The sequence below is a fragment of the Corylus avellana genome, chromosome ca5 (assembly GCF_901000735.1).
Source record: "Corylus avellana chromosome ca5, CavTom2PMs-1.0".
Taxonomy (NCBI): domain Eukaryota; kingdom Viridiplantae; phylum Streptophyta; class Magnoliopsida; order Fagales; family Betulaceae; genus Corylus; species Corylus avellana.
Genome location: NC_081545.1, coordinates 9,121,583 through 9,188,554, shown reverse-complemented (window position 1 = coordinate 9,188,554; position 66,972 = coordinate 9,121,583). Strand labels below are relative to the sequence as shown.

Genomic DNA, 66,972 nt, shown 5'->3' with positions numbered 1-66,972 from the left:
GCATAGCCTCCTTCAGTGGTTTCGCCTCCATCCGAGTATCGGTACCGAACTCTCATCTTATCTTATCTTGGGGCCAAAATACTCTCCTCCATACATGTGCCCTCATTTCATAAACATTTATCTCATCTCTTGTACTTTTCTTTGTACTTCTTTTGATGCATCTTAGGGCAACATGTAGGAGGGTTTATCATCTTTTTTCTTTCTTATAATCATCATCATTTCTCAACTTTCTTTTCTTAAAATGCAAACTTTTCCAAATATAAACTTGTTGTGCTTAAAAAGCATTTAAAGAAATATAAACTTTCTAAATAATTCTTTTAGAAATCCTTCATGCATGCAACATATCTCCATGACAGGTAAATAAAATAATCATTTACAGTTTGATACAAGAATATATAAATAGCATGACAAGAATATATAAATAGCATGACATGAAGTAATTTTAGAAGGGGTAGTGAATTTACTTACCTCTAGACTGAAGCTAAAAGTGGTATGAAGGAATCTAGTTGCTCCAATATGACTAACGCCACTAGTATATCTTTTGAAACTAATTTCTAAAGTCCGCTATCTCTTGTGTTCTTTCTTTCTTGTAGCGCTTGGTCTCGCCCTTTCTCTCTCTGTTCTGAGTAAACACTCTTAGAAAGAAGAAAGACCGAGTAAAAAGCGGAAGAAGGAAGAATATATGCAAGAGATGGGAGAGGAGATGAGTTGTGAAAATTGTGAAGGAGAATAGCTCTATTTATAGGAGAAAATCAAACACTATTCTACCTTCAATTTACAATTATACCCTCATTCTATCTTCAATTTACAATTATACCCTCATTCTATCTTCAATTTACAATTATACCCTCATTTTACTATTTCACCAACCCTATACTATTTCACCAACCCTATACTATTCTACCTTCAATTTACAATTATACCCTCATTCTATCTTCAATTTACAATTATACCCTCATTTTACTATTTCACCAACCCTATACTATTTCACCAACCCTATAACCCTATACTATTTCACCAATTACAATTCTCTAATTACCACTCTCATAAATTTCCCAATAATTAAAATCCTTAGCTACAATGGATATTAAAATAATCATCATTATCGAAATAATCTATTTAAATAGTTTTGAAAATTCTGGGGCACTACAGATTGAGCTACCCCTTGGGGACTATAACATTAATGATATTTTAATGTTTTATATTATTTGTTTTACTTTTGTTTTGTTTTTATATTCATTTATTTTGTATAAGAAAGTGTGAGAGGAGAGAGAATATCATTTTATGATTATAATAAACCATGTGGATTGCTAGAGTTGAACCCAATACATTGGGTTCAATTGTAGCAATGCGAATGTATAGGGAAGATATATGGAAGTTGCTGTAAATGAGTTTTTTGTGATTTTTTTGAAATTTTCCCTATGTGTAGGAAAGGGAAGCAGCTTTAGGATAACTGCTGAGAATACTCTTAGGTTTTGTTTTCACGAATCCGTAAGAATAAAGGCATTGGTTTCTAGTCGGTCTTTTATTTTCTTATGATTCCTTTTTTGTGAGCAAACCATATACCAATGATGGATGAATTATTAGAGCATTAGTAGCAGCTTTCCAACCATTTTCCCTCAACTTAGGGAATAAAACTATTTTTTTTTTCATTCCCTATAAAAAAACACTTCACAATAAATTCCCTTATTTTCTCTATATGAATTAAATACTATTTTTTTTTTTTTTATCATTGCAACCAATGAGAAAGGAGAGATGAGAGAGAATTGTTAGGACATGTGAAGGAGAGAGGAGAGAGAATGATTTGTTTATAATTTAATAAAGTATTGGGTATCTACAATGTTTCTTAATGCATTTGGAAACATTTTAGATACATTTTGGTGTAGGTTAAATATAGGGCTTTTGATGTGGGTGTGTTTTTATGGTTTTTTTTGAAAATTTTCCTAAACATAGAGAAGGGAATGGCATATAGGGCATTTGCTGCTAGTACTTTTAGGCAAAAAAAAAGAATTGTCACTATAATAGAGGCAACGAAGGAGATTGCGATTGATAAAACACTAGTAGCGGAGATAAAAAAAGCCAGGGAATCAATGACTTGGCAGCGGATAAACATGATTCATCAGAATTTGCTGTATATCTGAAACTGATTGGGACAGTTGCTTTTCATAAATATTGTCTTATAATAACCCGAGAGGCTATTGTGTATGTCATACATAATGTTTAAGTTGTGAAGATTTCAAATTTATTTTTGACATTGTACGAAACATTTTGCCCCATTTGATTGTTATATCACTGAAAAAATAAGTCGTTTTTTTTTTTTTTTTTTTTTTTTTAAAAAAAAAGAAGATAATTAAAGCAACCAAACAAGGCCAACCATTTCTTCCTTGTCTCCAATGAAACTTCATATATGTAATGTAATTAATGACATAAATTAGGGCACACATCGTCATTGTTTCTCTGCAACTAAGGAACTGTTTCCTAGATGGAAACTCACAACCTAGTCCAATAAAAACAAATATCCACAGTGCTAGACCTGCAATTACCTGTATTTCTCAACAAATTATGTCATATATAATTGGTATTTGCAACCATATATAGAACATTACATGACGAGGAACAAGTGAGTAATACTATAAGGCTTTTTAGAGTCCTCTCAGAGTCATCCCAAATGTGATGTGACTTTTAAAATTAACAATAGATCAAAGTTCAATATATTACATCTTAAATTCAACGGTAATTGATTTTAAAAACCATATCACATTTGTGAGGACTTATAACATTACTCGGAACAAGTAGAAAGATTAACTCTAAAAAAGAAGCCGATCGATCACACGGCTGTCCTCTAGTTCCCACCCCAAACATCATTAAACAAACATCTACAAAGTCTTAGATTCTCAACAGAAATTAAACAACACCCACGCTGTAATCATATTTGGTCGATAAAATCCGAACCTTCTTATTGGGTGACAAGTTGTCGATGACCAAGGAGCAGTTTACGTAGACATCAAGCCTCCTCAACTTCAAATCTCCGAGCACAACGTTAACTGGTGCATGCACCGACACAAGCAAAGGAATCCTCCCTGTATGTCGGTTTTCCATGAGAGCTGCTTGTAGCCCTGACCCAAATGGGCTGGTTCCTGCTAAGGAAATGTTTATTATTGTTGTGTTCTTTCTGGGTTGATGGAAAGCTGGGAGTTTTCCGTAGCAGAGATTTGAGCCTGTGTAAGAAATGGTAATCTCGCTATCTTCCCCATACGTGAAGCCTATGTGTTCATTTGGGTTTTCAGCTTTTACTGCCACGGCAAATTCTGTGAAGAGGCTCATGTCGGGCTGCATGTTGAATGCCTTGACGCTGAAGCTATCGACATTGTAGGATGGAATTTGTGGCTTGTATTTTGTGTAGAAAAGGTAAGTGAGGAAGAGGAGGAGGAGTGTGAAGAAGAGGAGAAAGCAATAGCAGCAACACAAGAATTTGAAGCAACAACTCCTGCTTGACCTTTTGGAAGGGTACCGGGGGACGTTGCGCCTATATGGAGGGGGCCTGAGGCTTCCATGGTTGTGCGAGAGCATCACATACTTTGGTGGTGCGTATGGGTGGCCGTCGGATTCCATGATGATGATAATGATGATGATGATGAGGAGGAGGAGGAGGATAGCTCAACGTCGACGTTTGAGAGGTGTTGTGGTGGTGGACCCTTTGGTGGGCATAGGCCATAAGAGTAGGAGAAGATGAAAGAGAGGGTCTTCTTTCCTCCTCTATCTTCTCCAATGGAAGAAGAGATAGAGAAACTGTTCTTTTGGGGGGGATGGTTTGCATTGGTTTAAGGGCAATTTGTTACATTTGTGTGGACAATATGGAAGGCACAGACAGTGTGTTTGTCTAACCGGGTTTTCAGGCAAGACAAACTGGTTTTTCTTCTAATTTTCTACCATGTCTTCCTCTTAATTAACGATCATGCATTTGCCACGTCACTCACTTTTTTTTTTTTTTAATTCAATGTTACAAGAAAATAAAACACAAAGGTGATAGAGTTTTCTCAAGAACCGTCAAGAATATATAGGTGAAATAAATGACCCGGCCCATCAAATGAACTTAAACTGCCAAAAGATGCTGCAATAAAAGGCAAAGTTCCGTAAACGAAACAAAACACCAAAGGGTTTGACGCATGACCATGAGTAGTCGGCTAAGGAAACAAAACAAGACCAAAGAAAGAGGGAAAACTTTGTCAAAAGAAATAAAAAAAGGCCAGCACAACAAACTAGCCCAAAAAAAAAAAAAATCAAGGAAAATATAATTACAGAGAAATTTAAAAAGACAATAAATTAAATCTCAGAATAGAAGATCCGGCGGATGGTAAGGTGGAGGAAGGCAGTGGGGACACGGTGAATGATTGGCGCGTATAAGCCACTCGCCGAAGCGTGAAAACCACGCGCCACCAGTGAGAGCCGAGAGGCTGAGCAACACCACAGGAAATTGGAGACAGCAGCGAGAGGCGGTGGGTGTTGTCAAACGCAGCGTGGGGCTTCCCACGCATCGGCACGTGTAGTTAACATGTTAAATTAACTTAATACTAACGGTATTAATGGCACACTTCGGAGTTGAGGTTGAGATCCACAACAATTATTCGACCGAATTATTTAGTAATTTGGTCACACAATTTGAGACTTCATATATACGAGAAATGCTACATATCCTAAATTTTCTTTTCAAAAGTTGGTTTCTAAATAATGTGTCACCATCTCATGAGATTTATTATTTTGTGAAATGTGTCACCAACTCATAAGATGGTGAGACATCATTTGAGAACAAATTTTTGAAACAAAATTTGAGATATTTAGCATTTATCATAATTTACCCACTCGAATAAATTTTGGATAGTTTAATCGCCTATCTAAACTAATAGGTGGGGAGAGAATTGGAAATTCTCATCGAGGGGGGCCAAAACATAAATACACAATATTTAAAATCTAAGATTAAATAATAAAATCAGTATCTATTCAATATTAACAAAATATAAATAAAATAAAAGATACAAAATAATTTTTGTTCATAATATATTTTAATTTTATACTCAATCACCTATTTGATGTTTTCCCTTCCTCCGTTTCCTTGTTTGAATAAAAAAAATAAAAATATAATAATAAAAATTGTACCACATCCGTCATCCGTACATAAAAATAGCAAAAATAACATTGATAAAAAAAAAATAAACAAAAATAAACAAAAATCATTAAAATGATTTCTTTCCATTATTTATTTTATTTAAGGCTTTTTTTTTTTTTTTTCTAGGAAAGGGGTACATTGCAATTGTAATATAGTTTAAAAGGGAGACATTGCTACAATTGAAAGTTTAGAAGGGATACTGCAAATCGTCGCTTAGTTAAATGGGGATATGTATACTTGTTCCTTGGAGTTTTATAATTGGGCTATTATGATCAAGTTAATAAGGGCCAAATTTAATTTTTAGCCAAAAAAAATAGGTCACTATATATAGATTAATAAAATATGGGAGGAGCCCATGGCCCATGCGAGCCCCCTCCTATATCCATCTCGACTGATAGGTTTCATATAAGGTCTTTTACATTAACTATCTAAATTACTAATAATTCGATGAAGTAATTGTTGTGAATCCTTATATCCGCACCGAAGATTAAGAATCCATCTGAGTTTACGATTTTAAAAAGTGTAGTTTAAAAATGTGTGATTTGAAAATATGATTTTTAAAAACACAATTAAGTTTTTGGCTAAATAACTGTTTGACCTTTAAAATCGTAGTTTAACCTTTAAAATTCTACGTTTTCAAAAAAGCACTTCCTCACCTGGGATTTGAAAAATCAGATTTTCTACGTTTTTAAATCGCAATTTTTTAAAAACGCAATTCCAAATAATATATTTTCTGCGATTTGATTTTTTTTTTTACGATTTGGTTTAAAATCACACTTTTTGTTTATAAAATTGTAATACAAAATGAACCCTAAACAAGTAGACATCATATCAGGCAACTTCAAGTGGGCATTGAAAAGAAGGGGTTTAGAAGTTTCTTGTTAGTGGTAGATGCAGAAGACATTCCTAATTAATTCTTACCACTCAAGAAAGATGGGTGGCCTTGAATAGTCAGTCCCTTTTGATTGGCAACTGCTTCCTCTAGAGCTACAGCTAGACAAAGAAAAATCAATCCCTTTCGATCCCCAAAAAATTAATTGTAAAAGCCAAAAAGCTCTACCTCATAATTACCACTTGTGAATCAAACAAAACCCTTAAACTAAAAGTCAAATCTTATGTCTAGGGCTTAGAGACACTTATACACACTTCACTAGTCCCCCTTAGACTTAGCACTAATTGCATCTTTATCCATTTAGTCGTTTTTCTTTTTTACAACTTTTCTATAAGAGTATTCTCAATGGCTTAGTCATTTTGCCTTTTTAGCTAAAATAGTTAACCATTTATTCAAAAAGCCTCTCCATTGGATTATGAAAAAAATTACAAAATGCAAAATGCAATTTTCATGCATTGGTAAACGGTGTCATGCTACATGTGAGTTGATAACTGTGTCCACTAATGCAATTTTTGTTATTAGTTTCTCTTACCCCCTCTTCCTTTAACATTTTTCTTCTTCCTCTTTTCAAGTTTATCAACCAAATGAGTCCAAATGGTTTCCGTTCGTTTGGACAAAAAACCCAACTGATAGAAATTAAGATGGTTCGGCAACTTACATTTACACACGTTAAAGTTTTATAGGCTATATCTTTATTTCATTATTTGATTTGACTACAATACTCTATTTATAGAGCTTTACATAGATTTGAATAATTTTAGATACAAACTAAATTCCTTAATTTAAGACAATCAAATCATCTTAATCCCTAAATTTAGAATAGAAATTCTTATCTTTATCATACAAGAACTTCAGGTTCTGGTACCAGTTTTACACAACAGGGAACAAAATCCAGGTAACAATGGCAGAAAACTCACACACTCGCACAACAGCAAGACAAGACATCTGGTTGGAAAACAGTTCTTTATTGATGTCCATAAGAATCCAGCTTGATTACATCATTAATTATGTACAGAGAACTGCCATTTAGTTGATAAAACGAAACACAACACCATAACGTAAAACAGAGAAACAAAATCCCTTAAAACAGAGCATTTGGGCAGGAGGTGGATTCTGAGTTGCTGTACTCGGACTCTGTCACATATCATGCGAATTCTAGAATTAAACCAGAAAAAAAAAAATTCAACAACATTTGCAAGGCGGCAAAGGAGAGGATGTGTAAATGGTGAAACGACAACTACATGGTCTAAAGGAGCCAAGTCGCATGAATGAAACGACCGACACCATAGCTTTCTTCACCTTCATGACCACCATCTTCCTTATTTTCCGAGGCCTTGGTGTTCCCAATTTTTCCAACTTGTACATTTTCAGGAAAATCTGCCGTTTCTTAGCTCTGTCTCGTTTGTAGCTTAAAGAATGCACCAAGTTGGTATGATGGGGCTGCTCCTTTCTGGCCTTTGAAAACTCTCTCCGGCCATGGCTGTCTTCTTCCCTTATTTCCTGATAGTGTTGATCCAACGGCTCATAACGATCCAATCCGCAGTTGAGAGACCTGGTGGCGCTGCGGATTAGGGTGTTCATGGCTACACAAACTGATGAGAGACACCGAATTCATATATATACATGAAGATGAAGTTTTGTTTTTTTTCCTTTTTTTTGCACGTTTTTTTTTTAATTGGTGTAACTTTGACTGTAGTTTTATTATGTTTCCTGGCCGGCGCTCATACACTGTAAGGGAATTCTTGTACACCAAAATCAACTCCTTAACCACCAAGCATTTAGTGCCTATATTGGGACACCTCAACCATAACACAGCTTCGAACTACCATTATTGACCTTTGACCAAAACCCATGTATAGTCCGCTAAAAATAAATATTTTCCTAGACAAACAGAAGGTTCCTCAAGGAAGGAAAATTACAAGAACTTCTCAAATCTAGTTGAATTTTCCTAAAGAGATACATTATTTATACATTAAGACGCCTGTTTTCAAGGGTTTACTTTCAAACATGACCGTAAAAATCATCATCGTTTAATCTTTAATGGGTTCGTGATAATTAAATAAGCACTTAGAATTACATGTAATATTTTTCTATTTTAAATTTCTGGGTCTTTTATAGGAATTGAGATCTCCAACAATTTTAAATGTTTCAAGAGTTGGGTTTACTTGCCCAAATAAATTTTGACGAGCTCAATTATTTATATGTATATCGATCTTATAAAATTTTTTTTGCATTTACTACTAAAATTATTAGCAATTCAGTCAACAAAATTGCTGAAATGCCAATCTTTCTTATACTACCTAGGTCAAAGATTTTTGAATAAGATAGCATCATGTTGAATGTGGATGAAAGTTTGTCCGACACATACTATGTTGATCTAGAATCAAACTGTTCACATACTCTACCTCTAGGCGGTATCGTTTGGAATTTGTTGACTTTCCGATCAAATAAGAATTTGCTACCTACTCCCCATGCTTTTTTAATGCCTAATGAACAATTTCATCCAAAAAAACAATTCAAGATAACTATTTTTATTGATAATTTGACATGACGTGAATAAAGAGATGCTTGAAATTCAAAATTTAAACATGAACTCCTAAAGATCGTCGGCCGTCTCTTTGTTCTGTACTTCCCTGTATATCCTCTTTGTGGATCCACTTTGATTGGAATCAACTTTTCTACTTTTGAGCTTGTCTCTCCTCTCTCTCACTTTCCTATGAGTTTTAATTTCTACTCCCCTATGAGTTTTCTCTCTTCTTTTGCACCGGATCTCCATAGCTAGTATCTTCTTTTTGCGTGTGGAGAACCCCAAAATTGGTTGTAGTTTCGGTTTTGGTGTTCACCAATATTCTTTTTTTTTTTTTTGCCAAATACGTCTCTCTCTCTCACCGGAGACCATGGTGGTGCTTTCCTGCCACGGACCGATCTAGCCATTAGCAGTGCGTCTTTTCCTGCTGTGCCGTTTCTCTACGATTGCTACAATTGGCATTGCGTATGCAGTTATGCTACTGCTTTGCCACTTCAAATCGCTATTTCTAGCGGACAACTTAATTGACCCAGTCATTTATTTAATTAATTCTCAATAACTTTTATATTATTCTTTTGCACTGGTCCGCTGTTTTGGGGCTTTTATTGGGTTTCCCACCCCTTTATTTGTATCTTATTTTCATGTAATCTTCTCATTTACCCTGTATTGAACAAAAATGAAAAACCTAATTGACTCAAAATAAAACCTATTCTAAATGTATAAGTGTTTCACAAAAAATAATGTGGAAATAGATTTGACCTAACAATTTATAATCAACTAAAACAGATATGTAATAATCAATATAGAACTTAGATATTTTTGTTATGAAGAAGAAACCAATTAGAGAATTTTCTAAAAGTAAAACATTTTCGGAGCAGCTAAACCCAGAGAATCAACTAACTCAGTAAAAGAATAAAGGATTACAGGAAGTTCACACTTATAAAACCTTTTCAATTGACACTATCTTGCATAAGATAAGCTACTCACTTGCCTTCTACTGTAGTAGCAATTTTCAGAGACAGTTTGCACAATCCTTCTACGTGATCTCCCTTCACCGAAACTCCGGTTGACTTCACTTTAACAATCAACAAGTAAAACAAATGATCACTCTAAGAGAGAGAACTAACAATCTATATTAAGACTCTCTTAGCACACGATGGCGAACACTAGATGCCGAATTCGTTACTTTCTCTTCTATAAATATGTATTTATAACATCTACAAAACCCTAGACCTGGGCCCACATTAAAAACATATTTTGGGCATAAAATCTACGGGGTGTCCGGACAGGTTAAGTGCGTGTCCGGACAAGGCCTTGTGGAGGATGAAAAAACATGTTTTTGGAATTGCTGTCTGGACAGGCTATCTTGCTGTCTGGACAGCCTTGGCAGGACAAGAATTTATGTTTATGGAATTGCTGTCCGGACAGGAAAAGGGCTTGTCCGGACAGGGCTGCAATGGAGGAAAAACCGTATTCTAAAAATGTTGTCTTGTCATGATCAACAACTTCGATCGATAAGCTTTTGTGGTCTGATTGAGTTGAAACTTTGTAGAGATGTTCATGACACGTGAATCCTCATTTTGAGCGGTGAATATTGGATTTTGAGCATTCTATATTAGTGTTTGAGCCCATGAACAGTAGCCTCTGCATTTTGGAACCGAATGAAGCCAACAAAAATACTTATAAACTCCCCCTTTGGCAATTCGGTGACAAAACCAATATGCCGAGACATCCCATCATCCCCCCATATTTACTCCCCCTTTTTGTCATAGAATGACAAAAGGTCTTCATGGTTCCTGAATCCTGAAACACTCACAAAATTCATTAAAGCATATGTGGAACATGAATAAACAATGATCAATAATATAATAGATTTGAATAAAATATAATCATGAATAACTCACCAAATCTGTTAGAACATCAAACAAATATCATTCATAGATGCAACAAGTATATCGAAATCAAAATCATCTATGGTGTTCTATCTATTCCAATCAAGGACAGTAAAACACTAATAAGCCCAAGGAAAGTCATAGAAGCATAAATATGATCAAAGCTCCGAATGCATAATGAGTAAAATGCAAGATCATGAAAATTTTTTTTTCTCCCCCTCAAACTAAAACCACAAAAATAAATAAATAAATAAATAATTGACCATAAATAAAAACTTGTATTGATGTCCAACAACTCATGCGCGTCCTCATGAACACCCTAGCAAAACAGAGTGATCAATATACTACACAAACATCAGAGATTCAACATATGTATGAAGCAACTTGTTCCGCAAATGCAGTAAAGTAAGCAAGAACTCAGTAAACTCATGTGAAAGGTGTAGTGTGTGAAACCTCCCATTAAATAAGATTTCATCAGTTGAAAAAAACATAGACAGACAACTTGGATAGGAAGGACAAACAGTCTAAATCAATCAACAGTCAAACCTTATCATGCTAGGGCCTAGACTCCCTCATTCGATACACTCCCCCTAAGACAAATCATTCACTTTTCACTATGTCATTTAGTGACTATCTGTTTCCGCAATGATTTGGTCACTGATTATTTCTATAGGGACATATTGAGGCAAACATAAGTCATTGATTACATTTTATGCTTTTAGCATATTGATTTTTTTTTTTATTTATTAAATTTTCATATTTTTGCTTTTAGCACATAGGAGAAAAATGCTGGAATGTTTAGGAGGTAGGTTCAACTAACAAGTTGGTCAAGTTGATTAAACTAACACTACCTATCTTCCTTAACAAAAAAAAAGTCTTATCAGAGCTTCCAAAAACATATCAAAAATGCAAACTTAATAGGAGTATAGAGTGCACAAATTCGATCATGAGAAGAATGACTCTTACTCCCTTAACAGTATCCAGAAAAACAAAGCAGATCATTCACATATGAATCATCAGATGTAAAGTGCAGAATTGTTGAACCCACACACATGCAAGATATGCATTTAGAAACAATACACGAGACAATGAACATCGAACAAGGAAACAAAAAAAATTTCACAAAAACATTAACAACAAAAAAATGCCCTAGAATACCAAAGAGAAATGAAATATGCATAAATTCTAGGCATGTCATGTACCCACCTAATTTAGGTGAGTCCATTACCACTCCCCCTCAATGGGTGAATGGTATTAATCTTCTTGACCCAAACTTTCTTCACATCAGGGACAAATGTGTGACTCTTATCCAAGACATCTAACCGTGTTACTACTCCCCTCATCATGTTGAATAATTTCTTATAACTATTTATAAAATGGAAATATTCTCTTTTAGGCTCATGACTGTTAAGTTGAAAACACTTAGGACGGATATGTCCAATCTTACCACAGTTATGACATGTAGAAATAAACCTTTGAGAAGGTTGGTTCCTTAACATATGCACACTTCTCGACTTAGAACTAGACACATAGGAATCAGTTAGAGTTCCCTTACCTTTTTCACCTTTGGAAATTTTAGGAGAAATTACCTTCTTTTCAGCCAAGCTATCTTCTTTGTTCACTGGTTTCACAAAAATCATCTTTGAAGAAGAAGCAACATTAGTAGATAAAATAGCATATTTATCAAAACCCATTAATCCAGTTTTATCAAATGAATGTTTCTAATTATGTAGCATTTGATTTAGCTTTTTACTAGAGAATTTTGTTAAATAATTCTTTGATTCATTCAGATCATTCTCTAAGGATTTCACTTTGGTAATTAGCATGTGATTTTCAGACATCAAAGTATTATGAGTAGCAAGAGAATTAGTTAAGGTGACAGAAAGTTGATCATTTTCAAGATTAACCTCTTTGAGTTTCTTCAAGTGCTGCTTATTCAGCCTTTTCAGTTTAGTGCATTCCACAAAGAGATTATTATAAGCATTTTGCAGATCATCTTCCTCTTCCGATTCATTATCCGACACACCTTGTTTGTCTTGAGAATTACACTCACTATCCTCATGCTCACTCTCGTAACTAACTCCAAAAGCTAAGTAATTAACTCCCTGTTCAGCATCATCCTTGTCTGACTCATCACTTTGAGTTACATTAAATGCTTTGCCATTTGACTTTCTCAAGTTAGCACAGTCAACACGAATGTGCCTATGCCCTCCACATTCGTGACACTTGATACCTCTAGGTGACTTACCTTTCTCAACATTCTCAATTCTAGATTTCTCAGAAAATTGTGAATTGCTATTTCTAAAACTTCCTTTCTTGGGTTTAAAGAATTTCCTAAACTTCTTAGCAAACATAGCTATTTCTTCCACATTTCCAGAATCCTCATCAAATGAACCACAAGAGTTAACCTTAACATTTTTTGCCTTAAGAGCAATATTTTTAGTGTTATTGTGTTTGGGTAGAATTAGCTCAAAAGTCTGAAGTGAACCTACAAGTTTTTCTACTTTCATTGTGTCTATGTCTTTGCTTTGTTGTATAGCAGTAATTTGAGGTATAAACCTCTCAGGTAACGACCTTAAGATTTTTTTCACAACTTTAGCATCATCCATTTTTTTTTTCCCTAAATTAATAGTAGAGTTTCTAATGATACTAAGCTTTGAGTAGAATTCATCAAACGTTTTATCTTCCTACATTCTATTCTTCTCAAACTGAGAAACCAACATTTGAATTTTTGAAGTTCTAACAACCTTAGTTCCTTCTAAAGTTTCCCAAGCTTCCTTAGCTATCTCACATCTAGAAATTCTTGAAAATTTCTTATTTGAAACAGATATGTAAATAGCATTTATAGCTTTGTCATTAGCAGTAACATTATTCTTTTCCTCCGTTGTCCATTCAGCTATTGCTTTGTCTGGACGAGTCCATCTAAATTCAACAATATGCCAAACGCTAATGGATTTAAAGTATGCTCTCATACGAAATTTTCAAAGCATATAATTAGTTCCATCAAAGACATGAAAGGAATTAGGAGCAACAATATGAGACATTTGATATGGAGTCTCGGATCACACTCAGGAAATAATTCCTTCATAGAGTGAACCCACTCTGATACCAATTGAAAAAACTAATTGACTCAAAATAACACCTATTCTGAATGTATAGGTGTTTCACACAAAATTATGCAGAAATAGATCTGACCTAACAATTTATAATCAACCAAAACAGATATGCAATAATCAATAAAGAATTTAGATATTTTGGTTACGAACAGGAAACCAATTAGAGAATTCTCTAAAAGTAAAACTTCTCCAGGGCAGCCAAACCCAAGGAATCAACTAACTCAGTAAAAGAATAAAGGATTACAAGAAGTTCACACTTACAAAACTTTTGCAACTAACATTATCTTGCATAAGACAAGCGACCCACTTGCCTTCTACCGCAGTAGCCATTTTCAGAGACAGCTGGCACAATCCTTCTACGTGATCTCCCTTCACCGGAACTCCGGTTGACTTCACTTTAACAATCAACAAGTAAAACAAACGATCACTCTAAGAGAGAGAACTAGCAATCTATATCAAGACTCTTTTAGCACACGAAGGCGAATTCTAGATGCAGAATTCGTCACTTTCTCTTCTATAAAGATGTATTTATAACATCTACAAAACCCTAGACTTGGGCCCACATTAAAAACACGTTTTGGGTATAAAATCTATGGGGTGTCCGGATAAGTTAAGTGCCTGTCCAGACAGGGCCTTGTGGATGACGAAAAAACATGTTTCTAGAACTGCTGTCCCGAATAGGCTGTCTTGTTGTTCAGAAAACCTTGGCAGGACAAGAAATTATGTTTCTAGAATTTCCGTCCCTACAGGGAAAGGGCCTGTCTGAACAGGGTTGCAATGGAGGAAAAATTGCATTATGGAAATGCTGTCTTGTCATGATCAACAGCTCCGATTAATGAGCGTTTGTGGTCTGATTGAGTTGAAACTTTGTAAGGATGTTCATGACACATGAATCCTCATTGTGAACGGCAGAGATTGGATTCTGAGCATTCTATATTAGTGTTTGAGCTCATGAACAGTAGTCTCTGTATTTTGGAACCGAATGAAGCCAACAAAAATATATATTTTTTTAAAAAAGAATAAGAATAAGAAAAGCTAAACTCCTAGACAACTCAAAATTTGCTCACCAAAAATAACTTCACTTAAGATGAAAGAATATCACTGATTAATTTATTACAAAATACTCTTTGGCAGGGTCGGGTCTCGCCGCATTCGTGTCAAAAACCAATTAGTTTCTCATTTTTCTTCACATTTTCGCACTAAAATTCGACTTTATATCATGGTTTTTTGTTCAGAATCATAACATCTATTGATTTATAGGTTTAGAAACATATGGGTATTCAAAATAAATGAAAAGAAATAATCTTTTGAAGAAAATAAATGGACGCAAATTTTGGTTGTATGATCAGAATTGGTAGAAAATACTGTATTTTACACAATAAAAAATTATAACATTAATCTTCAAGACTACAAAAGCATCATTAAACATTAAACTTCAAAAGATTCGGCCAAATCATACGACCTAAAATCAAAAATCTCACAAGAGAGAAATAGAATAGTCATGAGTACTACACACAAATGTTCAAACATTACACAAACTGTCAACAAATTAAATACTAAACAACATGACACATAAGTAGGCTCTCATACCATTAATGTAAGATTTTGAGAGAAAAGTAACACATGAAACATAAAAGAGAATCACAAAAGATACTTACCTCTTGCCATTGTTGCTTAAGTGCTTAAATTGAATAAACAAGATTGAATGTTTGTAACTTTGTAGAATTTTAGAACCCTCACACTATATCTAAATGGAGAGTGATTGACAAATTTGTTAGCCTCTCTCTTTGTCATGTTAAAAAAATTGTGACTAATGGAGAATCGAAGGCCAAGACCCTTATTCATAATCTAATGTTGCTTTATTGGGTTAATAACTTTATTAGTACCTGGGATTGTAGTTTTTTATTTTTTCTTCCTAGGTTTCCAAAACAGTCAGAAATGATACATGACTTATGGAGAAAGACGAAATTGATACCTCCGTTAGATTCCGTGAGAAAAAATTAACGGTCTGTCACATGTCACTCCCAAAATATGCCACGTGTCCTTAACAAAATAATAATAATAATAAATCATAAAAATAATTAATAAATTTTTTTAAAAAAACCTAAAAAAAAAAGACAAAACAAAAAACCAAAAAAAAAAAAAAGGAAAAATTTGGGGTGGCCACCCCTCAAATTTTCAATTTTCAAATTTTTTTTTTTTTAATTTTTATTTTAGGTTTAGTTTTTATTTTTATTTTTTAATTTTTAATTATTTTTTAATTTTTAGGACACGTGACATTTTTATATGGTAACACGTGTGACGAAAGGTAACTGAAACTAATAGAGGTATCAATTTCGTCTTTTTCTATAGGTCGGGTACCATTTTTGATTAGTTTAAAAACCTGGGGGGAAAAAAATAAAAAACTGCAAACTCAGGTATTAAAAAATTTAGTAACCCTTATTTTAATTACCCAAAAATTTTAGTTTAATAAAACACTTTTAATAACATATGTAACATGTGGGCCACTTTAAATCTCTTTGTATACATGTGTTCTAAATACTCTTCTCTGAGACGTTTTAGCAAATGTTGAAAATTAAATTATAGTGAAAACCCCATGCATAACAAAAGTTACATGCTATGTAGTTGTAATAAAAATTGAATACCTATTTTTATTTATTTATATAAAGTAATGCTATAAACAATATTTTAATGTCAAAAATACTTTACATTAATGCTAATGTAGCAGTTTCAACCAACTCTCAAATTTTTTGTTTGTTTTTACTGAAAGCAAATCTCTTAAACTTGGGTGTGGAGTGAGAGCTTTAAGTCTATCATCGCATTCATGCTGAAACAACATTAATGGGTGTCACATTGGACCACATACCTAATTTATTAGCCTAAGCTTCGAAAGTTGTAAAAAAATTTACAAAGCAACCTTTCATTTATGGCAAGAAAGCCCAAGCTCCGGTCAGAGATCACGTAAAAGAAGCTCTTTCAATTCAGTAAATTCTTCCACGATTATCCTTCTTCTTCCTCCGATCCTGTGACCAATCTTCTGGTGCACCCTCTTTCATGTGACCTCTTGGCTTTTCAATAACATAGTCCCAGCCCTTGCCTGTGATTTGCTTCAATATCGTCGGCTTTCAGCCACCCCTTTAAATATACACCTACTCCTCTCCTCTTCCCTTCACACTTCTCATCTTTTTCTCATACTTTTTCTTGCTTACAAGCTTACTCAGACTGAAAAAGAAAAAGCCAAACAAAAGTTAAGGGAAAGCTCATATATAGACAGACATGAAGGGTTTTGTTTGTGCTTCTGTACTCGTCATTCTTCTCCTTTTTGTTCCAGAAGTTATGTCCTTGAGGCACCTTGGCCGGCCACTCTCACGTACGATATTCTCTCTCTCTCTTTCTCCTAGATTTGATATTGTCTTTAAAAAATAGAACTTTTAAATTGAAAAACGTGTTTTTTTTAGTAAAAATTTTATTTTTAAGCTTTTGTCCAAAGTGCATGCGTTTGGCAATTTTTTGAACTTTTTGAACCCTTAAAAGCATTTTCAATTTTTTTTTTACCAAACATGTATTTTTTCTTCAAATAGACTTTTTGAGTGTTTTTTTTTTTTTTTGATATGTCCACACAAGGGAAGGGGAAGGGATGATTCGAACTAGTAACTTCCGCTTCATTTAGACTTTTTGAGTGTTAAACGCACTTTTAGGCTCCTCAAACCCATACTCAAACATGCCCTAAATAGTATTACAGAGTTTAGAGCATATTTGAGATTGTGTTTGAAAAATAGAGCTTTTAAGTAAAAAAACACATTTTGGTAAAAGCTTAAAAAGCTTTTACCTGACCATTTTTAGGCATTTTGAACCTTTAAAAGCACTTTCAATTTTTTTTTAACCAAACGTGTACTTTTTTCTTTAAACCGACTTTTTGAGTGTTAAACGCATTTTTAGACTCTTAAGCGTATACCCAAATATGCCCTTAGCCTTGCTTTATAGTCGGGTGAAAAAAGTTTAATAATTATTTTTAAAATGAAGGAGTAAAATTTATAATATCATTAAGTGAGTAGATATAGTTCCATAATATATAATATATATCATATAATTAATAAAATTATGTTCTTGGCTAATATTTATTCTTCCTAATATCCTTATAATTATTATGATCATGTTAAACAGGTCATCATGATGAGGGCCATACCCATTACACCGAGGGTAAAGCAAAAGACGGGTTGGTGGCAAAACCAAATTCCTACACGGAAAGAAGGCCGATGAAGAGAAAGGTACCCGATCCGCTCCAAATAGCCGGGTCAAGCTTACCCGATTGCTCTCACGCTTGTGGCTCGTGCTCACCATGTCGGCTAGTCATGGTGAGCTTCGTCTGTGCATCGCTTCAAGAGGCTGAGACATGTCCCATGGCTTACAAGTGCATGTGTAATAACAAGTCTTATCCTGTTCCATAAATCTAACTACTTTTGTTTTTTGTTCGAGCCCCTACAAGAGCTAGCTAGGTTGTGTAATCAGAGAGTTTCTACTTAATTAGGGAGTTGTTTATCAAAATTAGCAAAATTCTAGCTTTCTAAGTGTGCTTAAATTTTTTCTGTAGAGTAATTGGAAATGATGGTTATTGTTAAATGTCTGGAAAATTTGAATGGGTATGATTGCTAATCCAATATTAAGCCAAGTGAATTTGCTAAAATGGTGGATGAAAGTAACCTAATAATTAACATGCACTATAGAAAAAGAAATAAAGGGGGATGATCCCCAAACGATATAAGAGAAAAATTAATTTAACAAGACTGATGTAACTTTTAAAATTATTATTGGGCTTATGATTAATTACTATTAAATTTTAATCAAATATTGATTTTAAAAGTCATATCATTTTTTAAATGACATAAAAGAAATTTTTAGAATTACTCAAAAAATCTGTCCAAATTTATCCCGTTACCGATTGGTTTCGTAACAAAGTGATTGTGAATGTGCAGCTGGTTCACGCTAAGCTAATCTTTCCAATCCACCTAAATAACTAAGAGAAATGTTTGGTTTTTCATCTTTTGAACATTTTTCGTCTATCTTCATATAGGAAATAGACAAATTTACCATTAAATGTTTGAGACCACATGTAATTTCATAAATTCAATGATCAATTTGCGCGAAAAGAAAAATAATAATAATGAAAGAATGAGAGATAGATGTATAAAAAGAGGTGAAAGAATGATAAAAGAATAATATTGTTCTTATAAATACCCAACATGAACGTGTCACTAATTTTGATGAATCTTATCCTAAGATCATATTTGAGATTGTATTTAAAAAATAAAGTTTTATATGAAAAATGTTTTTTCAGTAAACACTTTATTTTTAAGATTTTACTAAAAGTACGTTTAGAAAATTTTTATCAAAAATATCAACTTTTATTTAACATAAATTTTTAAGAACTAAAAGTGAACTCTTGAACCAATAAAAAAAAACGGAGCTTAAAACTCAAACATAGAATAATGTTAAAGAATCAGCTCCAATGCTGACGATGCAATCTATTGGCACGCGGATGGGCCAGAGAGAAGAGGGCAAGGGAGAAACAAACATGAAACAACCAGAGAAGCGATCCCCGAGAGCTACGGATCAGCCAGTTTTATAGGAATTTGGTTGGTTTTGAATGATATTAGACAAAGAAAGACAAAACGACATTCATTCCAAACTCATCAATCCCATCTTAACGGTTGTCTTTGTTTTGTATGCCAAAATCACTCTGGAAAAGAGAAAAGAGAAAAAAAAAAAAAAGAAAACAAAAAAATGCCACTCTTCTTCTCCTTCAACCTCTCCTCCTCATCCTCCTCCTCCTCCTTCTTCTTCTTCATCTTCTTCTTCCTCCTCCTTTGCCACTTCTGGTCCCACCACTTTCTCCGAGTGGACCCCACCTCATCACGAAGAGCACCACCATCAAGATGTCTCCTTAGACGCCATAACAGGTACTTTTCTATATGACTTTATGTCTTGCATTGCATTCCTTCTCTCTCTAGCTTTCTTCGTGTCAGCGTGTTGGACTGTGTGGATTTTAGTTTTGTCTTGTGTGTACATTGATGTTCTGTAGACCAGAGATACCCGCCTACACGGCTACACGTTTTTCAAACTTTTTACGGCATCAAAGTAATGTAAAAGTAGCCCTTTAATTGCGCTTTTTAATTATTATTTTTTTTTCCTTTTTTATAAGCAAAAATTCTTTCTTTATAGCTTCTGGGTATGCCTGTATTTCTACAATGATTCCATTTTCTGTGTGTCAATGGGTAGAGAGGAAGAGTGAGGGAGAAAGGGGGGAACTTAAATGATGGGGGTTGAAAAATAGGAGAGCATGAGTTGGGTGCAATGATATATCACCCATTTCTTCAAAAACATATTTATCTTTATGCTTTTTGCTTTCGGTTAAAAAAGGTGAAAGTCTCATTCTTGATTTTGGTCCCCTCATGAGATTAAGGAGGCGTAGACAATGCTTTCCTTCTTGTTCATCTCTTCACAGAGTAAATCCACACCACCTTTCTCTTCTTCTCTTTCTCACGCTATCTGTCTATTAAGATTTAAGTTTTCAGGCCAACGTTGATGGTTTAGAAGCCTCTTAGAAGTTACCATTTGCTTAAGATGTGCCTTTGTTACTAATGTCTCTTAGTAATGCTTTTATGCCCTCTAATTAAAATCGGTCCGAATTACAATAATCAGCTTTCCACTTGTTTGTTGCTTGCTTTTCTGCTTATAGCTGTGCAGTTCATGCATGGGCCTCTTTGCTTCTTCAGACAATGATACAATTGTTATGTTGAGACTCCTTCCTATGAATGCCTTCTAATTTAATGGAAAAATTTTGCACCCTGCAATGAACATACTGTTAGAAATTGACATTTCCATTTGTTGTTACTAGCTTTCTGCCTTTAATACCAACTGGGTTTTCGGTTTGCTTTTTTCTTTTTGTGGTAGTTTTGAGTTCCTTTTTATTATGAAAATCTAGAAATTCAGTACTCTTAGAAGTTCAGAAGCCATTTTTCTTTGTCATGAGCTTAATTATCCCTTGCGTTTGTGTGCTCTATTCACTGTAGAGTAATATATACACAATGTTGCTTAACCTTGCATAAGACTACTAAATTTGTTTCTTCATACTATTTGGCTCATGATTGCTAAATTTTATCAAATTTAGATAATGAAATCTCAACCTATTGCATGATAGCTGTCTGTGAGTTGGGCTAGCGAATCTGTTCTATCTAATCATTTGGTTTATGCATCAACTTTATCCTGAAAGGTGCTTTCAAATTTCAAATGTAGGTTGACGAGGATGAAATTTACTGGAGACAAAAGAAAGGTGATGAAGAGTTGGAATGGTCACATAGTTCCACTCATGTAATATCGCAGTTGACTCAATGTTTTGGTGAGTTGTAGGATTTACTTTGCTCTTCTTTCTGTTGTTTTATATTTCCTTTAGAAATCAATGAAGTACCTGTCTGCAATTTGTTTCATTTCAATGTCATAGAATTTCAATATTTAATTAATTCCTGCTTTTGATTACCAATATATGCTAGGTTAATTCCAACATGCAGAGGTTAATATCACTAAAATTGTACTATAACTTTAAAATGATTTGTCCTGGTAGTCAGAATTTGTACATAGCAAAAGTGCCGGAAATGCCTTGTTCTTCTAAGGTAATGTATGCTGGCTTGAAATCTCGGCCTCACGAATTCAGGGCTCTTGAAAGTGGATGCCATTTGACTAGAAGGTAATCTGGCATTCAAAATGAACTCAGGGTCTACAAATGAGATACTAATGTAGGACTAATATGGTTCGTATGAATCTTTTATATTAATCAGTTAATGGAAGTAACTACTTAATTGGTAATAAAATTTGTTAGAGTAGAATATTTGGGTTTTGTTAACTCTTTTCCATCATGTTGGAGAACAAGATGCTTTAGGTTCATAATTGTTATTTCCTTTGTAATATGTGTGTTCTACTTCAGAAATTCAATTATTTTTTAATTAGTTAGTCAAAAAATGCATAAATTACCTGGTGAACCCTCCCCCAACCACCCTCTCTGGCGGGGGTTACAGGCAGGGTGCTTTTATGAATAAGGCTTTCTTAGAAGGAAAGCTATGCAAAGAAGTCGAACACCACAAACAAACTCCAAAACAAAAACAGACTCTGTTTAGTTATACAAATTCTTTGGTGAAATCACAGCCAAAGATTAAGTGGTGTACTATGTTCAATTGCTGTTGTGCAGAACATGTATTTAACATAACCTGTGTAGCCCCATTCAACTTGTCTCTCCTTTGTGGAAAGCCTATTTCTTATTGCTAACTAAGCAACGGAAATATACCTTTTATTGAGGTATTACTATTGTTCTTGATAGTCCAAATTTTAGAAACAGTTTCTGTTTCTGTATTGTTCTTGATAGTTCAACTCACATAACTTGGGTGCTATATTATGCATAATTAGTTTAAATTGTTTCACAGGTGCTCTTGACAAACCAAATTTCATTTTTATTTTTTTTTTTAATTTTTTTTATTGATGATTCTTTTGTAATACCTGGCCATGGTTTGGTGGGCTTGCTCAGCCTCTGGTGGGCTTATCTTCTATTTCAGCAAGCCACTTTTCTTTTCATGGCTTGCTTGCAAGTTGAAACATGATACACTCAATCTCTGCACTTCCCTGCTCTGTCTCTGAGTATATAGCTTGGAACAAATTATAGAATGTGAAGTTACTAAGGTCAAGGGTCGATGACCACCTTCTAGTTAAATAATCTGACATTATGATATGATGTGACTGACCTATATCATTCCATTTGACAAAAATTCTGTTCTTTCACTGATCAGCATTTGGTGGTTGTAGCTAATGCTATGGTTGGACCACGATCGTGGGTAGGAGGACTCTTTAATCGCTCAGGCAACAAGCGTAATGAGAAGTTTATTGACTACCCTTTGAATCCTCTTCAGGTAGATGGGAGTGTTAATGAAGTTGTTTTCTGCATTTTGTGATTAGTCAACCTTTGCTTTTGATCTTGTGTTTATTAACAATGGCAGCGCCATCTGTTCCATCTCTCTCTCTCTCTCTCTCTGTGTACATGATATGAAATTGCCTATAGATTGCAGAGTTTCTAGCATGATTTCTGCATCCTCTGCACTTCTGACTTTTTAAAATTCTTTTTGCTGTTCTTTCATGACAACTTTAGTTGAAAAATCACACTGAAAGAATTAATGAAATGTGTTCTGTGTTCATTAAATATCAATTCATACTTGTTGAGGATGGTCATTGCCATGATGTTAGCTGATATAACTTTAGTTGGCATTTTCAGCTTCACTAAACTACAGTATGTATTTGAACTTCTTACTAGGAACAAAGACTTCAGAGGTTCCAAGAACGATTACAAGTACCATTTGACGAGACTCGCCCTGATCATCAAGTATCTCTCTTTGTGCTGTGGCTATTTCATTTTCTTCTTAATACTTTCTCCTAATTTTATCTTGTTAATGGGTTCAATGAACGCGAAATACAAACAACTCCGATGAGACTTTACTATTTGTTTTTGGTATCATCTTCCTTTCTGGTCCATCAACAATAATATTTTCCTGCATAGGCAAAACTATCTCTCTCTCTCTCTCTCTCTCATCTTCATTTACTGTTTCTAGAATTAGGCTTAAAAATCTATGATGCACATAGATTTTCATCTCAAGGACGTACAATCAGCAAATCTATCTCATTTTTCCTTTTTAAATTTTTGTAGCTGTTTCTGGAGTGACCTTAGCTATAATTACTTCACAATCTCATGTCCACATATTTTTCCTTCTCACATGCTTTCTTTAATGGAAAGTAAAATATGCTTTAGCTTCTTATCTTGTTTAGTTCTTATCTCTGTTCAATGCCATGTCAATCTCATCATCCTTTCATATCAACAGGAAGCCCTCAAGGCGTTGTGGCATGCTGCTTTCCCAAATATTGCTCTCAAAGGCTTGATTTCGGAGCAATGGAAAGAAATGGGGTGGCAAGGTCCTAATCCATCAACCGACTTTAGGTAGAGTTAATATCTCTTTTATTGGTGGTTTGCCTTACATTTTTGCTGGTCCTTTTCCATCTCTTATTGATGAAGCAACTATTAAGCATATGAAGTGGGTTGAGAATCATGCAAGATGAAAGGAAATGTTCAGGTTTTAATTATTTTTTACATATAATCATCCTGCTAACAGGAGAATAGGAAGTTTCTTCCATAGCATGAATATACAGCACATGAAGATGGATTAGCTCCATTGTTTTTTCTAAGTAACACTTGAGTCGATCTAATTCCTCACTGCTGTTGAGATATTTGTATGAAATTCTCTTTTCTTTTTTCTTTTTTTCCCCTTTTCGGATTTCATGATACAATGTTTCATCTTTTAATATCAATGTTGGTATTGGCTTTAAAATCCATGTGGTTTTGCTGGAGATATTAAAAAAAAAAAAAAAACAAAAATCATCTTGATATGTAGCTCTTGGTTTTGTCAATATCAAAGAAGTTGACTATAAAAGAGATGAAATAGACATGAAATAAAATGAGAATGTTGCTGGCTCCCTGTTGACGTCTTTTAACTGGAACTGTTTTGTAGCAGATAAATCAATAAATAAATGAATGATGAAATTATTACAGCAGCTCTATGCTTTCTCCTTGCTCTTACTGTTCTTTTGCCATTCAAAAGTATTTTGGCTCATAGTGACCTGCTCTTCCTAGGGGTTGCGGTTATATTTCCCTTGAGAATTTGCTGTTTTTTTCCAGGACTTATCCGGTATGCCTTCTATTCAGTTATTTGGCTCCTGAAAATTTTACTATAAAATTATGTCCTGTTGTTTCTCTCACCTCTTGTTTATTCTCTGTGTTTCATTATAGTTTCTGGGTTCTGTCTTTGCACTAAAGCCGAGTTATTACTGATCATATGACACATCAAAATGAAGGCATCTTTCCACAGGTTATTGTTCAAGCAAGGTGGGAGACGATCAGCCTGGGAATACCCATTTGCTGTTGCTGGCATTAATGTATCATTCATGTTGATTCAGATGTTGGATCTATGCTCAGGTTCTTCCACAAATTTAATTATCATTTGATACCATTTTCTTTCAATTTTTTTTTTTTGCTTCCATTGAAATTGTGCTCATTTGGGTAGGGCATAATGTTCTACCTTCCTTCATTAATAGCATTTAATTGGGTACCTAGTTTAATCATGTAGCCTTAGGGCTTTGATGAATGACTATTTTTTCACCATTTGGTATTTGTTTTGTGCCACAAATTCACATAATGAACTCGTGCATTCTTTACTTCTTTTTTTTTTGGTTGGTCAAAGTACTTTTGCGTTCAATGACACTAGAAATTTAGAACAAATATTATAGCTGTTCAAACGTTTGATTAATCTCATCTTCACAAGTCATTCTTTCTTTAAAGCCTGATTGTATAAAAATTGTATCAAAAATAGGGATTTATTAAAAGCCCTCAATGGTGGTCACAGCCTAAACTGGATCAATATTTTAACTTGCTGATTCCTTTAATAGCAATCTACAGCTTCATCAAGTTTGAGCACACTCATTCTTTGTGACTTTTAAGAACTGGGAAAATAATGTTGTTTTGTAATCATTCTTCTGGTCTCTTTTGCAGTAAAACCACGATGTCTTCCAGGAATCAATTTCGTTAAATTATTAGGAGGTAATCTACTACAGCTCAGATTAGGTGGCACTCGAAGGTCTTAACATTTGGAAAAAGTCTGCCTTCAGGTTTCTAATTCTGACATTCAAAATGAATTCCACTCATGATTTGCCTGTTCTCAATTGCAGAAGATGAAGAAGCCTTTGATGTACTATACTGTATTGCTTTTGAAATGATGGATGCTCAATGGCTTGCAATGCATGCTTCCTACATGGAATTTAATGTACAGCCCCTCTCTCTCTCTCTCTCTCTCTCTCTCTCTCTCTCTTTTACACACCCACACTGCAATAAAATTATTAATATCTAAGAAGTTGAATGTCATGCCCAACAATTTGAGATAGTACTCCTCAGTTTTAAAGAAAAAACAGAATGTGAATTACCAAGTACTCTTTTTGTTCCCCGTGTCTCTTGGGAACCAGAAGCACAACTCAACTGAATTTTTTTTTTATCTTTTTTTTTTTTTTTGGAAATCGTGTTTAGGAACCTTAAATGTAGCTTCCTGTTGCAAACTTGTACAACCCTTTATAGTTTAATTGATACTCAAAGAGTTTGACAACAGCATAACAGTCTGCAGCCTCAGATATGCATCTCTAGAGGTGCATCATCAAAAGGAAATAAAAGACAAAAATGAGAAAACGGACGAGTCACAGAAGAGAGCATGGCATGTTGTCGAACTATGTCTACCAAATGAAATGGGGTCGATTGCTTAGAACAGTAAATCTGGCATAGAAAGTAATGCTGCATGAGCTGTCTGAGAAGATCCCCAAATCACATGTCTACTTGTTTGTTTTATAAATTTCTTAATGGTAAAAATGCCTCTATCCTTTTCCCCCAGCATTGCCTTTTTCACCCCAAACAATGTCCAATATGTCCTTAAGTGCCCTTTGTTTTTTTCCATGCAACTTGCTTACCAAGGAAAAGTTCCAGGTATCTAGTAAAAGCAACATCCTGGAATACTTTTAGACTAGTTTCATTTGTTTCTTTTTGCTTGGCACCTCTGTGCACTAATTATTTGTTATTTCCACTTCAGGAGGTATTACAAGTAACAAGGACACAGTTGGAAAGAGAGCTGTCTTTAGAAGACGTTAACAGGATACAAGATCTTCCAGCATACAATTTGTTGTACCAGTAACTATGCATTTCAGCACTTCAAGAGGAACAGAGGTATTACACAAACTTGGAGAGATTTGCTATGAATGCAGAGATAATTCCAAGACAAGGGTTCTCTTGAGGCTTATTGAACAACAAGGAGATCTTCCCCAGAGGTTTTCTATCTCAGTCTACACCTTATACATGCCATTTTTGGAGGTTTCATGGCTGAAATTTGTTATCTAGATGGACATTAAATGAGTTTGTAGCAGAAGCTGGATCTATAATGAACATTGTAACTCCTTCGTAAATTGTAGAAATTCTTTTTTTTTTTTTTCTTGAAAGAAGAAACAGTAAGAAAATGTAGCTATGTTAGCAAATTGACATAGATTGAGAAATTTGGACTTATTTTTTTTTATCTGCAAACTTAGGTCTTTAGGTTACTAAAATTTATAGGTCAGCAATGGACAAGAGATGACAGTCTAATTTAGTGTCTCCCTGTAGTAATTTTCCTTGGCAGTGCTGCACTAAGCATTGAAGATTCCATCTCAAGACAAACTGGAATTCTAGGTTATGTTAAACTTTTGCTACCTTATCTGAAAATTTTTGAAAACTTGGATTCTGGACCAGATGACCAAACCATTTCATGAAAGATTTTTGGTCTCTTTCTCTATTTGTCTCTACAAGATTGCAACTCACCTTTGACCTCTTCATCTCTCTTCTCTGCCTCTCCCTCAGATCTTCAAGCGACCTATCCTATCTCTCTCTTCTCAATTGGCTTGTGCCCTAACCCACATCATTGTCATGTTGGTTGGTATAGTATCTGACTGGATCGACCAACGAGGTCAGTTTGGTTCGGTAACTGATCCTAATTATCGTTCGGTCAGTACAAAAGAAAATACTACCACCGCCTTCGATTCATCTGTCAATAAGGCTAAATTCCTACTCAAGGAGGTCGATGTTGAGCCTCAGTCATATGGTGTATGACGATAATTTATTTCAAGTTCAAGTTTGTAATACACAAGATCTTATTGATATATTGAGGCTTTGTTTTCATGTTCTGCGTTTGGTTGTTGCTGTACTAGATTTTAATTTTAATTTTATATGAAAAAAAAGGGAGAGAACATGAAAAGAGAAAAAGGGGAGAAATCGAAAAAAAAAAAAAAAAAAAAACCCCAAAAACAAGGAGGCAACTTGCCCATATGTTTGGTCATTTGTCGGCTCAATTTATTTGGCCCTTTGTTGGCCCATTTTTTGGCCTTTGTAGTGTTGTTTAAAACTCAGACCTATTCAAGGCTCATGATTGGTCTCATTATAGTTCTTTGTTGACTCTTATTTTTGCCCATAGTTGGCCCTCTTTCGGCCTATTGTTATTGAAGGCACATCTTGGATCATTGTTGACGATTACCTCCAATCACCACCGCCGGTCATTATCAACTTCAGCAAGTTTTTGGTTTTTGTCGCCACTTGCCATCTCCAAAAAAAAATAATAATAAAAAATCAAACTAAGGTTTCAGAATATTCCGCGTTAAGTTTGAGAGAAATGTTAAAATATATTAAGAGACTGGATTTCAGAAATTTGTTGTAATAGATTGTGTAATCTTCTATAATCAATAGATTGGATTAATTTGATTGTAATCAGATTTGGGAGAATATTTAATATATGAACATAAAATAAAAAAGAACAAAAGTACTTACATTTGACTATTGTTGCTTAAGTACTTGAATTGAATAACCCAGACTTTAACGTTTGTCAGTTTGTAAAATCTAAGAACTCACAATATACCTAAATGGAGAGTGTTGAATAGAGTTTTCGGCCTATCGTTTTCTCCCGTTTATGTTGTGATGGATGGATAATCAAAGGCTTATTTATAGATAGATCAAAACCCTTATGCATAACCAAGAGTTGCTTCCTTCCATCAAGAGAGACAACTTTTAATGAAACACTAACAAAGAGAACATTTCATCACTCATTTTTAACATTTAATTGCAATTACAATCATGAATAAATGTTAAATATTCTATAAGAGAAATATAAAAATCATATGTCCTAAGTTCCTAACATATACATATACATGTATGAGTTAAATATACTTTACCACCTAAAGTTTGAGTCGATTTTCAATTTGACCTTTAATATTTCAATTTTTACAATATACCCCATCAAAGTTAAATTATTATTTTTTTCAATGTGGCCAATCTGTTAACCATTTCTGTTTTTTCTAATGGAAATAATAGGAAATACTGAATTGTTCCTACAATTTTATTTTTTATTTTTTAAAAACTTAAAAAATAGAAAGAAAAAAAAAAAATCGGAGTAGCTCTTTGGCCATTTTGGGGGTGGCTGGCCACACCCATTTGGCCGGATTGGGGGTGGCGTGCCACCCCCACGGCCCATGGGGGTGGTTTTGAGCCACCCCCAATTCCGCCGTTTGGGGGTGGCTCAGGGGTGGCCTTAGCCACCTCCAAATATATATATATATATATTATTTTGGTTTTGGTTTGAATTTGGAGAATTTTTGAAATTTGTTAAAATACATGGGACAATTTTAGAAACTTAAGACAAAAAAATTCACGCGACCAATTTTCAGTTAAATTGGATGAAAATTGTTAACGGATGGGCTACAATGAAAAATTTTGAAACTTTGATCGGATGTATTGTAAAAAGTAAAATATTGGAGGTCAAATTGAAAATCGGTTCAAACTTTATGAAGGTAAAGTCCAATTTTCCCTACGTGTATATATTGGGCCTATTTTCAAATGACTATTTATTGGGAATCTAATCCTTTTTATTTTAACATAGAAGTCTGATAGAGAAGCAATGCCACATAGGTCTCATATGGCAATTGAGGGTTGAGAAGCAAGGGACTTGTCTACTTGTTCTTCTGGGACAAGGAGAAAGGTCTACTAGTATAATAAGGAGTCTATATTCCAAGTCCTAGTTTATGTTGGAGTCCTTTATTAATTAGTCTTTCTAGTCCTTCTTTTACTTGGATTTCTTATCTTATAAATAGGGGATAGTAGTTGTAGTTTCTTATCTTAGAACCGGAGGGAAAAGGCATCTCAGTTTCTTCTCTGTTGCTGCCGGAGAGAGAGAGCACCGAAGAACTACCTAGCGTTATATGTACCGGCCGGCATCGTCTCCGGTCCGACAGGCTCTTGGGATGGGGGTGGGTTTTACAACTGAGGGGAAAAATGATGGGTTTTGTGACTTGGGGAGAATTAATCATGTTTTCGTTCTTATTTGACTTTGTGTGATTTTCTTACGTGTTCAATTTTGATTAGTGGGTACAAAGGACTTGATTTACACTAGGTCCTTATATATGTTATCCTCAAAAAGATAATATAACTCTTTACACCAAATAATTTTTATTCTCTTAACAAAATACATCATTTATAAAATACCCATTGACAAAACCACCAAAGTTACCGTCTTAGTTAGTTTTGGAGATTCTGATGTTGAAGGCTCGGAAGTGGGTGGAGGGTGGTGGACGCTGGGTTAGAATAAATGAAAAAAAAATCTATGGTGTTGATTTGAATTAAAGTACGGTATTTTCATCTCTATTGTATTTGATATTTTTAACTAATGAGTCAAATTTTTATTGAAGGCTCGAAAATGAGATTTTACATTATATCCTAATAGAAAGAACTCTCTTTAAAAAATGCAAAGCCTTGGAACTGAGTAGTGCTATTTATCACCCTCCTACCCTAACATTTGGACTTCATTGTACCTTGAGAATTATTTTGTCAAATTCTTAACACTTAAAAAGGAGACACAAAATACGTACGTCCTAAAGATATCTTCTTGAAGTCCCAAATTTTGTTTTGCCTTCATATTTTCCCTTTGTAATTCCATAATATTTTCCGAACACCTTGGATACCCATCACAAGCCATACAGTTGAAATATATATATATATATATATATATATATATATATATATATATATATATATTCTCTTTTTGGCTCTTTCTGACTGTAATTATGGCCCCTTGCAATTATAAAAGAGAGCATATAAATTTGATGGCAGCTGTTACAAAAAGTGAAACCAGAACGCATTATAGTTTGTCCCCAAATCATTTCATTTTTGCAATCAGTGTGAATGGAACTACTAAACTTTACAAGCTAGGTAAAATTGATCGATTTTGTCTTCCAATGATAGCTTAATCAGCCGAAGATTACGTCTTTTGAAACGGAATTCATGAGATTGAATCTCCAACTTCTTTTCCACCCAATGTGTAGACATGTAAAAAAACATTAAAAAATTGCTCGATTTGTGTTCTATATACATACTTCATCACACATTTTAAGAGGGTGATAGATGAATCAGTAATATGAAACTAAAGACCTGTTTGGGTGTGCGTTTGAATGGTCTAAAAGTTCGTTTAATACTCAAAAAGTTCATTTGAATAAAAATGTACCCGTTTGGCAAAAAAAAATTGAAAGCTTTTTTAAGGGTCTAAAAAGCCAAAAAAATGACCAAAATGTATTTTTGGTAAAAGCTTAAAAATAAAGCTTTTTCCAAAAAATAATTTTTGACTTAAAAGGTCCATTGATGTATTCTAGTGGCAATGTTTTTAACACTTAGAACATATTTGGGATTGCGTATGAAAAATAGAGCTAGCACCTACTCGCTGGGAGCCGCACAGGAAGGGCCTAGACGGTGGGAACCGTAGGCTCTCTCTCAAGTCCGACTGAGCCATAGCCTGACTTAGCCCCACTAGGGCATCAATGAGAATTCAAGACAGCTAATACTAATCAGGTATATGTGGGGATTCTCAATTGCTGAGATTCAAACCCACACCTTAGTACATGCCCTGAGCACTTAGAAATTTTCTTAGGCCATTGAACCAATATACTTGATGGTATATGGATATATAATAACTAGAAAAGGAAACAACGCAAAGGTAAAGACGACTTTGAGTCTTCTAAAAATTCTAATTTATTCTCTTATTTTAATTCAAATACTATCGAAGTTAGACAAAAGCTGATATTTGAAATTGTTGCATATACATCAAACCCTAAGCCCCCCTCCAAAGCACTGCAGCCACAGGGGAGGAGGGAGGGCCGTTGCCTGCATCCCTCCTCCCCTCTCCTCTCCGCTCCGGGTGCTAGTATTTTACTTGATGCCCCTAGTCTCGGTGCCCCTCTCTTCCCCCTCCCCATCTCTCCTTTTTCCCTCTGTTTTTGCCTTTGGTATTGCCGTTCCCTTGGTCGCTCTCTGCTTGGGTTGGAACGGGTTGGGCATTGGATCGGCTTGCCTTCGCCCGATCCTCCGTCCTCCGCCTGGCTTCCCCTGATGCCTACCCACCTCCTTGCTTTCCGGTTCTGCCGTGCCCATCCCACATTTTGCAGGGGTTCTGTTGATTCGGCTGGGTTTGTTTTCGTTTTTCCCTGATTGTGCTTCTTTGCTTTTGTTCTTTGATTTTGTTTCTTTGCTTCTCGGTTCTGTTTTTAGGCTTGTTTCTGTCTTTGGTGTTTTCCTGTTGTGTTGTGCTTGTGTTCTCTCTCGGTGGGTACTGCCTTTAGGGGTTTTCACTCAAACTCTCCCCCTCCCTGTTTGTTTGTGTGCCGTCGATCTCCTCCGCGCCCGCTTCGCCGCTCACTGCTTGCTGTCGGGTCTTTTCACGGTCCCCTCCTGCGTCAAGCTTTTTGTGCCACTTTCCGCAGCGATTTCCGGCCAGCTCGCGATCGGCCACCTTCCGGCTGCAGTGACCTGCTTTGTGTGTTTTCGTTTTTATTTCCCTGTATTGTTGTTTTTTTGTTTTGTATTTCCTTTTGAGTTCCCTTGTAGTTTGTTTTATTTGCTGTAATTTCTTTTCCTGCATTTGTTTTGTTGTTTCCTTTATTTTCCTGCATGGTTTTTCTTTTTGCTTGTAATAAGGTTCTCTCCTCCTGCTTTGGTGCGTCCGGTTGCTACCCGTTATTACTGGTCCAAACCCTTGGGTTGTGGATGTGAACTGTATTCTGACTTACGAATCGAGGAGGATGAGTATCGGCTGGGAGGTTCTGCTCTCAAGGCTGAGGAATAAGCGCTATCTATGCATTAGATGATGTTTGTTTGATACAGATCTGATTTTTAAACCTGATAATTAGTCATAGGTTAGCGGATGCTTTTGTTATGGTTGATTTGGTCTGTTGTTGATGACCGTATCTTTAGCTTTGGCTATGATTTACTTCAGAGTTTTTTTGCGCTATTTGTAAGAGCTTTATGCTCGCGACTTTTATCAATGAATGAGTATCGTATGTTCCCTTTCAAAAAAAATACTATCGAAGTTTTTTCATTCCCAAAGATGGGTAAAGACAGGTAGATCCAGCAACGTCTATTTTGCAAGTTGCCCATCATCAGTTAGGTACCGTATGTGAGAACGATTGCTTCTCATCTACACCGAATAAATCTTCGCCTGTCTGCATCTACGTTCATACATGGACCGAGTCTTTGGTCAGGTCCGTGCGTTTATTATGGTTTTCAATCATGTAATTAAATATGCCCCAACGGCCTGTCCCACTGAGCAATGATCACTTCTCCTTTTAGTCTTTATATACAGACAGCAATCTTTAGCCTCGCAATACATTCTATCTTCATTTGGGCATGTGTGTGAGAGTGAGAGAGAGAAAATGGAAGCAAAAGAAACACAGACAATGGTACAAGGCCAAGCCGAAGTTTGGCAACAAATGTTCGGGTTTGTGGATTCTATGGCATTGAAATGTGCCGTGCAGCCCCGGATTGCTGACATTATACACTCTCATGGCGGCCCTATTACTTTGCGCCAAATAGCCTCTGAGATTGATTCATCATCTCCTGATATCCCCTACTTCGCACGTATCATGAGATTATTAGTCCGCAAAAATATCTTCATCGAACATCATCATCCAGTGGACGGTGGTGGGGAGACACTCTACGGGTTGATAGAAAAGTCAAAATGGCTTCTGCATGATGCTGAGCTGAGCCTAGCGCCAATGGTGTTGATGGAGAACCATCCGTAGCTATTGGCACCGTGGCATTGCCTTGGCCAATGTGTCAAAGAAGGGGGCATTGCGTTCAACAAGGCCCATGGCTGTGAGATTTGGGACTTTGCATCTAAAAATCCTGAGTTCAACAACATCTTCAATGATGCAATGGCGTGCACGGCCAAGATTGTGACGAGGGGAATCCTGGAGGAATACAAAGATGGGTTTCATTGCTTGGGATCATTGGTGGTTTGCTTTATGCTTATATATTTTATTTAAAAGGACAATTGCCATAATTATAGCCAACTCTCTTGCAGGATTTTGCTATTATATATATATATATATATATATGAAACATAATTTGAAAAATTACAATTTCAAGTTCTAAATCATGTGTCTTTTTTTTTTTTTTTTAAACAAACAAATTGAGAGCTTTAGTGATAAACTATCAATCAATTAGGGGTATAAAGCTCCCTAGTTACATGCAGTACCATAGATACAATTTGAAATTTCTTTAATCCAAAATTTATCTATGACATCTAAAATAGCTTCATTAGCAAGACTATGCGCAGCTGAATTTGCACTCCTCTTGATATGTTCTATCCTCCAAGACCTCAGCTGACACAAACCTTCTTTAATTCCATCAATTAAATGTCCGAGCTTGCTCCAGTTCTTATCCACCTAATTGACCGCATTAACAATTTGTAGGGCTTCTCCCTCTAAGATTATATCAAACAATGCCATATCCCTACATACATCCACTGTGTATATGGTTGCCATCGCCTCAGTAACAGCAAGTTCTAAGAAACAATTTCGCGTGGTACTCTGTGCGGCTAGTACATTTCTCACATGATCTCTACCAATGATACCAATCCCATATGTCCATGATCTATCAATTGTTGCATACCAATTAACTTTGCACATACCTAGGGTGGTTCGTCGCAGTAGAGCTCCGTTCGTCCATTTCTTTAGTATTAACTCTTTGGAATTCATCTATAAAGTTACAGGCTTTGTGATAAACTTGGTTAGGATGAGTGAAATCTCCTCCATGTACCACTGCATTTCTCCAAAACCAAATTTTTCGTGCCATCACCACCATAAGCTCAATGTCTTCTACATCACAAGGCCAATCAAAGAGGCAACTATGTGAGCAAAAGAAAGACCTGCAGCTCTAGACATCTTGTGCAGCCGGATGACTCCAAATGATATGTTTCACAGTTTCAGCCTCCCTTTAGCATATAGGACAACTAGCATCATTAACCAACTCCTTCGCAAAAGGTTCTGTTTTGTGGGGAGGAGATTGTTGTACGCTCTCCACATGAACATTTTAACTGCATTTGGGAATTTGAAAGTCCAAATCGTCTTCCAAATTGTGTTCCCATTTCTTTGCCGGATCCCCCTCCTCCTCTCATAGATTACGCTTCCTTTTCCATATGATATGCGCTTCTTACCGAAAAAACAAGATTTGACATTCCCTTGCATATTAGTAAATTTTTTGATGGGACTTGGCATAGAGGAATTTGACAAATAATTTGAGCTTCCTCATGAAAGATCGTGTTGGTTAAATGGGTTTTCCTCCACTTTGCGTCTCGATCAATGAGTTCCAAGACTCTTGCATCTTTTGCTAACACATTTTGAGGAGACTGAACCAAAAAGGATATTGGAGCTAGAAGCCATTTGTCTCCCAAATCCGTATATCTCACCCATCATCCACACGCCATGTGAGCCCATTTTTGAAAACATCACTAGCGGACATCAAGCTTCTCCAAGTAAAAGATGGTCTTTTACCCAAATTAGCATCCAAAATACTGGATTGTGGATAATATTTAGATTTAATAACTTGACCTGCCAATGAATTAGGATTTTGCAGTATAAAACACAATTGTTTTGCAAGAAGAGCTTTATTAAAACATACCAGATGTCGAAATCCCAATCCTCCTTGGGCCTTCGAAAAACCCATATGCTCCCAACTCATCCAATGAATTTTAGCATCATTATCTTGGTGCTCCCACCAAAATTTTTGCATCAGCTCATTAATCTCCTTGCATAAACCAACGAGTAGCTGAAAGCTACTCATATTGTAAGTTTGTTTGAGTCTGTTTGGCGCATATTTGCTATTTAATTTGAAAATTAGTCATAGATTAGCGAATTTTGTATGAGTCTGGAATGTAATACGTCATCTTTGATACTTGTAACCTCGTATCTTCAGCTATGGTTGCTTCAGAGCTTTGTTCTGTGTTGTTTGAACTTTATGCTCGTTTATCAATGAATGAAATTAAACTATTTCAAAAAGAGATGATGAAGGGCAAGTAATGTGTTTTACAAAACCCCATATTTCAGACCCCACAATAATGGAAGCCTTGGAAGTTTGGACTTTTTTTTTTTTTAATCGAAGTTTGGACATATGTGGTATTTAGTCGAGATTTAGGTTTACAATAGGCCTTGATTGATTGAAGGAGATGTATTACTAGGCAAGTAATGTGTTTTACAAAACCCTATATTTCAGACCCCACAATAATGGAAGCCTATGGACATTTTGTTTGTTTGTTTGTTTGTTTTTTCTTTTCTTTTTTTTTCTTATTATTGCTTTACAGAATAATAAGCTATCATCTGCCAAAAAAAAAAAAAAGTGGCTAAGTTGGGGCGCACATTTCGACGTTGGTACACTAGAAATGCTACGTGTTCTTTCAGCATGTTGAAGGAGAGAGCTTAGCACCTTTGCACAAATGAGGAAAAGATATGAGGATATAGGGTCTCCTTGCCGAATCTCTCTAGTTTGAACAATTCTTCAAACCGGACTTCCATTTACCACAACAACATATGATATCGTTCATGCACACACCGTAGTATGCCTGATCCACCTACTAGAAAAATTCATTCTCCGCATCACAGCCTCTAAAAAATTTCAGTTCACTATATCATATGCTTTGCTCATATCTAGTTTAATCCCCAGATATTTCACTTTTCTCCACAATCTAGCTTGCATGGCGTGTAAAGTCTCATAGGCTATTAAAATATTGTCAGAAATTAATCTACCATGGATGAATGCACTTTGATTATGCGAAATAATAAAGGGGAGCACCTCCTTCAATCTATTAGCCAAAAGTTTAGAAATAATTTTATATATGACATTACAAAGGCTAATAGGCCTGAATTAGTCACATTTGGACTCTTAATTTTAGGGATACGAGCTATATTAGTGACCTTAAATCAAGTCTTCTAGGCACTAGTTATATCTAATATTTGGGTAATGATATAAGAAGGACTAGAGTCCTCTCAAATGTGATGTGACATTTAAAGTCACAAAAAAATCAAAATTTAATAATGATTGTTTCAAATTCAATGGTGACTTTAAAAGGCACGTCATATTTTGGAGGACTTTAGTCCTCCTCATATCATTACTCCTAATATTTTTCTATTGTCAGAAATAATTACTCCCTCTATCCAATATATCTAATATTTCCTTTTAAATGTCCCAAAATGTTATCTACTTTGGAATGGAAATGAACAAAATTTGGAAAAGAACATCTCTGTACTTTTTTATTTTAGGGTTAAATACTTTTTTCCCCCTAGGATTTCAACACTTTATTTTTTTCTCTTTAAGGTTTTATTTTTATTAAAGGAGGTACCTGTGGTTTTCATAAAGACCAAGATGGTACCTCCCTTAAAATTCCGTCCAAAACTTAACAAAACGCCATGTTAGCACCAATCAAATGTCACCACGTGTTATATAATTAATTTTTTAAAAAAATATATTAAAAAAATATTTTTCAAAAAAAAAAAAAAATTGGTGGTTGCCCATGAAGCCTAAGGGGTGGTCGGGCCAGCCCCAAAGTCTCAATCTGAGTGTATTTCAGTGCCTGGAAATTAACACGACATCTGAGTTTTGAGAGATCAAGTGGGATCCCATTGTTTGCCAAACGTGCATCTGTTTTGTTAAAGTGCAAGACCTTATGCTTGCCAAAAAGTGGAAGAATGATCTGCACAATGGAATCAAAGACATAGGATCAGGATGAATCACCAAAATAAAACGGATCAACCCATTCATTCATCAAAAGACTCCACGGCCGGATGGGGGTGGCCCAAAACACCCCCAGCCACCCCCAATTTTTATTTTTTATTATTATTATTATTATTATTATTATTATTATATATATATTTAAAAAAAAATTAATTATACTACATGTGTCAACATTTGATTGATGCTGACGTGGCGTTCCATTAAGTTTTGGACGGAATGTTAACGGAGGTACTATCTTGGTCTTTATAAAAACCACAAGTACTTCTTCTGATAAAAATGAAACCCTAAGAGAGAAAAAATAAAATGTTGAAACCTTAGGGGGCGAAAGAGTATTTAACCCTTTATTTAATTTAAAAGAGAGAGGGTGATTTTAGAAATTGGTGTTTTTTCTACTTCAAAAAAGCTGGACATTTCCAAGGTAAACAAAAAATTTAGGATGACTGAAGTATTAAATTTCAATTTAATTAAAAAGCACTGCTCAAAAAATATTTATTGACTTTTGATGTGATTTGAATTTAGGCTCCGTTTGTTTCGATGTAAAATGCTTTTCGTCAAAATTTTTTTTTGTAAAAAGTGATTTACTGGAAAATATTTTACGGTATTTAGCACGTACGGAAAATCATGATATATATATATATTATGAAAATGTTCTGACCAAGTCTTAGAGGTGTCCTAACCGAGTCCCGTAGGGACCACACTACGACTCGCTCCACCTATACCCTATCGAGGCTTGCCGGGATCAGCCCGGGCCCCGCCCATGACCTAACGGGATCAGCCCAGGCCCCGCCCATGACCTGACAGGGACATTTTTGTAATTTGGAGTGTAATATGATTTTCCGTACATACCAAATACTGAAAAATGTTTTCTGCTCTTGGAAAACATTTTCCATCGTTGGGGACTTGACCTGGACCCTGCCTGATTTTGCTTACATGCCAAATGCCATAAAATCTTTTCTAAGAAATCATTTTTCAGGAAAATATTTTCCGCTGAAAACATTTTTTTGACGTCAAGTCCTAGCAGGGTCCATGATAGGTCCCAGGCAGGTTCGGGCGGGTCCCGGTCAAGTCCCGACGGGTCTCGACGAGGTCCTATGCAGGTCCGGTCGGGTCCCAGGTGGGGTGTTGTACCAAATACCTATCTAAATTAATAAGCAAATACTTAGCATGTTTTAACTTGCAAGTGCACGAAATCAACTAGTAGTATAGTTGGGCAAATACGAGATCATCCCATGAGGATTGTTGATTTTATCTAAAATATATTTTCCTAATTAATATTGCAAAATTGTCATAGAGTTGCAATGTTTGAAAAGATAAAAAGGTAATAAAGAGGTTAGGGTTTTGATGTCTACCACAAATCAAACTAATTAAGAAATATTAGGTCAATGTTCCAATCACATGATATTTTACTGTTTGCCAATCTAAGGGTATGGTATATACTCCTTAAATTTTTGATCTCCCTAAGTAACGAATTAAGTATGGTATCTACTTTAATTATTTTCTTCTCTAAAGGATTTAGCATGGTATCTACTAAGTTGTTCTTTAGGGAAATATAATTCTATGGAGATCGAAAGACACATGAATCCTAGGGTATAGTATCTACTCCTATTTTCCATGTTGATTAACCCAAGAACCCAGGGTTAGGTTCTTTTGTCACTTTATTAAGTCCAAGATTTGGGCATTTAAATTGACTTAACTAACGGATTACATTCTTATGTAAATAATGGTGAGACACATTCACAAGGGGAATTCAATTTCATAGGCATAATCAAGTAAAATAAACACATGTGATTGAGCAAAAGACACTAATATTAAACTTAACCAGACATGATTAGGGTTTCAATCTAGCCCTAACAATTGTTTAGTTACACATAATGAAACTAAAATTAAAAAAAAAAAAAAGGAAAAGAAGAAACCGGAAACGCTCTTGAAGTAGCCTCCAAATTCTCTATCCATAAGAAGACTATTTTCTGAGAGGCCTAAGGGTCTATTTATAGACTTTAAGAGAACTTAGAAACCCTAATAACATCGTAGGTTTAAGTTCTAATACAATTAGGCTTCTTAAATCCCAAAAATAAGTGCAAAAAGGCTTCTGCCGCAGCTAAGCGCCCCGAGTGTGCTCGATCCTAGCTTTTCTACGCTCAGCGCTCGAGCCTCCTTCTGGTGCGATCGATCCTACCTCCATATGGCTCCACCTTTAGCCCTTTATGCTTCACACTTCAAAAACGCTTCCTTTTCCTTCAAACACCTAAAGATAGACAAAAACACGAAAATGAAGTAAAACAACACAAAATAACATGACTAAGAAGTTAACACACATAAATTAAGGGGCTAAAATATGTATATTTTAGCTCTCATCATGGGGTCCTGGGCGGGTCTCGGCCAACTCTTGGCAGGGTCCAAGTAAAGTTTCAGGTGGGTCCCGGCGGGGTCTCGGGCTAGTCCCGCCAAGGTCCTGAAGAGGTCCCGAGTTGGTCCGATTGGGTCTTAGGCAAGGTCCCGATCAAGTACTGAGCAGGTCCTAGGCGAGTCTCGGCAAGGTCCTAGGTAAGGCTGGCAATTTTGACACGACCTGTGAACCCGACACGAACACGACACGAAAAAATAGGTATTGGGTTTGGCCTTATCGGGTTCGGGTCTTAATCGAGTCTACCCGTTTAAGACCCGGTTAATTCGTGTCTGGCGAGTCTACCCGGCAGGTTTGACTGGTCGACCCGCTAGATACGGTTACTGTTTGGGTCTGGCAGGTACTCGTTAGACCCGATTACTATTCGGGTCTGGCAGGTACCTGTTAGACCCGGTTACTGTCTGGGTATGACGGGTACCCACTAGACCCAGTTAAAAAAAAAAGTCAAAAAATGAGCATATTTATAGTGTTTCATAATTCATATCTTTGATTACATGGGATGGATCATGGATCCTTCAAGACCTTCAACTGGACAAGTATTTTGTAATGAATTATGAATTTAATGTTGATGTAGTTTTGAGTTTTGTTTCTTTCTTTTTTTTTTAATTTTTTTTTTTTTATTATTTTGTTTTTGTTAGCCTTTTTTTTTTTTTTTTTGCTATGATGAAAATGTTGACACATTTTACACCTCAATCTCATTCATATTTTGATCATTTTGAAATAAAAATTTTAGTTTTGTTCTTACTTAGACTTTATGCTTTATGAGGTATCGATGAGGGCCAAGTGGCTTACTAGTAACCAAGCGTCCAAGCCAACCCCTTGAGTAGGTCCGACTTAATAGATTTTGAGGCCTAAGACAACAAATTTAGGTAGGGCCTTTTTTATATTTAAATATATAATTAAATTATTTTCATTTAAAAACATTATTCTTGCTTTTTGCCCTTAATTTTTTTTTTTTCAAATGATTTGCAAAATTCATCTCTGTTATGAGACATTTAATTTCAACAGATTATAGATATTATATTTTGTGTTGAAATATACATAATTCTTTTTTAGTGGAATGTAATTTCAGCAAAATTAAATTTCTTTATACTAAAAATTATTTTAATAAATGAACTTAGTCAATATGCTTGCTTGTTTTAAGTTTAGGTGAAATCATGAGTTTAGTAATTTCTTTTGGAGTACAATTACGGTCACTTTCCATTTTTTTTTTCTTATCCTTAATTAAAGCGTTTAATATCTTAGAACTCAATTTTTTGCATTGACACTGCATTGATGTATTATTATTACAATTTTTTTTTTTTTTTAATTATAGTTTAGGGTTTTAACGGGTCGTGTTGTGTCGGGTCATGTCCACCCGATTAGACCCAGTTATTTTAAATGGGTAAAACGGGTCATGTCGGGTTACACAACTATTTTCTTGTCATAATCGTGTTAAACCCGATTACTCGTTTAGCTAAACGAGTCGTGTCTATATATAGGCTAATCATGTAATGGGTCCCTGGGGGTCATAATCGGGTCATGTCAGGTACCCATTTTGCCACCCCTAGTCCCAGGCAGGTCCTGTCGAGTTCCGAGGGAGTCTTGGCAAGGTCCGTTGATTTGAGAATGAGATTCTCAAACTCGAAAAATGGTTTATTGTTTTTAAAAATGGAATCCATTGTTTGAAATCTAAAGAAGAATTTTTGGTCAAATAGAAAATATTTTCTGTTAACTATTATTTTATGTCGCACTAACACCCGAAAATACGAAAAACATTTTTCATAAATCATTTTACGGCAAAACAAGCAGAGCATTAGAGTACAACTCCACAATTTTTCAGGCAAAAGAAAAAAAAAAAGATTTTAAATAATAGAATGTGAAACATTTGAGAGTGCATTTTTTATGATTTGAAAACATAACAAAATATGCATTTTCGAATTGCAAGAAAATGGTACATTTTTAAAAATGAATGATTTTAAAGGGTAAATTGTGATCTCGAAGGCTAAATTACAATTTTACTAAACACGTTTTTTAAATCACAATTTTTTAAATTGTACATTTTAAAACTACAAATTTAAACAGACCCTTAGAATTGAAATATATGTCCGCTTTTAGTTAACTTTTAAATCTCATCTACTGGATATACTAAGAAAACCCTAGAAGCTGTCTCTCGGTCCTTCTCCTCATAAAACAGTTTGAGAAGAGGAGGGAGCAGATCCTCCTCTCCCCTTCCCCTTCTACTCCCTGCTCCTACAATCCCCTTCCCCCTTTTTTTAAAAATTTTTTTTTTAATTTTTTAATTTTTTTTTATTTATGTTTGTAGGTGTTCAACGACCAGATCAGCAACTTCGGCCTCTCCGCTATGTCTTCGTCCACCTTCTACAGTGTTGTGCCGTTCATCTCCTCCCTGGCTGCTGCTGTTACTTGCTAGTTGTTTGTTTGTATTTTTATTTTGAATAAGAGGTTTCTTCTCTTAGATCTACCTTCATGAGTGATGATGAATAATTATGTATAAGGGATATTTCTCATGGCCTAAATAATTAGGTGTGAGGGGTTATCTCTCATGGCCGGTTCAAATAAATTTTGTTCGAAAATTTGGCTACCCATGTTTTAGATCTAGTTTGCTTAGAGCAGATCTGCTCTTTAAGTGTATTTGTACATGAGTTAACGAAAGATTGAAGTCATAGATAGCACCTGATTGTAAGAATTTTTGTTTATATCTATGACTTTGTAACCTCATATCGTGTGGTTATAATTTTTGTTGAACTTTATGCTTTGTGCTGTAAGAGCTTTTTGCTCTGCTCTGTAAGAGCTTTATGTTCGTGATCTTTAATCAATGAAATAGATTTCTTGTTCAAAAAAAAAAAATCTCATATGCTGGCTTATTTAAGTTAGGATATAATTCCTATTGTTTGCTAAATTTTTAATGCGAATTCTATTTAAATCTTGATGTTATCGAATGAATTTATTTTATTTTTATGTCAATCTTTTTAGTTTGCATTATTATTTCTATTACTAAAAAGCTCTTATTCAATTATGGAAAGTCCAACAAGTGGGTGTAACAAAGATGATTGGGGATGCCACGATCAATAATAAGAGAAAAAAAATGGGCATAGGAGTGATAGTAAGAGATCATGAAGGGCGCCAAAATTTTGTCATTTCCCTTCCTCTTTGCCTCTTCCCCCTCCTTTGGTCCCTTTTTTTGCACTACACTTTTGAATCAGCCGTTCTTTGCTCGATCTACTGCCCTTGCCGAACCCACATCGTCGCTTACCCCTCCGCTTGTCCTCTTCGGCTCAGTTCAGGTTCTTCGCATTCTGGCCATTTTCCCCCAGCAACCTTCCTCTCCGACGTGGTTTCTGTTTTGGGTTTATTGTTTCTTTGTTTTATTTTCTTGTATTCTCTCATTTTCTTGTTTTTTGCTAGATTTTGTGTTTGTTTCTTTTTGTTTTTGCTTTTATTGTTTCTGCTTATTTAGGTACTCTCACTACAAAAAACATATTAATTAGTAACGTGTTAACTATTCATTACTTTTTGGCACGTTACAAATTAGTAACGTGTCAAATTGTGACACGTTACTAATTATTTTAGTAACGTGTGAAATGAGAAACGTTACTAATTTGTAACGTGTCAGTTTCACACGTTACCAATTAGTAATGTGCCAAAATGACACGTTACAAATTGGTAACTTGTCTAAATGACGCGTTACTAATTTGTAACGTGTCTAACTGACGCGTTACTAATTTGTAAGGTGTCTAACTGACACGTTACAAATTAGTAACGTGTCAGTTAGACACGTTACCAATTTGTAACGTGTCATTTTGGCACGTTACTAATTGGTAACGTGTGAAATTGACATGTTACTAATTTTTTGTCCAATTAATTAATTCCATTAATATTATTTAGTTACATATTGGTTATTTTAAAAATATATATATGTATTTAGAAAAATACTAGCAACTCTGTATATAGTCTAGAATATTATTTCTAAAAATCACAATGTTATTTTTTAATAGCATTGAATAGTTTAATTATCATTACAATATGATAAATATATCAAATGGAAAGCTTTATATATAGTGCAGTAATATGAATAATTTAATTTGTACTTGAGCAACAATTGGATCTCTTCGTAGCTACTTTAGTATATGTTATTATAAAATATAACAAAATTATTATGAAAACTAAATAAATCATTTTAGTATATGCATGTTGTCAATTTATTTAAACATTTTAGTATATGTTGTCAATTTATTTAAAAATTTGAAAGAAAAAAAAAACACATATTGAAACTAGCTAACACTCACTTTTTAATATCTCTCGAATTAAATATTGCATTAATATCTACTCAAACTACAAGAAAAGTTTGCAAGGTAACCCTCTTTGCACTAAATTGATAAAAATACCCCTACAAAAAATTCAGGGAAAAATACATAAAATCAAGAAAAACATTATTAAAAAATTGGTAACCTATCTCAGCAAGTAATGGGTTAGCATAATTATATGACCAGGGGTGGACTCACATATACCATTGGGGGGCCCCAAAAGTTTTAAAATTCTTCTTATAATATGTCGTTTTTTAAAAATTGTCCCTCCAAAATGCTATATTTGTCCCCCCATAATTTTTCTTTCACATTTTTCCCCCTCTTGCAACATAGAAAACTGGAAATACCCACATCCAATTAGTTTCTTCCCGTTGGCTTCTGACCAAACTCCAGACCTGATTTGAGACTTGAAACTACTTTTTTGTGGGACTTTGAGCTTTGCACTTTGCATAGTATCATGTCAACTTGTCAAGGCATCAAGTCATTACACTCAAGAAATTAAATAGCATTTCTTTGGCACATTTGGCTTGGGTAACTGAAAGTTTGAGACCACATGGCACATTTGGCATAAAAATCACTATTGAATCAAAACTCAAATATGATTCATCTAAAATTTAATTGTGATTTTAAAAGGCACATCAACTTTAGGAGGATAAAAATATGATAAAAAGATGGTCCATAATATTACTCGGGTATTTATTGGCTTGCCATATTGGACTGTACTTTTTTCATGTTTGCCTCCTACTAATTGTCAAAGAAAATGGAGACAAGATTTTTAAGCACTCTCCCTTTTTTTTTTTTTTTGTTCTTTTATATATTTGGTCAAATATTTTGTAACTTTTGAGTACCCCACTTTGCATAAATAGGGAAAACACTCGGCATACATAAAGACAGATTATATATTTCTATGTGATTATGTATTTATTTAAGTTCGTTCCCTCAAGTCGAAACAATATAATTTTTGCCCCTGTATATGACAATTTTATACATCCAGATGGAAGAAGTTTTTCCGACACTATATATATATATATATATATATATTTTTTTTTTCCCCACAGTTTTTCTGACACTATATATATATATATATATTTATATTTTCTGACACAATATACTTTTTGGACACGTTATATATATATATAGTTTTTTAAAAAAAATTCAAAATATAAAAATTGGTAACGTGCCACGTGTGGCACGTTACCAATTAGAAACGTTTACTAATTTATTTTGACCAGTTGGGATTTTTCCACGATTAATCCCAGCTCTTAGTGTAATTTGTTTTCCACTTTTCCCTGCTCGAGCACTATACCCCTCCCAAACAGTGATTTTTCTCTCTTCCTCCTCCGGCCGTTTGGTTCTCCTCCGGCGTTCTCTCTTTCTGCTTCTAGCTCCTCCCACGCACACGTACGCCCTCCTCTCTCCCTAGCTCGTTTTCTCTCTTCTACTTTGGCCGGCATTGTCTCCCTCCCGGCGGCCTCTATCACTCCGGCGGCGTCGAACCCAGGTGACTTTCCGACACTCTCTCCCTCTCCAATATTATACTGCAGGTATATATATACTCAAATTTCTCAAATTTGATGTTTGAGAAATTTGATATACGAGTGAAAAAAAAAACCCATTTTAATTTCTCAAATTTGTTTAGAAATGGCCTTTAGGCATTTGAATGGCATATTCGATGTTTGATTTTCAAAAGCCATTCGTTAATTTTTAGGCTTTTGTTTGATTTCCTGATATTATTGAATGACATATTATTCGTTAATTTTTAGGCTTTTGTTTCATTTCCTGATATTATTGTTTGAATGGCATATTATTCGTTAATTTTTAGGCTTTTGTTTGATTTCCTGATATTATTGTTTGAATGGCATATTATTAGTTAATTTTTAGGCTTTTGAATGGCATATATATATAGTTTGATTTCCTGATATACACAATTTATTTTGCTGAAAAAAAAAGAAAGAAAGAAGAGAAGCCTATGTATGTGTATCTGCTACAAATGCCATACCAGGTAGCTCCAGCAGTAGACCATTCGCCTGTAATTGATGATGAGTCTAGGTTTTTTGGATTTAAGCAAAAGCATAGATTAGAGAAGAAAAAGAAAGCTAGAATGCAGGATATATATGTGAACTCTGGCCATGGATGATGAAATATTAGCTAGCAGAGAAGGAAGGAACATAAATGGAGAAAATAATTCTTTTATGTATATATAAGCCACTAATGTTGATTGGACTTGCCTTTCTTATGTTGTAATAACATACTTAACTCTTAATTATTTTTTTGAACATTACTTAACTCTTAATTAATTATTAAAGAAAAAGAGATTTAGGAGTAGAACAGCACGTGTATATCATTTTAAAAAAATTAAGTTCACGTTTTTTTAATTCAAATCAAACTCTCTCTCTCTCACATTTGCTTTTCTTACCAAAGACCAAGAGAGAACGAACTTTAGAAATCAAGATGGAAAAGTCCCACACAGAAATCCTCAAATCCCCATTTAGAATCCTGCAGACCGATACCAACCAAGCTAATTAACACTAAGCACGTACTGCACAATTAACATTATATAACAAGTGCATTAAATAACAATATAAAAATGTAATAAAAACCAAATTGTATTTACAGTTTAACTACATTATAAGTGTAATTGGGCTGGCCTTATAATGTTGCATGGACCGTAATATAAACAATGGCGTGATATTCGGCATTTTTTTGGTTGAAATATATATTTTTTTTAAGTCAATTATTTTGTTTGTCAGCATGAATGCTTTCAACTATTCCATTTCTTCCATACGAAGCGTATATTTATACGAAGCGTATGTTATCATATTATATTTGAATATTGTGTACATGTAAAGCTTTGTTATCTATTTATACATTGATTGTCATTCATTGGTTTGATGGCGTATATTTAAACATTGATTGCATATCTGATACATTGTACAGATTACTAATCCCGCGCTCGTTTATTTCGCAGGGTAGAATAAGTACTCGAGGGAGGACAAAAAGAGGACGAGGGACACTGTCTTCTATGCGATAAACTACAGGTGGACGTGGGTCGAGACCGTTCGACCCTAATGATAGTGAGGCGCAGGACATTGCTATGCTACTGAGTTAGCAGCCAGGGTATCGACCGATACTTCCAGAGCATGTAGACGAGCAACCCCCTGCGACACATAATTATATCTTCAACATTGAAGATATTCCAGGCTCCTCTAGTCAAATAGACCCGGATTTGCTTGACCCATCCCGTCGGACAGGCCTTACCCAGTTCGGGCAATCTCCAGATTTGCAATCCCCGCCGGCGAATTTGACCCAGCTGGGTCAGTTGCTGCACGACTTTTTTGATCACCCGCCACACAGCAGAGCACGCGTGGATGATAGTGATACGCAGGCCAATGAGGACATTGAGGATGAGACAGATGACTTATTGGACGGCCAGCCTGCTGGACTTGTTGGGCAAGTGTTGGGTGTTAAAGAGGTTCGGACGATAGGTATGTATGCTAGTCAATGTTGAAATAAGTATGTATTTGTTTATATATTTTTATTCTATATATATGCATTCACTTCCGATTAATGTCGGTATTTTTTCATTTTTTGTGTGTTAAACATCAATGCAGATTCACATGATAATATTGAAGTGTTGCATATAAATTCGTCGTGCAAGGTATGGGACATCCCCCTCAGGAAAAGAATTGTGATGGAGTATAATGGATCGTGGTAGCCAGTAGGACTAAGCGGGTCAAAATTTAGATGGGTGATGGGCAAAACTGTCAGGGGCGGAGCTTTCCTCAGGATATCTGATGACTGGTTGAAGGTACCCGACAACACGAAGGAGGATTTGTGGAGCTCATTGATGGTACGTGAAACGTTACGAAATTCTTAATTTACAATCATATGTACATAGTAGCTATTTAACTTATTGTGTGAAACGATTAGTTGATGGGGAAAGTATAATGTACGTGTCATAATTTTTCAATTTCAAACTTATGCAGACGCAGTTCTATATCCCGCCTGGCTTGGACATTGCGGCGATCAAGAAGGATGCATTCCGTGACATGGGCGACAAGTTGAGGCATTGGAGACATGACTTTAGAACGAAACTCTATATTCAACGAGGTGAGACGCCTGCGATAGTGAAGCAAAGGATGTCCGAGCTCCTTAAAGAGTACAACAGCGCAGACATGGATATATTGTTGGAGTAATGGTGCGATCCAGCGTATCAAGTAGGTCACTAAGTTAATTTCAATTATGTAGTTTCAGTAACGGTTTAATATTATGAAGAAGTGTCACAAATTAATAACGTATATGAGTTTTGTACGCGTAGGACTATGCTCAACATATGAGAAAGATACGAGCCAAGAACAACACACCACACTGCACCGGCTCGAAGAGCTTGGCAAGGTTATGCAATGAGAAGGTATGTCTGTCATTTACCATTTATATACATATATATGTCATCATTAATTTAATATACCTACTAACATATGGATCGTGTTGTGGGTTTTTAATTGCAGCTAATTAATATAGGCAAAGCTCTTACGCGAGCGAAGGCTTACATCAAGAACCACCGAAAGACAGACGGTATCTTCCCAAATCGGGAGGTCGAGGCGAGAGTTGTATGTTGTTTACACCCTTCATCTTTTTATTTGTATTTGCGTATAGAAAACTTATTGATGATTAACACATAAATAACAATGATTGGATGTAATGTAACATACAGTTGATGATGGAGGAGCTATTGGAAAACGATCCTGCAGAATTGGTAGACGCTCCTCATGGGACTATTCGGTGGCACCGAACGACGCATACGCCCAAGCGCACAACTCTAAGCCGGAATATGCGGGTCGTATTTGGGGGGTTAGTAAGAATATTCTTCCTGCGCACGGCTACATCTACTCTTACTATAAACCATCCTCACAGAACCCAAGAAGCTCCAATGTCCCGCAAATGATTGAAAGAGCACTCGAAGCTGAAAGGGAGCAGCATTGGATACATATGGCTGCACAGTTGGCCCAGCAGAGGGCTGAGATTACTGCGGAGGTGACCCAACAGGTTACCTCATAGATGGCTGCACAGATGGCGGCGTATGAGGCCCGATTTTGTGTGCTTGAGGACTCGAGACATGTCTCCGAGACGGAGGTGACCGATGCTAGAGCTCCGCAGGACTTAGAGTCCCCAGTCCGTGCGATTGTGAGGTCCTCAGTAGCTAGCGGACCAGGTAAAACTATATTAGTTTTTGTTTCTCTTTAAGTAATACGAGTAACTTTTGAAATGACTATCATTTTAATAGTTAATAAATGTGTTTGGTAATCACACTTTGTTCGTATGTTTTTAGAACACATGCATGTGTATAACACATTTATACCGTAATATGTGTGGATGACGTAAGGCTAGAAGCTGAGGATGGCAATCAAAACGAAAACCCACAACGGCCCCCGAGTGGACGAAAGTCTCGCTTATCAAGACATTGTACCACTGGTTCAATAAGCCCGTATGTATTCATAAGACTTATTTCAGACAAGTTATTATCAAATATTTATAAATAACGTATATACTTAACTCAAAATACTTGAAAATTAGGAATACAAATTAATATGTGTTGTGGTTGTGGAAATGCTGGATACGCTTAGATCATATGTATGCTTCGTAATTTTAGATCATTTTCACAGTTTGAATGGATTAGCATTGAAATTATGTATATACCTTAAGGTATGTGTTGGTAGTGTAGCTATAGCGTTGAAGTTATTTATCGTTTGTTCATACACGTCACTTAACCTAAATATTGTTATGTATGACCTTCGTATAGTTTGACGAAGCTAATCGCTTAGGACTTGATGATTCCTGATTGATTGTTCGAGTGTTTGTTTGCTGACTGATTGTTGTGTAATCATTTGCAGTGAGTGTGGAGAAGTCAACCTGTCATGATGGTGTTCACCAGATTTTTTGTTGGGGCGTTTGTATGTAATGTATTCACGAATCACTTAAGTTGTATGTTTAAGCTTTTGTTAATGTATATAGTTATAATTATTTGTTTATTAACAATGCTGTTGTATATAGACAATGATGTATATATATGTATGTTTTTTGGACATGAAAAGGATATATGTTGTGGACAATGTTGGGATACGACTTGAGAAATGGATGTATGTTGATAGCAATTGATGATGTATGTTGAGAAATAGATGTACATATGTTGATAGCAATTGATGATGTATGTTGAGAAATGTATGTTGACAATCAGGTGTACAAATAAACAAATGTTGGAGAAATTAATTTGAAAAAAAAAAAAAAATTATGCACGAATTAGTAACGTGTCATTTTAGACACGTTACAAATATGTAGTAACGTGTCAAAAAATGACACATTACAGAATTGTAACGTGTCAAAAACTGACACGTTACAAAAAGTTGTAACGTGTTAGTATTGACACGTTACTAACACTTAGTAACATGTCAAAAACTGACACGTTACTAAGTAGTAACGTGTCAGTCTTGAAACATTACTAAACTGGATTTAGCAACATCCAAATTCCTAATACGCCAGACACGTTACTATATACACGTTACTAACATTTAGTAACGTGTTAACAGGGTTAACACGTTACTAAACTACTGTAACTAAATATCAACGTTTTTGTAGTGTCTTTGTGGGTGATGCTCATGGGGTTTCATTAAACTTCTCCCTCCGTTTGAGTGCGCCGCCGATCTCCTCCACGCTTGCTCCGCCACCCATCGCCCTCTGCTAGGCCTTTTTCTCGCGCCCCCCCACCGTGATGAGCTTCCAACGCCCCCTTCCATTTTCAATTTCAGGCGAGTGAGCGATCGGCTCTTCTTTCCGGCTGCTGTCATCCTCTTAGTGTGTTTTTTTTTTTTTTTGTTATTTCCCTGTAATTTTGTTTGCCTTTCCTTTTGTTTTGTTCTTTGTCTTATTTTTTTTTTTCCATGTATCGGTTTTGTTTTTGCTTGTAATAATGCTCGGTCGTCTCTCTCGATCTGCCTGCCTGATGCCTTTCGGGGTAGTTAATGTGGTCTAGACCTTTGGGTTTTGGATGTGAACGTTATCCTGGCTTCCGGGTCGAGGATGATGAGTTTTGGCTTGTGGTTCTCTACTCTCAATGTCGATGAATAAGAGCTACCTATGCATTGGTTTAAGTCTGTTTGGCGCAGATCTGCTATTTAATTTAAAAATTAGTTATAGGTTAGCGGATTTTGTATGAGTCTGAAATGTAATACCTCATCTTTGACACTTGTAATCTCGTAGCTTTAGCTATGGTTGTTTCAGAGCTTTGCTCTGTGTTGTTTGAACTTTATGCTCATTTATCAATGAACGAGATTAAACTGTTTCAAAAAAAGATGATGAAGGGCAAGTAAAGTGTTTTACAAAACCCTATATTTCAAACCCCACAATAATGGAAAGCCTTGGAAGTTTGGACTTTTTTTTTTCTAATCAAAGTTTGGACATATGTGGCATTTAGTCGAGGTTTAGGTTTACAATAGGTCTTGATTGATTGAAGGAGATGTATTACTAGGCAAGTAATGTGTTTTACAAAACCTATATTTCAGATCCCACAATAATGGAAGCCTTGGAAGTTTGGACATTTTTTTTTCTAATCAAGGTTTGGACATATGTGGTATTTAGTCGAGATTTAGATTTACAATAGATCTTGAATTGAAGGAGATGTATTAATAATTGTGCAGGCAGTGAGGAGGGGAGACAAAAGTTGGAATCAGTACATACAGCTGATTGAAGACACCAAATTTGTTTAGAATAGTATGTAAAACTAGTCTATTGGTCATATCAAGAGAAGAGGGAAGCAAACTCGACAACCTATTTATCCGGCAAAGTTGGCAGTGAGCCAAAGATTTAGAATAAATTTGAATAAAAGATTAATAAAAGATTATTCTAGTTTCATTCGAAGACACATGGTATGTTCGTAACAAATCGATTCTTTATAAATTTTCCCGAAAGTTTTCAAAAAAAAGGTAATGTTTTCCGTTGCCTAAAAGCAAAGGATCTTGCAAATCTTGTTGATGTGATCGAAAACAAGTTACTAGAGAATTGGACCAAAATAAACAATGAGGTTATAATATTTTTTGAATGCAAGTGGCAGTGAGTGCTCTTATTCTGAAAAATTGCTTTTGGTTTATTGCGTTCTGATTTATTAATTATTCTGAAAAGACTAATTAATCAAAAGCAAAAAAACAAAAACCAAAAAGTAAGAGGAAACGCACCCGCGTGGGTCTCTGCCTGAGACCCACAAAGCAAAAAAAACAAAAACCAAAAAGTAAGAGGAAACGCACCCGCGTGGGTCTCTGGGTCTCTGGCCAGTGACCCGCGTGGGTCTCTCTGGTCACAGCGTGGGTCTCGGCAAGAATTTTTATTTTTTATATTATTTTATTTTGTTAATTTGAAAATAAGGGTAAATGTAGAATTTTTTAAAAAAGTTAGGAGTATAAACGTTATTGTCTCACTTTTAACGTTTTAAATTTGACGGATAGATTTAAATTAAGAGTAATTGAAAGTTCAGAAGACTAAATTAAGAGATTTTAAAGTTTAAGAGGGTATTTCAAAATGGGTGAAAATTCGGGGGTATTCAATGAAGTTTTCCCAAAAAGTAATGTTTCTCATTTCCTAAACGCAAATGCATGATTTTTTTTATTTTATTTTTTTAAAAGGGTACTAGGGAAATCAATTTTGGCTATCTTATCAAAGTGTGATTATAGTAATACGTACTCGTTAGAAGCCACACAGAAGGAATTGCTTGATCCCTTAACAAAAATTCAATCCCTAGTCTGAAAAAGGTTATAATTAGCTCACTTGATCAAGCAAATTTGCTCCTAGTTCTCCTATGTACTAGAAGATTATATGTGATGTGATTTGGACTTTGAAACGTGAAGAGTGAACCTTTTTGAACCCATGAAATGGGAGCATTTACTAAAGGAAAAAATAAAAATAAAAATAAAATCATAATTTCTCCGTATATTTTCTAAAAATTTCAACTGAATCTAAAGGTTTTCAATTTTGACAATTGGTTTATTGGATTATACTCGTTTTTCAAATTGATTCTTTTAGGGTTATATATGAACCTGATTGTTCATAAAAGCTCAAGGTCAATTCTAATAAACTCAACTCGAATTCATTTCACTTTTCATTTTTTTAAACTTACGGAGTTTGAACAAAAATTTAGATCTGTATATTTATATTCATTTAAAAGTGTAAGCTTCCTAACGTGATAGAGATATTTTGAATTCTTATAATTACAAGTTTTCATATAAATATGTACACTCATGTAATGAATATATATTTACGTAGTAATGCCAAAAATACTATAATTTAGCTGCGGGTTCAAAATCAAGAAAAATCATATTCATTTTCCATTAATAACGTGGGCCTGGAAAAAAAAAAAAAAAAAGAAGAAAGATAACGTGTATGTATATAGTATCTATCACTTCTAGGACCAGCCAAGGCATGCACCATGCGATTGGACCAAACAATTTTAAACGTTATAAATGGAGTACGCTACAATTCAAACCAAATAAAAAGACATGCAAGTAGTAGAAACCGACCCTACTTGCCTAGATTTGAGGATCTTTGTTCTTTGTTCTTTGTTCTCTACAATCGTCATGAAATAAGTGACAGTTTAACAACTAAAAGGAAGGAAATTAGACATTGCACTTAACTATTCTTTTTTCTTTTTACTTTATCAATGCATGACACAACACTCACAATAATACTTACACCAAAAATCCCTACTTGAGCAGATTTCAAGATGTCTAGCGGATGGTGCTCTCCGGTTGGATTCTACAAGTCTTCAATAACACATTGTGTCAAGACCCTATTTGACGTCCTAGCTGACGCTAGTTCAAGAACTTACAATTTTGTCATATCGTTTGTACAATCATTTACATATATATTAATTATTAATTAAACTTGGGATTAACTATTAATGAGCTGCTTTTTAAAAATAAAAATAAAAATAGAACTATTGCCATGCCTATTTTTGAACTCTTTTTTGTTTTGTTTTGTTTTGTTTTGTTTTGTTTTTTTTTTTTTTCTTGAACTCTTGTACACTCAACATTTGTATATTGATCATATAAATTTAGTGCACTCAACATGACGTGTCAAAAGTAACATCAGATGTACGTAATTTATTCATACGATTTTATTGACTATCTGTTACCAATAAAAGAATATTTTAATTTTAAAAGTTTACCGGAAATTATGGGCTTGACCATTTTAAAAACTCTAATTAGACATGGACGAATCGAATTTCCACTACAATAGATTTGTGGGTTGGTTATGCCCTTGTTTAAAGAAGTATACCACGTTATTCACACGTACTTATAATTACTTAATTAATCGGTGTATTAGAAATATTGAAAAGTGGTATTCCATGCCAACCAAACAATTCTTTATATACGTGCATACCATCTTCATTTCATTTGTGCATTTGTGTGCGAGTGAGTGAGAAAATGGAACCAAAAGAAACACTGGCAATGGTACAAGGCCAAGCCGAAATTTGGCAACACATGTTCGGGTTTGTGGATTCTATGGCACTGAAATGTGCTGTGGAGCTCCGCATTGCTGACATTATACACTCTCATGGCGGTCCTATTACTTTGCTCCAAGTAGCCTCTGGGATTGATTCCTCATCTCCTGATATCCCCTATCTCGCACGTATTATGAGATCACTAGTCCGCAAAAATATCTTCACCGAACATCTTCCACCGGATGGAGGGGAGACGCTCTACGAGTTGACACAAACGTCAAGATGGCTTCTGCATGATGCGGAGCAAAGCCTAGTGCCAATGGTGTTGATGGAGAACCATTTATGGCAACTGGCACCGTGGCATTGCCTTGGCCAATGTGTCAAAGAAGGGGGCATTGCATTCAAGAAGGCCCATGGCTGTGAGATGTGGGACTTTGCATCAAAAAATCCTGAGTTCAACAAGATCTTCAATGATGCCATGGCGTGTACGGCCAAGATTGTGATGGGAGTTGTCCTGGCGGAATACAAAGATGGGTTTGGCTGCGTAGGATCATTGGTGGATGTCGGAGGCGGGACGGGAGGAATGATTGCTGAGATTGTTAAAGCACATCCACACATCAAAGGTATTAACTTTGATCTGCCGCATGTTGTCGCCACAGCACCCGTGCGCCAAGGGGTCTCTCATGTTGGAGGTGACATGTTTGAGGCCATTCCTAATGCCGATGCAATTTTCATGAAGGTATATATATATATATATATATATATATATGTATTTAGTAGTCCATTAGGTTCCACCTTCTTTTGTAGTATACTAATAAACTTTTAGTGCTTCTTTCACTATAATTGGCAATCCATTAGATCACAATCTACTACTATAAATATTATGGAAAATGCTCACTTACACCTACTTTTAATGTTGGTGCAGTGGGTATTACACGATTGGAGTGACGATCATTGCATAAAGATTTTGAAGAATTGCAGAAAAGCAATACAACAGAAGAGTGGAAAGGTTATCATTGTTGATATTATTCTTGAGAACGATAGTAATGGTTTATTTGATGAGACTCGCATGGCGTTCGATTTGTTGATGATGGCACACACTACTGGCGGAAAGGAGAGAACTGAGCTTGAATGGAAGAAACTATTGGAGGAAGCAGGCTTCGGTCGCTACAAAATCATCAAAATTCCAACCATACCATCTATTATCGAGGCCTATCCTGAGTGACATACAATTGTTGTTGTGAAGATGTTGTCGGCACAACACATGGGTTACTTGATGCCTGGTTTTATTCTAAATGAACAAACCCAATAAAAGAGAAGGAAAAATAAAAAAATGAAAAGAATTGATGGCATGAAAATAATTGGGTTTAGTTTATATGGGATTATAATCTCAACTAGGCCAAACCCAATTGTCAGCCTTTACTTTAATTTTGTTTTTAACTTATTGTTATGTTTGGCAGATGTTGCTGTTGTTTAATATTATCTTGTCATCAATATATTCTAATGATTGATCAACCTTTTCCTTTATGGTAGAGAGAGAACAAATCCTAGACCATTAGGCTATGCCCATATTGAATTCCAACTCTGCTATTTAGAAAGATAATCCAATTAAGTACCAAAAAAGAAAAAGAAAAAGAATGATAATCAATTTCAATGATTTAATCGCATGACCTGCCATTTTTTTTTTTCCACAAAATTCAGTCTTCAAAAGCGGGTCATATGCCTCTTAACTGCTATCAATTTTCGTTAGAGCTGCGGGTTCAAAATCACGGAGAATCATATTCATTTTCCATTTATAACGTGCGGGTGCCTTAAAAAAAAGAAAAAAAAGAAAAAAAAAAGGATTTATGTTTTTGAGGTATAAGGTATTACATTACATGTATATACATCCAATGAACGGATATCGTACTTCTGTTCATATTTCAGTCCAATATTTTAACGGTATTGCATGTCAAACTAATAAGCAATTGACACGTGTTTTATATTCCCTATTAATATTATTATTATTTTTTTTTTTGTTTAAGAAAAAAACTTTAAAACAAATTTGGGTGGTTCGCTTAGCTTTTGCAAAAAAAAAAAAAAAACAGTTTTTGACTTAAAAACTCTATTTTTCGAACATAATTCGAAATATGCTCTTAATAGTCATGTAATCTATATGAGAAGTGTTAGAGAGCTAAACAAATGAATACAGAAAAATTTTCAAACTGACGTAGCAGATCCTGAGTGACAGACAAGGGAGAGAGTATTGTATTCTTTTAAGAGGCATGATACAAATTCAACTTTTTTGCTCAACATAAGTCCAACTTTTGCTGTACTTTTTTTTTTAATTTTAAAATAAATAAAATAAAAAGGAAAATGTTAAGGTCACAATATAAATCTAACTTATGGCCAACTTCTCTCCTACGTGTCATTTAAAAAAAAAAAAAAAAAATTGATATAGAGGATTTTGAGATTCTGAAAATTTGAAAAAAAAAAGACAATTTGTTTGGTTTAAAATTCAAATTTTTTTACACGTAGGAGAGAAGTTGGCCATGAATTGAGTTTGTGTTGTGTCCGTATCAAATCTCAACTAAAAAATGGAAAAAATTTCAGAAGCAACCATATCTATTTTTGGTATTTCTTTTATTTAGTATTTAAAAAAATTGAAAAATTGTTTTTTTTTTTTTCTCGTTATAATGTCATATTTTTAAGAAAATGTCACCATTATGAAGAAAAATACTATTTTCATTTTTTTTAAAAAAAATATCAAATAAAAGAAGACCAAAAATAAATAGGGTTACTTTAAATATTTTTTCCATTTTTTATTTTATTTTATTTTATTAAAATTGAATTTATATGGACAAAAAAAATTAGATTTTTAACATTTTTTTAAAAAAAATTTAAAAGCTCTTGTCACGTGAATTTAAAAATTTTTCTGACACTTCTCAATTTATATTTGGATCTGGCTTCAATCATGAAGAATCATATTCATCTTCCCTTAATAACGTGGGGATCGATGCCTAGAAAACAAAGAAAAGAAAGATAACGTGTGGATAGTATCTATCACTTCTATGCTAAAGATAACGTGGATAGTATCTATCACTTCTATGCAAAACTTATAAACGTCATAAATGGAGTAGGCCAAAATTCAAAGCAACTGGCCGCAATTTTCTTGATTTGAGGATCTCTTATAATTAATTTGTTCCCTACAATCGGGCAACAACACCAAAATACCGACCAATAGAAAAAAAATTAAATTATTAAATTTATTTCTTTATAAAGGTTTAAATATTTTAGATAAGTGGTGATTTAACATTGTATTAGAATCAAATATTATGAGTTCAAAATATAAAATTACAATTCATCTACATTTAAATTAAATATTTTTCGTGTTGAACCTTACCTATTAAAAGAGAATTTTGAGCCTACACGTGATGAAGAAAATTGTTAAAGTATTATTTAAATTAACAAATTTATCTATTTTTATTAGTTTAAACTTTTATGATAAGTGGTGATTTAACAAAAATAAAGAAAAAAAATAGATATATCCCTCCGTTTTCAAAACAACTGCAATAGAAATAGATGATGGAGAGCCTCACAAGGAGGAAATGTTTCTACTTTTTAGAGAGCTTCAGAAAAAGCTAGAGTGCATTCAAGATTGCATTGTTATTATATACATAACCAAAAGCCTATGTTAAAGAGATTGAATCCACTTAAAAAATATATATATATATATATATATATATATAGCACTCGTTACAGAAATTCCTACTTGACCAAGTGAGCCTATCCTTTCACGAGTCACTTCACAGTGTCTAGTTGACGATGCAGCTCTAGCTCGGGTTAAATTCTGAAAGTCATTTGTAACATATCACGTCAAGACACTATTTGACACCCTAACTAACGGCAGTTCAAAAACTTACAAATTTACAATTTTGTCATAATGTTTGTATAATCATTTACATATTAATTATTAATTAGCGTAGGATTAACTATTATAAGCTTATTTTCAATATTTTTTTTTAAAAAAAATCTAATGATTAGCTTGACCAGCCAAGACAGGGTTGGACCAAACTATTACAAACGTTAAAAATGGAGCACGCCAAATTCAAATTAAGCAATTAAATGGGTAGGCTCATGCAAATCTCTACAATTTCTTTAAAATTGTAGATTCTCAAATTACGTGATTAATGCTGTTTTTAGGTATCAAAATGCTTGAAAAATGTTATCTATTAAAAATGTGACATATTATAGAGGTGACCAAAAAAGAAAAATCATTTCAAAAGAGTTCATCTTCACTTTTGTAGGGACGCTTATTCTTCATAAAATTAAAAGACAACTTGTAAGTCATATATTTTTTACAACATAAAGAGCAAGAAAGTGATGAAAATATAATCAATTCTCAACTAAAATATACCACATTTTAAATATGTGACATTTTAAGCGTTTCGATGTCTAAAAACAATCAAAATTACGTAATTATTTGAGAATCTACAATTTTAAAAAATTGTAGAGGATCCTCTACAATTTTTGAAACAAATAGCTTTTACCATCTGTTATCAATAATGAAAATTTAATTTTAAAAGTTGACTGGAAATTGTAGGCGTGATTATTTTAAAAACTCTAATTAGACATGGACGAATCGAATTTCCACTACAACAGATTTGTGGGTTGGTTATGCCCTCTTGTTTAAGGAAGTAGACAACGTTGTTCACACGTGTATTAGAAATATTGTAAAGTGGGATTCCATGCCAGCCAAACAATTCTATATATACGTACATACCATCTTCATTTCATTTGTGCATTTGTGTGTGTGAGTGAGAGAGACAGAAAATGGAACCAAAGGAAACACTGGCAATGGTACAAGGCCAAGCCGAAATTTGGCAACACATGTTCAGTTTTGTGGATTCTATGGCACTCAAATGTGCCGTGGAACTCCGCATTGCGGACATTATACACTGCTATGGCAGTGCTATTACTTTGCGCCAAATAGCCTCCGGGATTAATTCCCCATCTCCTAATATCTCCCATCTCGCACGTATCATGAGATCCCTAGTTCGCAAAAACATCTTCACCGAACATCATCATCCAGTAGACGGTGGTGGGGAGACACTCTACGGGTTGACACAAACGTCAAAATGGCTTCTGCATGATGCTGAATTGAGCCTAGTGCCAATGATGATACTGCAGAACCATTCGTGGCTATTGACACCGTGGCATTGCCTTGGCCAAAGTATCAAAGAAGGGGGCACCGCGTTCAACAAGGTCCATGGCGATGAGGTTTGGGACTTTGCATCAAAAAATCCTGACTTCAACAACATCTTCAATGATGCCATGGCGTGTACGGCAAAGAATGTGATGAGGGTGATCCTGGCGGGATACGAAGATGGGTTTGGTTGCATGGGATCATTGGCGGATGTCGGAGGTGGGACGGGGGGGATGATTGCAGAGATTGTTAAAGCACATCCACACATCAAAGGTATTAACTTTGATCTGCCACATGTTATCGCCACAGCTCCCCTGCACGAGGGGGTCACCCATGTTGGAGGTGACATGTTTGACGCCATACCTAATGCGGATGCAATATTCATGAAGGTATATATCTACTATTTATTTTATTTATTTTATCCTTTTCCCACTTTTTTTTTTTTTCCCACTAGAATTGGTAAACCATTAGATCACAATCTACGACTATAAATATTATGGGAAATGATTGGGTACTAAACTTTTACTATCTCCTTATAAACTTAGCAGAATCCGAAAAATGCCACATAAATTACTATATGTGTCTTATTGTAATAAAAGTTACAGTACCCTTCACAACACTAAAACATTATTGGATTTGCTTGTTGGTGCAGTGGGTACTACACGATTGGAGTGACGAACATTGCATAAACATTTTGAAGAATTGCCGAAAAGCAATACAACAAAAGAGTGGAAAGGTTATTATTGTTGATATTGTTGTTGAGAAAGATGGTAATGATTTGTTTGATGAGATACGCATGGCGTTCGATTTGTTGATGATGGTACACACTATTGGCGGAAAGGAGAGGACTGAGCTTGAATGGAAGAAATTATTGGAGGAAGTAGGCTTCGCTCGCTACAAAATCATCAAAATTCCAACCATACCATCTATTATTGTGGCCTATCCATACAATTGTTGTTGTGAAGATGTTGTCGGCGCAACACATGGGTTACTTGATGCCTAGTTTTATTTACTGTAAACGAACAAACCCAATAAAAGAGAAGGAAAAAGAAAAAGAAATAAAATAAAAGAACTAATGGCATGAAAATAACTGGGTTTAATTAGTTTATATGGGATTACGTACAATCTCAACTAGATAGACCAAACCCAATTGTCAGCGTTTTCTTTTATTTTGTTTTTAACTTATTGTTATGTTTGGCAAATGTTGCTCTTATTTAAGATTATCTTGTCATCAATATGCTCAATCGAATGATTGATCAACCTTTTATAGAGAACAAATCCTAGACCATTAAGCTATGCATGCCCATATTGAATTTCAGCTCTGCTATTTAGAAACATAATCCGGTTAGGTTCCAAAAAAAAAGAATGATAATCCATTTCATCGCAAGATCTGTCTGTTTTTTTTTTTTTTTTTTTTTTAACAAAATTCAGTCTTCAAAAGAGGGTCATATGTTTAACAAATGATGTATCACATGCCTCTTAACTGCTATCAAGATTTCTTTCAATTTCGTTAGAGCTGCGGGTTCAAAATTAAATCATGAAGAATCATATTCATCTTCCATTAATTCCCTTTCTCCTCTCCTCGCATTGAATATATATACTCGTCTTCCATTGATAACGTGCGGGTGCCTAAAAAAATAAAACTAAGAATGTGGATTAAATGCTCTGAGGTACATTTGCTAAGGCCTATTATCAAATGATTGGCTCGATTTCAAAAAGTATCGAAGTTGTTACCTAGCTATATACATCCAATAAACATATATCGTACTTTTGTTTATGTTCCATCCAACATTTTAACAGCTTGTTATGTCAAATTGATTACAACTAACACATGTCTCATGTGCCTTATTAGTATTTAAAAAAAAAAAAGAAAAAAAAAATCGGGGTCCCTTTGGACAAAATGGGGGTAGTGCTCCGTTTAGCCCTCCGCTCCTAGAGTAAAATATATATAGCCAAAGCAAGAAAAAACAATGATATGAGCCTAAAACTATGTAACCTCAACATTATCCTCTATCATCAAATATAAATATAGAGCTTCCAAGAGAATGTAATTTACAATAAATATTTATTGTCTAATCTATTCTATGCAAACCTGCCTATATAAGCTTTTCGCTTAGCATCTTCAGTCTTGCGAATCGCTCAAATTTGCCTTCTTAATAATCTGCTAAAATGAAAAACACTGAGATATTTTACAGCTAGAAAAGTAATTGCTTAAGTACATAACTTAGTAAATAAGTTATCAAGGAACTTATCATGCAGTGAGCCCTATCTCAAGAAAATAACAAGTGACTTTAGTCATTGAAAATATTATCGGTTTTGCAAAATTGATTAACTATTGCCTCGGTCAATATGCTAGTATCGAAAATTTGTTTTGATTTTAAATTTGAAATGCATAATTCTAGGGACAATTCACGTATTGTTTTAATGCATAAAATATGCTGAATAAGGTAGTTTAAACTGTGTACATACTCATAATACATAAATTTACTTCATATGGCCTATACGAGCTCTTAATACCTTATCGATACAGTTTGCATTGTACGTCTTATGGGACCTATAAAATGATTAATGTGTCCCAATGAAACACACATACCGTTACCAACTAGTAATTGGACCAGGTCCGATCTCGTGTGACCCACAATATTACTCGCGATACCATCTATTGTGACCACCATTCAAATATAGTTGTGCCGATCACCTAAAAAGGCTTCCTTTTACTAACTAAATACAAAAGTCTTAAGCTTTATGCAAAAATAAGAAAACCTTTCTTTCCAAAGACCAAAACTTACCATATCAAATACTCCGAAGAGCACAAGGACCTACACCATATATGGTACATGTATGTCATGAGTGAAACTGTAGCCAGAAAAATGAGGGAGACAAAAAGATCAAACAAGACACCAAAAGACATGTTTGCTAATTAATCTAGGATGGATCCATAATTGCGAGCGTGATGTTTGTGCGGGGCTATGTTTCAGCACTACCTTCCTTATCAGCTCCGAAACAATATGTTTAAACAAAATACTTTATTATATGTTCTCAAGAAGTAGCTCAATTGGCTGAGATCATGTCTAATAAAGCGAAGGTCACTAGTTCGAATCCCCCTCTCCCCTCTTGTGCGGACATCCCCCCAAAAAAAAAAAAAAAAAAAACTTATTATATATAACTATTTGTATAGTAATTCCCAGAAATGGAATAATCACATATTCTACGTGGTCCTATAGCAAACTTATGATTCATGCAACAGAAATTGCATGTCTCTTAAGTTTTTAATTTTTTTTTAAAAACTATAAACTTGATCACTTATATAAATAAGGTATAAATGCAAAATCAATCTATACGTGGTTGGCCAAAATTACAAATTACTCCATAAGTTATAAAAAATAATTTAGATATCCTCAAGGTAAGCCAAAATAAAAATTTAATAATGCATTCAAATTATGTCAAAAAACTTAACGAAATCCGTTAGTCTACCACGTCAGCACCAATAAAATGATGACACATGCCCCTCTTAATAAAAAAAAATATAAATATATAAAACTACAAAATTAATTAAAAAATAAAAAATAAAGGAGATAGCGGCGGAGAGCCACCTTTCTCTTCTCTTGGTGTCCATTTCTCAATCTTTGATTTTGGTCGCCTAGCCTTTTGGAATACGTGAGCCAAGTTTTACATTCTTCATCTCATCTGATTGATTCTATTCTCATGGATACCTTTTTTGAATTTGTTTGGATTCTGAACGATATTTGTGCTTCTTTCAGTGATCGAAGTCCTTTTATATGTACTTTTTTTTTAATTTTTTTATTATTAAGAATGCATATATGCCACGTGTCATTATTTTATCAGTGTTGGCGTGACACACTAACGGAATCCGTTAAGTGTATTGACGGAATTTGACTATATGTACTAAATTATTATTTTAACCTACTCCGAGAATATCTAAATTATTTTTTATACCTTAGTGAACGATTTGTAATTTAAGTCAACCACTATGACAAATTTTGCATTTATTCCTATAAATAACACCAAAACCTATTAATAATTAGCTTGACCAGTCATTTCCAAGAACCAGGGTTGGACCAAACTATTGTAAACGTTATATAAATGGAGCACGCCAAGCAAATGAAAGACATGCAAGTGGTAGCAACATCCGGATTTGGTAGGCTCATCTGGTAAGTTGACCCGGAATTATTAATTGGGGTGGCTATTTTTGAACTTTAATTGGACGCTTCTAATTTTGAAGACATGTACATGTGGTTTGTGGGTTATGCCTTCTATGCTTTTAGTCTTTATATACACCAACCTTGAACTTCACATACATCCTATCTTCATTTCATTTGTGCGAGTGTGTGATAGAGAGAAAATGGAACCAAAAGAAACTATGGCATTGTTATAAGGCCAAGGAAATTTGGCAACACCTTTACGGAGTGGTGGATTCTATGGCATTGAAATGTGCCGTCGAGCTCCGCATTGCTGGTATTATATACTCTCATTGTGGCCCCATTACTTTGCGCCAAATAGCCTCAGGGATTGATTCTCCATCTCCTCATATCCCTTACCTCGCACGTATTATGAGGTTACTGGTTCGTAAAAACATTTTCACCGGACATCGTCATCCACCGGACGGTGGGGAGACACTCTACGGGTTGACACAAACGTCAAGATGGCTTTTTGCGTGATGCTAAGCTGAGCCTAGTACCAGTGGTGTTGATGAGATACCATCCGTGGCAACTGGCACCGTTGCATTACCTCAGCCATTGTGTCAAGGAAGGGGGCACTGGATTCAAGAAGGCCCATGGCTGTGAGATTTGGGACTTTGCATAAAAAAATCCCGAGTACAACAATATATTCAATGATGCCATGGCTTGTACAACCAAGATTGTAATGGCGGCGATCTTGGCTGAATACAAAGATGCGTTAGGCTGCGTGGGATCATTGGTGGATGTAGGAGGTGGGACGGGAGGGATGATTGCTGAGATTGTTAATGCATATCCACACATCAAAGGTATTAACTTGGATCTGCCGCATGTTGTGGCCATAGCACCGGAGCGCCCAGGGGTCTCCCATGTTGGAGGTAACATGTTTGACGCCATTCCTAATGCAGATGCAATTTTCATGAAGGTGTGTATTTAGTAGTCCACTATGTTCCTCCTTTTTCTTTCTATAAAGGTATATATACTTTACTTTTTTTGATAGGTTGATGTCAGCCAATTACAAGTAAAAAAATTGATCATCACTTCAAATTGTTAAAATATTTTCAAAATTGTTATAATTATGGATGTATCTCTATGTTTTTGGTATAATTCCGGCTAAATCTTATGATAGAATGGTCCAAAACACAGGACGTGCACTTGACCCTTGCGCATCAGAGCAACTAGATCATGACTATTAAATTTTGGGCAGCCATGATCATACGATTTTGTGATTTGATTTGGATCGTAGGATGATTCTAAGGTAGATCCAACAAATAGATTTACTTCACTGTTACTAATTAAATTAAGTTTGGCCTAACGGTTGGAACTAATTAGTAACTGTTACAAACAATTATGATCTAAAAACCCTTAGTTGTAAATTTAATTTAATGGACAAGATGAAGTGTTTGTTAATATTAATGAATGGTCAGATTTTAAGGACTATTTAATTATTACTTAATTTCTATATTACATGTCTTTTAATGAAGACATTAAAATTGATAAATTGATATTCGATATAGCTAACTTTATACCATTTTATACACATGAAAATTTTTTCTTCTTCTATTTCTCTAAAAATCATTTTACATTTTTAAAATTCGTGTCTCTCTAGCTCTCCTTACTAGAATAGAAATGGTAAGAGTATTCTGGCTTGGTTTCATTTTGTACAAAACGCAATATAAATTCAAAGGTCTTCGGGATCCTAGAGAAGTATTTGCTATAACCGATTATTGCACCCCAATTGATCAAAATAGTTGGGAGCAAGTATTTACTGCTTTAGATTTCTATTAACAAAATCCATGCGTTGTAATGTGGGTGCAGTGGGTGCTACACAATTGGAGTGATGAACATTGTATGAAGATTTTGAAGAATTGCCGAAACGCAATACCAAAGAAGGGTGGAAATGTTATTATTGTTGATGTTGTTATTGAGAAAGAAAGTAATGATTTATTTGGTGAGACTCCCATGGCATTAGATTTGAGTATGATGGCATACACTGCTGGTGGAAAGGAGAGGACTAAACTTGAATGGAAGAAATTATTGGAGGAAGCAGGCGTTGGTGGCTATAAAATCTTCAAAATTCCAACTTTAACATCCATTATTGAGGCCTATCCTGACTGACATATAATTGCTGTTGTGAAGCTGCCATTGGCTCAAACACATGGTTGACTTCATGCTCCTTCTGTTGTAAAGAAACAAGCCCAATAAAAGACAAGGAAAAAAATAAAAAAATAAAAAAGTAAATAGATCTCATGAAAATAAGAAGGAACTAAGTTAATAAATAATTGGGTTTAGTTTATAGGGGGATTGATTGTCTACTCGACCAAACCCAATTGTCCGTCATTTCTTCTTCTTCTTCTTTTTTTAGTAACTTATTATTATGTCGTTCACAATATGCTTCAATGATTGATCGATCTTTTCTTTTGTGGTTTACCATAAGGTATGTGTCATCATCTTTTGCAATTTTTTTGGGCCCTTTGTTGGCCCATCTTTTGGCCTTCGTAGTATTGTTTAAAATTCAGACCTATTCAAGGCTCATAGTTGGCCTCATTATAACTCTTTGTTGACTCTTATTTTCACCCATAGTTGGCCCTCTTTCGGCCTATTGTTTTTGAAGGCACATCTTTGATCATTGTTGACGATTACCTCCAATCACCACCGCTGGTCATTATCAATTTCAGGGAGTTTTTGGCTTTCGTAGCCACTTGCCATCTCCCAAATAAAATCAAAATTAAAAAAATAAAAAAATAAAAAAATCAAACTAAGGTTTCAAAATCTTCCGCATTGAGTTTGAGAGGAATGTTAAAATATATTAAGGGATTGGATTTCAGAAATTTGTTGTAATAGATTGTGTAATCTTCTATAATCATTAGATTGGATTAATTTGATTGTAATCAGATTTCAAAGAATACTTAATATATGAACATAAAATAAAAAAGAACAAAAGTACATACATTTGACTATTGTTGCTTAAGTACTTGAATTGAATAACTCAGACTTTAACGTTTATCAGTTTGTAAAATTTAAGAACTCTCACAATATACCTAAATGGAGAGTGTTGAATAGAGT

General features: G+C 34.9%; 5 protein-coding genes and 2 pseudogenes across 9 annotated transcripts; 6 read left to right on the top strand and 1 right to left on the bottom strand.

Moving 5' to 3' along the window:
• Nucleotides 1-2,779: 2,779 nt before the first annotated feature.
• Nucleotides 2,780-3,612, bottom strand: LOC132181732 (NDR1/HIN1-like protein 6). Its single transcript, XM_059594970.1, has one exon. The coding sequence runs from the start codon at nucleotides 3,610-3,612 to the stop codon at nucleotides 2,905-2,907; it is 708 nt and encodes a 235-aa protein (XP_059450953.1). The 3' UTR covers nucleotides 2,780-2,904.
• Nucleotides 3,613-16,579: 12,967 nt separating this feature from the next.
• LOC132183157 (protein EPIDERMAL PATTERNING FACTOR 2) lies at nucleotides 16,580-18,211 on the top strand. The gene is made up of 2 exons (XM_059596554.1): nucleotides 16,580-16,961; nucleotides 17,756-18,211. The coding sequence occupies exons 1-2, from the start codon at nucleotides 16,868-16,870 to the stop codon at nucleotides 18,037-18,039; spliced, it is 378 nt and encodes a 125-aa protein (XP_059452537.1). The 5' UTR covers nucleotides 16,580-16,867; the 3' UTR covers nucleotides 18,040-18,211.
• Nucleotides 18,212-19,469: 1,258 nt separating this feature from the next.
• Nucleotides 19,470-26,671, top strand: LOC132182607 (uncharacterized). Of its 5 annotated transcripts, none has more exons than XM_059595906.1 (10): nucleotides 19,470-19,548; nucleotides 20,885-20,987; nucleotides 22,439-22,542; nucleotides 22,941-23,009; nucleotides 23,503-23,618; nucleotides 24,309-24,363; nucleotides 24,530-24,650; nucleotides 25,224-25,271; nucleotides 25,400-25,494; nucleotides 26,302-26,671. In XM_059595906.1, the coding sequence occupies exons 3-10, from the start codon at nucleotides 22,447-22,449 to the stop codon at nucleotides 26,401-26,403; spliced, it is 702 nt and encodes a 233-aa protein (XP_059451889.1). In that variant the 5' UTR covers nucleotides 19,470-19,548; nucleotides 20,885-20,987; nucleotides 22,439-22,446; the 3' UTR covers nucleotides 26,404-26,671. The 5 variants fall into 5 exon arrangements, with proteins under 5 accessions (XP_059451889.1, XP_059451891.1, XP_059451887.1 ...); XM_059595908.1 differs by having other exon boundaries at nucleotides 22,423-22,542; XM_059595904.1 differs by lacking the exon at nucleotides 19,470-19,548 and adding an exon at nucleotides 19,891-20,094.
• Nucleotides 26,672-32,977: 6,306 nt separating this feature from the next.
• LOC132181731 (desmethylxanthohumol 6'-O-methyltransferase-like) lies at nucleotides 32,978-47,757 on the top strand (annotated as a pseudogene).
• Nucleotides 47,758-54,508: 6,751 nt separating this feature from the next.
• On the top strand, nucleotides 54,509-55,750 carry LOC132183213 (desmethylxanthohumol 6'-O-methyltransferase-like). The gene is made up of 2 exons (XM_059596616.1): nucleotides 54,509-55,264; nucleotides 55,451-55,750. Exons 1-2 carry the CDS (start codon nucleotides 54,509-54,511, stop codon nucleotides 55,748-55,750), a joined length of 1,056 nt encoding a protein of 351 aa, XP_059452599.1.
• A 3,581-nt stretch (nucleotides 55,751-59,331) lies between these two features.
• On the top strand, nucleotides 59,332-60,713 carry LOC132181730 (desmethylxanthohumol 6'-O-methyltransferase-like). Its single transcript, XM_059594969.1, has 2 exons — nucleotides 59,332-60,099; nucleotides 60,363-60,713. The coding sequence occupies exons 1-2, from the start codon at nucleotides 59,338-59,340 to the stop codon at nucleotides 60,711-60,713; spliced, it is 1,113 nt and encodes a 370-aa protein (XP_059450952.1). The 5' UTR covers nucleotides 59,332-59,337.
• Nucleotides 60,714-64,073: 3,360 nt separating this feature from the next.
• On the top strand, nucleotides 64,074-66,024 carry LOC132183351 (desmethylxanthohumol 6'-O-methyltransferase-like; annotated as a pseudogene).
• Nucleotides 66,025-66,972: the final 948 nt, after the last annotated feature.

Bases quoted from the DNA above. Each gene is read 5' to 3' on its own strand.
- LOC132182607 (XM_059595904.1), top strand. From the start codon at position 20,041: ATGAGATTAAGGAGGCGTAGACAATGCTTTCCTTCTTGTTCATCTCTT. The intron at 23,010-23,502 runs GTATCTCTCTTT...TCATATCAACAG, and splicing joins AGACTCGCCCTGATCATCAA to GAAGCCCTCAAGGCGTTGTG. The intron at 24,364-24,529 runs GTATGCCTTCTA...ATCAAAATGAAG, and splicing joins TTTTTTCCAGGACTTATCCG to GCATCTTTCCACAGGTTATT.
- LOC132183157 (XM_059596554.1), top strand. From the start codon at position 16,868: ATGAAGGGTTTTGTTTGTGCTTCTGTACTCGTCATTCTTCTCCTTTTT. The intron at 16,962-17,755 runs GTACGATATTCT...CATGTTAAACAG, and splicing joins CCTTGGCCGGCCACTCTCAC to GTCATCATGATGAGGGCCAT.
- LOC132181730 (XM_059594969.1), top strand. From the start codon at position 59,338: ATGGAACCAAAGGAAACACTGGCAATGGTACAAGGCCAAGCCGAAATT. The intron at 60,100-60,362 runs GTATATATCTAC...TTGTTGGTGCAG, and splicing joins CGGATGCAATATTCATGAAG to TGGGTACTACACGATTGGAG.
- LOC132181732 (XM_059594970.1), bottom strand. From the start codon at position 3,612: ATGGAATCCGACGGCCACCCATACGCACCACCAAAGTATGTGATGCTC.
- LOC132183213 (XM_059596616.1), top strand. From the start codon at position 54,509: ATGGAACCAAAAGAAACACTGGCAATGGTACAAGGCCAAGCCGAAATT. The intron at 55,265-55,450 runs GTATATATATAT...ATGTTGGTGCAG, and splicing joins CCGATGCAATTTTCATGAAG to TGGGTATTACACGATTGGAG.